Here is a 60,948-nt window from a genome sequence, read left to right on the forward strand (position 1 = left end):
CATGCACCGCGTCTCATTTCCATGACAAGAACTTATTATGACCAGTGGACCAAGTTGTGTACTAACTTGGACCGATGATTGTGTAGATATGATCATGTTCGGGATACCGCTATTTTCGTTGCATCTTTTTTCCAGTTTCGTAATCGTATTCTTGCGTCTGATTCCCTCATGCCATGTGCGCTCGAGCTTGGCGGCACACGTAAAAAAAATTACTTAGCACATATGGACGTGTCCTAGAAAAATAAACCAAATAGGCACAGACAATCCTGGGAGACAATAATGACCAGCTCGAAGGAAGAGGATCAAAAAGAAGTCATCCGCATGGCCATAGACGCCGCTGAGCTCGAAGAAGCATCAGCCAGATGAAAAGTGAGAAGCAAGCTGGAAAAACAGGAAGACTCTTGACTCCTCGGTACTCTATTTGCGGGTGCAAATAAACGTTATTTCCCTCTCTCTGTCCCTCTCTCTTTAGTACATACTGCAGACCACACTGTGGTCCTTTCATGACGGGCAGACATAATTACCTACAAGCTAGATATATATAAATAGAAAGATGCATCTAGATACATTCATATTCTAAGGATAGTAATTAAATGAACAAACTATATTTTCTTTGATGCATTGCCCACAAAACGCTTTGTGAAAAGATCAAAACACAAAGTTTAATCAATCATTGTTACCGGTCGATTGTAGAAAGCGGAAGAGGGTGCAAACAGAGTGACGTAACCTATATGAAACCACAAGATTAGTGAGAATAGGCAACTAATTGTTGCACACAAAGGCAAGGGTGTTTGAGAGTCGAGCTTGCCGTGATCATTCAATAGCAAAGAGAACACATTTATGCAGACACACTCCCCAGCGCAACGAAAAAAAACGTACATATTCAAAAATACAGTCACATGTTGCACATGACACCTCAGCAGAACACGTGTCGGGAGATGGATGCATCGGTAAAACAGCGATTGAAAATCAAGTTTCTCGTGAGCGTTGATTTCTGAGCGCCGCACAACAACGCGCCTCCTCCTCTTTCGTACCAAAGCCCGTACCGGACTTTGACGGCGCTTCTCGTCGTTAGCAAGCCTCTTAATCAAACACAGAGGCGCGGTCTTTCCTGGTGTACACAGTGTCCGAGTACGACAACGCTACAGGAACTTCCACCGTGGCAGCGTGATCACGGCTCGGCCAAGGCTGCACGGGGCAGCCTTACACCGTGCCAGTCATTCGGATGGCTAAAAAGGACAGAGACTTCAGATTAAACTGCAGTATGGCCGTCAAGGCACCCATTTGTGTCCTCCAAGTGATACCACGGGCAGCCGTTAGCAAACATTTTATTTCTGCATTTTCTTACCCATCTCGCTCTCCATGCCCCTCTTTCACAATAATTGGATCGTTCGTAGAAACCATGCAATCGTTGTTACCGTCGTCCTCGACTTGCTACCGTCGTGAAACGCGCGCATTTGGGGGAATTCTATTTCACTGTACGCGCGTCACACACATAACACAACGGTTTTACAAAAAACACACTAGTGAACCTGCTAATGCTTTTATGAGCCCCAAACAATGCTGCATAGCTAGCTGCCTGTATCCTCCGTGTGCTTCGCACAAGGTTGTTTCCTACGGTGAGTGCGATCTGCAGAATTTCTTTCCTCCGTCACTGTTGCGTCTTACTTCGCTTTTACAACATTTACACTTGGCTACTGCTACCTACAGACGCTGTGGAAGCGCTCTGTTTGGTCGTAACTAAAAAACCAATTACAACACATTTTTCAGAATAAAATAAGGCGTAAATTCATTCTAAGGCGCATTTAGCTTCATTTTTACATCGAAGCTGTATATCGCTAGGCGATTCGTCTGTCCGTTCGCTGCCTGTACGCCGAAAACTCCTCCCGCGCAACCCCATGCATATGTATGAAAAGAGGCGCGAGATTGGCTACGCCAGTAGTGATGTCGTTGCTCTCCGTCGCAGTGGATTACGCTCGCAGATGTCTCTCTCCGGATCCGAAACGCGTAGGGCACGCGTAATACGCACTCCTGAGGAGCAGGCAGATTTCGATCAGTAACGCCACGAGCAGATCCGCGAAGGAGCTCTTTTTTCGATAAGATCTTTCATCACCCAGAATTAGACAAACCGCTGTCACTGCACTGCACATCCCGATGATTACACCATGCTAATAAGGTCGGCATAGCTTCTTTCAGAAGGCATTCCTTTTCGCTTTGCTTGCTCCTACGCACACCTTACGAGCGGAATCACCTTCCCGAAAATCTCACTAAAATTCTAAATCATCAAATTTAAAAACCCCATAGCTAATATTTTGTAGAGCCCGTTTTCGTACCTGCTATGGTTATGTTAATGTGCAATCTTGTTTTATTTAGTTTCATTGTTTATTTGGTAATAGCGAACTTGCTTGTTACATCCAATTTTCGTACCTACGTTTAGAATAGCCATGTTAATCATGCATTGATTTATGTTTCGCATGCTGCTTTCATTCAGCAATCTTATTCTTTGTATTTATTGTTTCACACTCCCCTCTACTGCTTCGGCCCTGAGGGCATATCAAGCAAACATGGCTGTCCGATTCGTCCGTCGGTGTGTCACCTGTACGCCGAAAACTCCAGCGCATAAGCAAAAAGGGGCGCGCGACTGGCTCCGCCATAGTGGCGTCGTTGCTCTCCGTCGTAGCCCATTGCGCTCGCAGCAGTTTCCCTCCGGCTCCGAAATGGGTAGGCCACGCGTCATACCCACTCCTGAGGAACAGGCAGCTTTCGATTAGGAACGCCGCCAGCAGAACCGGGAACGAGCTCGTCTACGTCGTGATGATGCAGCAGTCCGGGCAGAAGAACAGGCTCGTGCAGCCGAGTGGAATCGGCAACTGCGCATTGAGAATCCGGTAGCCTACCAAGCCATCGCTAAATGAACCGTTGGGATTAATGCAGTTAATCACCGGGGCCACAGCCACAGTTAATCAGTTAACATCGGGGCCACACGTTTCAGTTTCGCTGGTTAACCATCTGTACGGAGTGCTCGGACGGCGACGTTTAAAGCTTTCTTTCGATGCGACGTAAGCGCCTAGGATATGTGGCGCTTTCTGCTAAGAGCTGAAGCGGCGACCATGTGGCATTCACCCATCTCCCTTGAAATAATTCCTCTGTGAAGGTTCAATGGTCTATGTGCGGAACATTGGTATGCCCGTGTTATACCGGTATTAATCGACGCTGAGCCAGCTTATATCCTTGACTCTTAAAACTAACCTAAAGATATTACACATTGCGATGATAACGAAAACCAGTGCTTAGGATTCACGCGTCGAAAGCACCATCTAATTATCAGGTACACCGTAGTATGGAACTCTGGTAGAATTTTGACCACGTACACGAAGTACACGAGCGAAGTACACGAGCGGTCTTGCATTTCGCCTGCATCAAAAGGCCGCTGCCGCGTGAAACAGAAAAACCCGCGACCTCCGCAAAGCAACACCCAAGCCATTAGGCCACCGCAGATTGTTTGTTTGTTTATCTGTTTATTGACAAAACAACGCTCAAGAGCGGTTTGTCTTGGTGCCAAGGGAAAAGGCGGCATTAAAAAGCCACCTGACTAGGCCTTTGACACCAGACAGCACGCGCAGCACACAACATGAGCGCGACATGCTTCAAAACACACCGCAAAATATCAAACACATACAAATAAAAATGCATGTACAGAGTATCCAACACGATAAAGCAAGATAAGGAAGAATGACAGAATTAGTCGTCAACACATTCATCATCAATAAGACACAGAACTATTAAGGCCAATGGACTACAATTGGATTTGAAGAGAACAAAACAAGTGTACAACAAAATTACAACTGTTGGAGGAAATACATTTTGGTTAGTTTTCTGAAAGCAAGCAAGGAGGGAGCACTCTGCATTGTATCTAAAAACGATGGATAACAATTCAGTAGGTTCGGAATTTGCCATTTTAATTATTGCACAGCGTATCTAGTTCTCGTTTTAATCTTTACAAAGTTTTTATTTCTGAAATAATATGGTGTCTCCGTATTTGTATATGTATGAAATAACAGCTCATGATTTGCTTTTAATTCGAAAAATATCAATTCCAACAAACGCTGTTTATATAACATTTCTATGTGAAGTATCCGGTTCTCGGCAAAGTATGGGGATGTGTGATCACGACTGGACAGGTTTTGAATGAATCGTATACTTTTCTTCTGCATTATGTATAGTCGTTCCAAATTGCGAGGGAAAATTTGCTTCAAATAAATCAAGACCAATAATTGCCAAGTTTACGTCATTTAAGGATATGCAGGAAATTCTCACTAGCGCACATAAGCTGAAAAATACTGGGATCTCTATCAGAGAAGATTTTTCGCTAGCTACTCGACAGGCACGTAAGAAATTGCTTCAATTTGCCAGAGAACGTAATTGTCCCTACAAAATGAATGTTGACAAACTTCGTATCGATTATACCACGTATATTTACGATAGTTGTTCTGATTCCGTAGTACCTGCTCGATAGCTAGTTGCCGATGAGCGCGGTGCTAAAGTCCAGCGGCTATCAACTACACGCGCACCTTCACTTTCAGTATTATATACCAACATCCGCAGTCTGTTGCCAAAACGTGTCATGCTTGAATCATATCTTGAAGATAGCATGTCTGATGTTGTATTGTTAACCGAGACCTGCCTTAATGCAGATGTAGGTGACTCCGAGTTATTTCATACTTCTAATCAGTATGCCATTTATCGCCATGATCGTTCACATAAGAAGGGGGGCGGCGTGTTGGTGGCCATCAATAAAACTTCCTTCTTTTCTCGTTGACACTGACACTGCTCTTGAGGTAGTTTGGGTGGCTTGTCCTACATTATACGGGAAGTTACTGATGGGCGTTTGTTATCGCCCACCTGCCACTGACCGCTTGTTCGTGTCTAATCTTCATAAAAGTATTACCAGGGCCCTTGAACAGTTTCCCACTAATAAAATATACCTCTTTGGGGATTTTAATTTCCCTGATAATTATTGGTCTCGCTTGTCTTCATCGAGCACTGATTCAGGTGATTTTATTGAGCTGTGTTTAGAGTTCAATCTTACGCAAATTGTTTCTGAGCCTACCCGCGGTACTAACATATTAGATCTTATTCTCGCAACAGAGCCACATAGCATAAGCCCTGTCATGCAACTTGATGGCTTCAGTTACCATAACCTACTGCAGTTCTCAATTTATATTCCATTGAAATTCGCTGGGGCTGAACGTAAGAATATAAGGGATTATAGCAAAGCAAATTACGAACAAATAAACAATGAACTTGAGGTTTTTCTTCAGAAAATGTTTCTTCCATCATTTACAAATTATTCTGTTGAAGTGAATTGAAATTCATTTAGAAATATTATGTCACTCCTAGTAGACGAATATGTTCCACTACTCACTATATCTAATGACAAACGTAACCCATGGTTTAATAAATCACTTAGATCACTCCGAAATAAAAAGAAAAGGTTATACGCTTCTGCTAAACGGCTATCATGTCCCTCGACATGGTCTAAATATAAGGATTGTTTAAAATCTTACTGCCTAGCAATATGTGAAGCCAAAAAGAAGTATTTTTCCAAAGATCTGTCCTCACTTCTACACACTAACCCTAGAAAGTTTCGGCAAGCTATCTCTACTGATCGTGGCAGTAATACAGTAACATTACATGACGCTGACAATGTTCCTGTCCCTGCATCTGAGTGTGCTTCAACTTTCAATTCGTTCTTTAGCTCTGTGTTCACCAATGAAGACTGCTCTTCCATTCCCTGTGTCTCCGACCTTCATTATCGCTACATGTCCCCTATATCTCTATATATATACCCAACTCTAATACCCAACTATTGGAATTTACATCAGATTTACATTATGGCATGAATAACAGCAAAATGATTGATTGCATCTTTCTCGACTATGCAAAAGCATTTGACAGAGTGGCTCACTGTCGTCTAATAGCTAAATTAACTGCTCTTAAGATTGACTCATTAACATTATCTTGGCTTCGCAATTTCTTATCTAATCGGCCCCAGTTTGTATTTGTGAATAACTTTAGCTCCTCCACGTCTGTTGTAACAACAGGTGTACCCCAGGGTAGTGTGCTAGGCCCTCTTCTTTTCCTACTCTTTATAAATGATTTACCGAGCAACATTTCCTCCTGCATACGACTTTTTGCGGATGATTGCGTCATTTGCAGAATGATTAACTGTCATAATGATCACCTAACTTTGCAAAATGACCTTCACCTAGTTAATCAGTGGTGCGACCGTTGGCAAATGACACTTAACACATCTAAGTGTTGCGTTCTTTCTTTCACTCGTACGAAATCATATCCTAAGTTTCCTAACAAAATCTGCTCGTCCGAAGTTCCTCGTGACTCTACTTACAAATATCTTTGCGTTCATTTTTCTACTAACCTAGCCTGGAGCTTTCACATCGAGAAAATATGCGCTAAAGCTAACAGAACTTTAGGGCTTTTACGTCGTCATCTGCACCTCTCGCCATCTACCATCCGTCAACAGGCCTGCCAAACATTTGTACGCCCTCAACTTGAATACGCTTCTTCGATCTGGTCTCCTCATCAACAATACCTAATAAATTGGAATCCATCCAAAATCGTGCTGCCCGCTTTATAACCTCTAACTACAGTCGTAAATCTAGCATTACCCAAATTAAACGCGATGTTCTCCTGCCGGACTTGGATTCCCGCCGCTCGGTTGCACTCCTATGCCTCTTTCATAAATACTACTATAACTCATGGTCTAGCCGCTTGTCGCTTGAAACTCCTTCTCGCACATCTACTCGACTTCCTAATCATCTCAGTTTCAGGCGCATTTTTGGCCGCACACAGTCATTCAATAACTCTGCATTACCGCGCGCCATCGCACTATGGAACAGCCTTCCAAATAATATTGTCTCAATAAAACATCCTGCGAAATTTCGTGAACATTTGGAACTTCTCATGTTCGCTTGACTTTGTTGTACGACTTTGTATTGTATTACCCTTTGTATTGTTTTTGGACTTCGTTTTCCATTGTATTTCCTTGAATTTGTATGTATTTTTTCCAATGTTTAACAGTGTTCCTTTTTTTCCAATGTACAAACTTATCTGTTTCTCTTACTATGCAGTTCCTTTCTTTGCGTTAATTATTTGTCATTTTTCTGTAACCCCCCCTACTCAATGCTCCTCCGAGCCTGTAGGGTAAACTGAATAAATAAATAAATTATACTTTGATGTAACCCCCCAAACTAGTAGACAATATTGTATACGGGAATGTACAGTACTAAAATAAAGTTGCCGTTTTAATCTTATTGGCAACAACGTCTGAAATCTATTTAGCATTCCAATTGATTTAGCAATGATACCTTTTATAAAATTCACGTGCCTTGTCCATCAAAGATTTTCATGAAATATTACTCCTAAAAACTTGTATTCTGAGGCTTGCTCTAATGGACATGATTTAAACGTTATCGAACCATCAAGGTGAACTGGTTCATTAACGGATGAGAAGACAATGTATTTGGTTTTCCTAACATTCAATAAGAGTTTATTTGCATCTAACCAGCAGGACAAATTTTGAAGCCATAAGTTAACAGTACGAGTGAGACGAAAGGTTATTAGATGAAAAAAAAACATTTGTATCGTCTGCGTAAAGGACAATGTCTGCGGTCAGGGGGATGTTGACAATATCATTTATATACAGCAAGAATATTGTTGGTCCTAATATAGATCCTTGCGGAACTCCATAACATATGAATTTCGTATCCGACTGTACATTCTTAATTACAACAAACTGAGTACGGTTAGTCAGGTAACTACCCAGTAACTTAAGTGGCAGTCCTCTTATTCCATAACGAGGTAACTTTGCAAACAGTATTGGATGTTTAATAGAATCGAAGGCGTTGTTAAAATCTAGGAAAATGCCTATTGTATACAGTTCATTTTCTATATTAGTTACAATTTTTTCTCTGTTTAATAATGCTGACTCAGTCGATTTGCCTTGTTGAAATCCGTACCGATATTCGGATATTAGGTTGTGCTTACATAAATGCTGAGAAATTCTAGAATTTGTAACTTTCTCTGCTATTTTGGAAAATAGCGGAAGTACAGATATTGGTCTGTAGTTAGAAATACAGTGATAATGAACAACTTATTTGCTTAGCACATTGGTAGCAACATTTACGATACTTTTTTGCAAAGGTAATTAATGAATAAATGAGAACTTCCAGCTGATCAAGTGGAAGTTAAGCTACACCACTTGTTGAAGCTGAAATCCGTTTTTAATGACCCATTGTCTTTGGGAAGCGACTTTTCTCAAGGAAAAGAAAAAGAACAAACAGACACGTTCGCAATAACTTGCGTTTATGCCAAAGCAATTGCATAGGCGGTTACATATATATGACACATGGTAAGCACAAATCTCAAAGGATCCAAGTCGATCACGAATGCCACGCTTACTTCCCGAGTTACACATTGGGAATGTCAGTCAAACATGAGATGTCAAACTTCAGTTATAATGTTAGAAGCACGTTCATATTGTCACAAGAGTGGAGCACATGGGCGGTAAGGCAATTGACAAGCAGAAAATGCTGACCACTGCAGTATTCAACAGATGTTTTTCTGATCAGTGGTACGGTTTCTGTTTGCGTTTACACGAGGTAGCGTATGAGCCACACTAAGAGCCCAGTATGGAAAAATTAGCACGGCTGACTTCTGGAAGGAAACCGATCGCAGCCTACCTAGAGCAATTCTTAAAATATGCCATAAGAATGTTGTACGTAGCATTCTTCAGCTCTACTTAAAAGGCTAGCAGAACAGCGTTTGTCGGAGGCTTAGACATCGGCAAAGAGTTCGCATCACACCACAAAGGCCCGAAAGGAAGACACATACTGAAGCCTCATCAAGTCATTGTATTCTATGCAAGGTTTCTTGCTATATTAGCTCTAAACAACGCCAGGAGACGATGACATGCATCTTTGCCGCGCTGCACCCACGAGTAGAGCAACATGCACATCAAGAGATTATCTACTGGCATTAATATGGTCAAAAGTTCCTGTCCGCCACATACCCAGGACTGGAATCATTGCGTGCGGCACGCTCGCAAACAGGAGTGCTGCACGCTAGGTAACATTTACCGCCACCTCACGACTCTTATTACAATAAAACCCGAAGAAATTAAATAGGCGTCGTCAACATGTGTAAAATCAGGTATAGGCATCGGGCAAGTAAAAACATAGGTAAAATCAGGTAAGTATCGGGTATAAAATCACATTTCTCTTAAAATGACTATTAAAAACACGTAAGCATGCGGATGTCAATTAAAAGGATTGCGCCACGAGGTGGCTGCTACAACACGCGAGGATTTTTTTTTTTAGCCCAACACTGAAAATTACTGGGGTCAGAACAGTCAGGAGAGAAGCATCCTTTCTTGAAGAGGAAAGAAGTCCGGGAGCTCGAGGGGGGCCGACCCGCAGGGCGCACGTGATTTGGTCGCTATTGGAGAAAGGAACAGAAGAGCATGTATTGTAGCAGTGCTTGTACATGCAACTTATTGTAGAACCCAGTTATTCGATCAGGGTGACAGCACATTCATTCCGTCCGCAAAACTGCTAGGTTAGCGTTCCCACAAAGAGCTGGCGATCCAACACACAGTACACGACTGCGAACTACAGCCGATTTATTAAACGGAGACTAAAGACAAATACTAAGTCAAGCTAAAGTGATAGATCAGTGCTCGAGAATATGTAAGGTGCGAATATTATCGCGACGAGAGCCTTAATAATCAAGACGTTGAGGTAAATGAAATAAGACTCCCACGGGACATTCGAGTTCTTGCCCGATGACGAAAGCACTCATTTAAATTTTGTGACTAGCACTCAACCACTCACTGCAGAAATATTCCTTGTATGGTGTATGACTAAATTGCGAGCTGCCTAGTTGTATTTCATTTTTAGAGCAAGAACTCATCGAAATGCCCCTTGAAAACGACGCGGGTGGGCGAAAGGTTTCGTATTTGCTCGATTCCGCAACGTCGACACTTTCGTGTTTCAGTAGTTTCGTTATGGCGTAGTGCTGCACTGGTTTTTCTGGCTCGCGAAACTCGCACAAAGTGAGTGGCAGAGAATTCAATTTCCATGTGATGTAGCGGGATGCCCGAACGGTCTACGCCACATGACCGACATGCAGCTGGCGCGGGGAATCCACCGCACTGTCTTGGCTCGGTACCGCCGTCTGTCGGGCGCCGATTTACTCACCGAAGGCAGCAAAGGGTGGTGATGGCTCGTGCAACGTCATGACTCCCCTGTTGGGTTCCCGGAGATTTGAATTTATAAAAAGGTATTCGCACCCTTCAGATGTAATTTCTTCGTAAACTTTTCTTGGCACGAAAAAAGCGTTGCGATGTTTCTGGGACTGTATTTGAACAATCCACGCCGGCTTAATATTTGCCTTCAGTGTCCCTTTAAGCTTTGGCTTGGAGATAAAAGCGCAGAAATTCCCTGGTTGCACGATCGTTTGATTGAATTGAAGTTTGCGGTATTTGAGAGAGAGTTAAATTCCACCAACTGCCTTTCACAGCCTTGTGTTCAGCAGGCTGTTTCTTAGATGTCATGCTATAGCCATTACAAAGAAATCGCAAGCGATTTCTCCCTAATGAAGTTTATTTGGAGCGTAGAATTGATAAGCATACATGTATACGTATGGGCATAGAAAGGCAACAAGGACGCGACGTGGACAGGTCCCCAACCACTAGAGGGATTCGGCCGTTATTTCGATAAGAATTTTAACAAGGAGTATCCCATTTTTTATATGTGCATAATGTTTTAATATTTAAGAAGCGCAATCTCACAGAAATATTTATGGTTGGGGAGATTTCAACTATTTTAGACATCGCCGAGACATGCCCTTTACACACGAACTCCCGCCGTCCGGCTCTATTCAGTTTTATTAAGTTTATTGTGTATATTTATTAAGTATATCAAGCTGCAGTTTTGAGCAAACAAGTCAGTTGGGCCTATTACCTGCCGACAGAGAAGGACCTGTTCTATTGATTTTCATGTTGGAAGACTCAAAAGGCGATTGTTGGCAACTGCCTTTATCCTGCCATCAAGACCTCCTGGCGACATTTGATTTCGTTTAGATTTCGAATTCTTGCTTCGCTCATTTTCCATGAGTAGGACTTACTGAAACGCTCCTACAGAAGTTTGTAAAACGTAAAACTAGCTGGACTAGCACGGAGACCCAACAAGAAAAATATGAGGTCTGAAGCTGGGCCCTCTCTGTACAAGATTACGCACAACATCAAGAAAGTCGTTCGGAGACGCGGTGTCCCTGTTGTGTTCTCCGTCCCTACCAAGCTCAAGAGTACATTTTCCAATTTGCTATGATGACGTAAAAAGGAGGAAGCCACAAGAGACATTCTACGACATTCACGCAATGTTGCACAGCAGTGGTGTATGAGGTTCTATTCACCAGTGGCAAGTGCTATGTTGGGCAGACTGGGAACGGCGCGAGTCAAAATGAGGGAGCATGCGGAAAATTTGGATGACTGACTGCGCACAATTGGTGATGCACGTTAACACTCGTGGATGCGAGCTGCAATTCGGTAGTGTACGAATTCTGGGCAGGAGCAGGAACTCTGCCGCAAAAAAAAAACACTTGAGCATTTGATATTAAGAAACATGGTGATAAGTGTTGGCAGCGGTACGTCTCTTTCTTTGTATGCCACTGAGTTTCCTCTGTCGGAGTCAAATCTGTGATTCGACACCGCGTCAAGTGCATCTTGTACGATAATATACGCAAGCGTGCACTTGTAACAGTGTCAAGTTTTTTTTTGCGAAAATAAACTGCTGCTGATAATGACGCTCGTTCGTGTACTTTTCGAAGTTCTTCGTGCCAACCATACATCTAGGTATCCAGCAACAGGGGATACAGAGTATTGATTTAGAACCTAGCACGCTTTCCACAAATGTTGCCGAAAATTGATCTCGTAGATTATGCAGAATGTTTACAAATTTACAACTCTGCACCAAACCAGATCTCAGTTTTGTACACTGTACCTGTCAAAGAAACTAAAGCGTATGAAGTTAATACAATTTCACGACTTACTCAGTACTGTAGCAGTGCTTACGAGTGTTTAGCAAAATCCGAACTCCCAAGCTAGTAGTTCCGTTCGGAACAGTCTATAATACATTATCTTGCCCGCTTTTGTGTCTCTGCAGGTGTTCTTCAGAGAATTGAGAGCAATATTTACAACCAAAGTGAATAGTCGAAAACAGTGCTTACTTCCCATAATCAGTAGGCTTGACCTTTTCGTTTTAAATGAAAAAAATCAAATTCGTTGACTGAATGTGTGGTCTTTAGTGGTGGAAGTGCCAGGTATGGCCAAAGAGCACCATGGCAGTGTTAATGAGGTCGAAGTGGTGTGATAAGTTCTATGAAGTTGATGTGACGTAGCTGTAAAGGGGCCTAAACGTGGTAGCTAAATTGCGCAAAATCTGCGTGTAATAACATTACTGCAATGACTAATGTGTGCTATGAGCATTAAATTGCGTTGCGAAAGAATGCGATATACGAAACACGTAAGATGCTAACATTGGCTTGAGCACTACTACCCCACCAGTGCCCTTGAAAAATAAGGGCCTGGAGGCTCTGTGGCTTGCGCACACCTGCGATTTGTATTTATGCACAATAAGGATTGAACAGTATTGTATGCGCTATAAAAATTAACTATCAAAGCGGCATCATCTGGAAAGAGGAAGCGCTACGAAACTACTGGGTTTATAACATGCAAGACAACATCAAGAGAGCGAGGACTGACTGCTTTTGAAAAGCAGTTCTTGTCCAAGGAACATAGCCGGATGAAGAGGGACACAACAGCGGTGAGCAAAAGGAAAATGCTTCTTCCTCTTTCGGCTTCCCCCCACTCCAGGAAGACGAGGAGGACGGTCAGCCTGTCACATCTAGCACGCTTTGGGGGCTCGTTACCAGTCAAGAGAAAGTTACGAGTGCCATCTGTTCGTGTTTTCGTAGTTGGGGGCCAGTAACCTAACTTCGGCTTAATCACATGAAGCTTACTGCGCGTTTCAGCATCTCACGGGCGTTGCCAGTGGCGTCGCAGTTTGTTTCGTAGGAAAGGGTTCAGATCTGTGGCAAGGGGAGCAGCAGAACAGTTAATACCTTGCGATTTCGTCGGCAAGCACATTACCTTCGACTCCTCAATGTCCAGGAACCCAGCATACTACATGACGAGATAAATAATGTTGAACAAGAGTGAGTAGAGTTCAATAAAAACAGGATTTGTAAAGACAATAACGCTTTTACAAGGCTTTACGAGTGAGAATAGTATTGCTCTCTAAAATTAATTTCTTGATGTGTTTTACCACATACAGTACCGCATATTTCCATGGTGGTCAGGTTTGGAAAAAGAGTGGCCAACAACAGCGTAAGAGACACCAGCCCGTGACGTTAACGCGTGCGTGTAGAATTCTGAGCAAGAGTACTTAGATTGCAGTTCATGAAAATGCATTGCAATTTCGGGCTCCGGAGCGTGCTTTGTGAACTGTACAAAGGATGAATCGCGTTCTATCACTTGCCACTCCTGGGGCGGTAACAGCTTCCCGAGAGGCATTCGGCAATGTTCGAAAAGTGTGACTCATTTCTTCGCCAAGTTCTTTCACACGCAGAGAGAAAGGTAGTCTCAGAAGGTTCATTAGGAAAAAGTGTTGCACACGGGAAATCGTTAACGGTTATTGAACACTGACATTCTGATTACAGTGCACATTGAGAAAGTAGGTGAAGCTCATATATGCTCTCCGCAAGTGCAGTGACGACTCCTTTGATTTTACGTGTAAGATTTCGGCAGGGCTTGTTCCCAATGCGCTAGTGGTCATGCGGGTACCTAGAAGGTTTACGGGATCTAGCATATTCAGAGCGCTTGGGGCGGCACTGATATACGACTTCACCATAGTCCAATTGTGATCGAATTAGGCTTTTGTGAAGATTCATTAAACATTTCCTGTCGCTGCCCGAGAATGTGTGACGTAAAATGTTCAGTGAATTCATTTTTTATGCATTTCACTTTGAGATATCTTATGTGTGGAATGAAAGAAAGTATAGAGTCAAGTATGATGCCTAAAAAGTTGTGCTCGTTGTTCACAGGTATTTGTTGCCAATACATTACGACAGCGCGATCTGCAGCAAGCCCTTTCTTCTTGGCGAAAACGCAACTTTGTTTGGGCTCACTTTGAACCCTTTTTCCATCTGCCCCCTTAGGAAGTTTGTTCAAGCACTGTTTTACTTGTCTGACAAAGTAAGGTTGCAGGATTTGAAACCTATTTGTATGTTGGCTATGTAGACGGAATATAAAATGGCTGGTTGTAATATTGCACCAAGCGTCTTCATCTTAACGACAAAGAGCGCAAAACTGAGTACGGATCCCTGGGGGCACACCAGTATACACGCGGCAGTGCATTACCTATTTTCGACCGGAATGTACGGTTGTGTAGGTAGCTTTTTATAAATAACATGTTGCCACCGATTCTATAACGTCAAGTTGTATCGTACGCCTTTTCCACATTGAGAAACGCGGATAAGGATTGTTTATGCACGAAGGCGTCGCGAATGTTTGCTTGGATGCGCACGAGATGATTTGCTGTAGGCCGTCCTTCTCTAAAACTGCACCGATATGGATGAAGTATTCTGTTTGATTCAAGGAAGTGCAAAAAAGGGCGCCCGCTAAACGTTTTTCATTTTTTTTTCAAAAAGTTTGCAAATAAGCTTGCGAGGGAGATTTCGCGGCCACTTGTAACTAATGGGGGGTATTTGCCTTTCAGAATCTGAACGACAAGGGCTTCTTTTCATGCAGTAGGAAGGTACCCGGCAACTCCTATAGCGTTGAAAAGTGCGAGTAGCTTTATTTGAGTATCACTGGAGAGGTGTTTAATTATGTCGTACATAATCCTGTCAGGTCCAGGCTGTTAACTCGCCAATGTTAAAAGCCAGGTTATAGGATTCGTTCTCTCTGCATGCGCGGTCGATAGCCATGCGTTCTGCTACTTGCTTGTGCTTCAAGAATGCCTCGGAATACTGGTTAGAACTGGAAACGCGCTCAGTGTTTGCCACGAGCGTCAGCTTGGTCTTCCACGCTGTTCGCTTCATCGTTCACTAGGGGCCACGGATAAATTTCTTGACCCTTTAGCATTCTTAGCCCGTCCAATACTTTAGCCTCTTGAATTGAATGATGGGGTTTTACGTGCCAAAACCACTTTCTCATTATGACGCACGCCGTTGTGAAGGACTCCGGAAATTTCGCTCATCTTGAGTTCTTCAACGTGCACCTAAATCTAAGCACACGGGTGTTTTCGCATTTCGCCCCACATCAAAATGCGGCCGCCGTGGCCGGGATTCGTTCCCGCGACCTCGTGCTCAGCAGCCCAACACCATAGCCACTGTTTACCCTCTTGTCTTCGACTTACCCATTCGACTTCATGCTTGACAGAAATTTCTACCAGCCTGTCGTCGCGTCTTTCTCCCTTATTTAACATGTTGAAATTCTGTTAGAATGTCGGCCGTAGGATGTTCACGTAGTTTGCCCCATGCTTTATTTTGTCTCCTTCATGCCTGTCTGCAATCCTCCTTCCACCAAGGGACCCGTCTTGTGAATGAAGTGCCACTTGTTTGAGGAATGAACTTTTCAGCGCCATCAATGATAAAAGCGGTAAAGTATGAAACTGCATGATCTATACTAAAATCTAGAAAATATGAATGTTTTAAGGAATCCACTACTTGTCAGTCATCTTTGGCTAGCTTCCAGCGTGGGGCATCCGGAGGGAAGTCAGGTTGGTTTACTAAGTTCAGCGCTAGTTGTAACTAATAATTTCCGAGCAGATTTTTCATTACACATCAGTCTAAATCAGAAAAGATAGAAGCGAAGGGGATCGCAGGTCTATTGAGGAATATGAATTATATTGTGGATTACAATAAGCATGTTGGTACTTTTGCTGAGGCACGCTCCGGAGGTTAAAAGCGAAGTTACAATGAGTCGATCTATCCCGTCGCACCGTAAGTCTCCACACATCGTGTTATGAGCGTTAAAACTTCCAAGAGTATGCAAGGCTTGGGGAGCTGATCAATGAGGTTGTACTTTTTCGAGATGATGGCCCGGTGGTATATAAATGGAATATGCAGTGACTAAAAGGACTTCTTGGGCAAGTTGGTGCTTAGATTTCTTAGGTTTCCTAGGTTGATGCTTAGATTTCCTAGAGAGCCGCCCCCAAGGCCGGAACTGGTCGACAGGTGCGAATGCTGCAACGTGTGGTGTCTTTTTTCAAAGACAATGAACTCTGTCTAATGCAGTCCGATAAGGAAGGTGCTTTTGTAGCTCTTCCTAGGCAAACCTTTAACGAGAAAGCATTAGAGGCAATCAAAAAGAATTTTAAGCCTGTAAAAGTCAGCTTATCAAAAGTGAAGAAAACTATGACTTCGTTCTGTGAAGAAATTGGCTGCGAAAGATTAGTTAAGCAGATCAGAAAGAGTAAGAAAGATTCTCTTCGAGCTTTCTTCAGTGCCAAGACCCATAAGGTTGATGTCCCGTTTCGAACGATTATTAGTGAACGGGACACGTGGCAATATCAAGTCAGCAGTTTTTTGTTAAAATCCTTGCGGCTTCTTCAACTCGATGACCCTTTCTTGACTAGAAACTCGGATGAAGTTTTTGAATATTTCCGTGACAGCCAAGAAATAGGCTATCTGTTCTCTGTTGATGTAAATGACCTTTTTTACTCGGTTCCGCATACTGAACTTCTAAAAGCCGTTAAACAGTGCATTGACGAAAGTGGCGAAGCTAATTTTGTATCTAAAATGGAGATGTCGGCTTCGAATTTTGTTTCCCTCTTGGAAGCTTATCTCAACCGCACCTTTGTAACCTTTGAACATGGCATATTTTTTCAGAAAGAGGGCATCTGCATTGGTTCACGTGTAGCACCCATTTTATGTGACATCTTTTTATCCTACTTTGACCACGCACTACAATGTGTTTTTACTTCACCTCATCCTAATGTTCTTAATGTTTTTAGATACGTTGACGATTTTTTAGTTGTTATCGACAATAGATGCCCCTTGCCATGCCATGAGATGGTTGAGCAGCTTTTAGATCTTTTTAGAGCAAACGCAAAAGGACTTACTTTTACTAACGAGCTTCCGAAGGACAGTTCGTTGCAGTTTTTAGACCTTAACCTAACACTTAAGAGTGATCACGTTTGCTGTGCGTACCTCCCTCGAGGTAAAAAAGAATTGCTACAATATGACTCAGCGCGCTCTAAGACTGAAGCGTGGAATCGCCTTACTTTGCCTCGAATCGGCTCTGCGCAAGTCATGCGTACATGTAATGCAGGCGAGTTTTTTTCCATCAACTTGAAAGACTTCAAAAAGCAGGCTACCCTCAGTCTGTCTTAAATGCCGTGGTCGAGTCCCTCCTACAGAAGCTGAAAACTACCGCTGCGAATGGGAAAACGCACTCGAAGGAAAGGGAGCGAGTAAAGCCGGAAGTAGTACCTTATGTGCACCGTGTGAGTCATAACCTCAAGAAGGTTGCTACCAGATATGGCATTCCGGTTGTCTTTTCAGCTCCCAACAAGTTAGCTCAATTGTGCCCCCGGATCACACGCGAGGGGCCGCGGGGCTGCCAGAAGCAGCACGCCAAACATTTCAGGGACTGCGTTGAAGGGGTGGTCTACGAAATACCCCTAGATTGCGGCAAGTCATACGTCGGGCAAACGGGACGTTGTATTAATGACAGACTGAGGGAGCACGCTAATAGCATCGGCAAGAATGAGAACGCGCATCTTCCTGCGCACTGTAAAGCCTGTCGTTGTAGGCCATGCTTTGAAAGAGTATTGATTCTTGGCAGAAGTAGGGACCAAACTGCAAGGGAGTTGTTGGAAGCCTTTTATATTAAAAAGAAAGGGTCTGATTGTGTCAGCGATACATCTATCGTATTATATTCAGCAGAAATGTGCTTCATCCAAAGCATGTTATCATGACCACGTTGTTCTGCCACACCTTGGCTCCCTGCGCATGAGCGGAAGTTGTATTTTCTTCTTTACGTTTGTTCAGCCTGTCATTAAACAGTTGGTAGTTTGGCGCTTCACTGTCTCCCTTTCTTCTGTCCCTTTTCCAGAAATGTATTTTGCGCCACAAAGTATACCTACGAAATGCAGTGACTAATTTATTGAAAAGAATGTCCCGAACTAACAGTGCCTCAAGGAGCGTCTGAAGCGTCGACTTGTCGGCGACTATGCCTACACCATCGGAGGCGTTCCTCGTCTCGCTCTTTTCAGAAGATGCTGTAATTACGAAGAAAATTGGTGTGCGTAAGTTTCAGATGTATCTCTTGAACATACACCAACATTGGATTGCGTTTGGGTAGTAGTTCATAGCCTTGATGGCATTATAGAAGTCCTCCGACATTCCACGGTAGTATTTGTGTTCCCATTCTGATTAAGGTATCTTGTGCTGTTTGTTTTGGAGACGCAGATTAGCTCACGGACCCTTTCCAGGTACCGTGACGCGAGGGTTTTCTTTTCTGGAGCGATCACGATAATCTAGCCGCTCCTTGTGAAGGCCTCGACAAGCTGGACGAGACCTTTGAGACCACCAGCCCGGAGGTCGATGGCCTCTTCTGCTGAGATGGCGGAGCAGCACCAGCTGCAGCCGCCGAGGTGAGGGGGGGGGGGCACAGGCGCTCATGGCGTCACCGCCGGCTCGCTGCGTGTGGGCCGGACATTCTGGTCACTCAAGCTGTCCAAGAGGTCAGCCGCAGTCAGGTAAAGGAAATCAACGCCCGAGACAACGCCGCGGGTGGTGTCCATAGTACGGTGCGGGGTAACTGTTACTTCGGTGTCCCCCCAAATGATACTAGTTTCGGCAGTTTCTCATATTGCTTCTGATCACGGAGCTATAAGAGGAGACCACCGCTTGCCATCCTTAACGCCTTATAACCTGGACCAAAAACTTCACACAACGACTGAAACAAGGAACGGTGAACTGGATCGTACTGGTTTGCATGACTTTTCAGAGCGAATAATGTTCAATCGAGGGAAGTTCAGGATTTGGCGTGCGAAAAACGGTAAGACATCTGTGCGCCCTCATTGAGGGCGATCAGGGAGTTTAAGGAAAGCATTTGCCATAAGTGTGAATGGTGTTTTCAGCAGCGATGCCAACCGCCCACCATGGAGTCCAAAAGCGGGATGCGACAGAAGTTCCTGCGAGGGAAGCCCTGCCAACGCCAGCCGCAAATGGCTGCTATAACCAAATACAGCATAACCAAGAAAGGCTAGCCACACAAGGTTAACCCTTGCCACTGGGACACTCGGAAGTGAAGAAAGGACAGGAAAGATTCTAAGAGAAAGACGAAGATTGAAGAGGACAGGAAACGGCCACTGACGATTTCTGCCAGGCGGATCAATCTGGAGGTACCGTCCATGTGGAACAGAGGCCGAAGAGGAAGTGAACAACGGATTACAGCAACTTTCAAGTGTGTGGCGAATCGGTCACAATTGGAGTACTTGAAAATACCGGACCTGATGACGTATCTGCTCGGCGATATCGGGGCGAAATTGAAAAGGAAAGTATTGCGCTCATTTCCGGCGGTATTATTCTATCAAATTAAAGGTGGTTATTTACTTTAGGAAAATTACTTGAGAATTGCTGATCCGTTTCGCTTAAGTAGTAGCACACACAAGGCGTTTTTTAGATGCACAAAATTATGGAAATTCCCTGTGGCCTCTAACACTATCCTAATCATTGATGAAAATTACTCGATGAGGTGGTATTACGTCGAGAAATTGAAATGCTACAAAAAGATGACCATAATTACGCATAATAACGTCTGAATTAGTCACGTTGCCGCACATTTCAATGTACGTATTGCAGCTAGCGGTGTGCAAGACTTAGAACGAATTCTGAGGATGGCACCGATTTCCAGATATGCGCTGTAAAACTTACTTTAGACAGAATACTGTTTTGTGCGTTGAAGTTCAAAAATAAGTCTAACGTCAATGCATTTGATCAGACAGTCTGAAAATTAGTGTTTCCAAATTTGCTTATCCTCAGAATTTGTCCCGAGTCGGCAAGCTGTGAAGACTCACTAGCCGCAACTCGCAGATTTAAATATGTGAAGTAAAGGAATAACTCAAAATGGTAATTAGCGTAATAGTGTTAATAATTCTGTGAGACATTCTTTCGTAAAGTAATAGCCGCCACAGAGCGTTTTTGTATCAGTGGTTCGAATTGTGCTATCTCCCACAGGCAACTTATAAAGATTCTGCGCAGCTAAAGAATAACCTTAATGTTTTCTAGTTCAAGTTGAACGCATGTTTTCAGCATGAGTCATTGCAAAAAAATTTCTGGCTTTAAAAAATGCATCTTTGTATGTGTTTCTCATTCTTGCAACTTAGGAGGGATCATCGTAACCGAAAAGTAGTGATAGCCACCTTCTCCCTTTGGGTCCATCTTCACCAGAGCATCCGCACCCCGTCCTGTCCTGAAAAAAAAACGACACGGACGTGAAAGAAGACGACACACCAAGCGCAAACTTTCAACTAAGTTTATTGTGCCACTGCGTCATTTTATACATGGCAGGCAACGTAGATCGCGCATGCGCTTACAAGGAAATGAAGTGCGAAATCATGTAACATGGTTACGTGTCGTGTGATGCCGCGTCCAAGTAACGTAATTCTTTTTCTGTGAGAGCCAGAGACGGGAAGCTGACACACGCATCACCCAATTTTGCGATCATCTGCGCTTCAGATATCTCACGGATGAGCTGCGTACTGCCACGGGAAACAATCGTACATTGATCCTGAAGAGGTTTGCACCCATGATCGCGACAGTGGATCGCCAAGAAACCGCCAGAGCCGTTAACATTGTTGCTGTGCTCACGGAGCCGATCATTGAGGCAACGCCCAGTTTGTCCTATATATTTCTTCCCACATGAAAGCGGAAGGTTGTACACCACCCGGTGTACACACTCGACAAACTTTTTTCGGTGATGCTTTCTGCACTTATCGGAAGGGACGGCATTTGGATCCGTCAGCCTGCAAAGCCTGCCGAGCTTGTCGGGAGTAGAAAAAAATTACCGACGATTACGTTACTTCCTAATGCGAAATTTGAGCGCAGCAAATAAGCTGTTTCACCTTTTCGATAGATTGAGGCAAAGAAATCGAGCAACACATGTATGCGCTATCACAGAATTTTTTTTTATTTTTCACACGTATTCCTTTAACAAAGACTCCATTAACAGTTCTTGACAGTCATGAAGGAAGCTTTGTGGTCGGAGAAATAGACTGATATATGTTCGACTTGGTACACCAATGCTTGATTCTCAAAGACGAGATCTATACAAGTGCCTCGCGAGGTTGTCACAGCCGTGGGACGCGTTACGAGCGAGAGGAACGGGATGTTCTCCCGCATAAGTGTTAGGAAATTGCTGTTTGTCTTTATGTCAACATTAAGGTCCCCCACTACTAACATCGGTGTGGATCGATGGACGGTTAATGCAAGTTGCAGGAAGTGCACGACGTCTTTCGTGAGTGCGGTAGCGGACTCACGAAAGCGGTATCAGTCGGTCGCTGCTAGCGCTGGGGGGATGAAAGGGGGGCGGAGCTGGTTATGAGGCCGACGACAACGCGAAACCCAGGAACGGACGCCAAAGAGCCATTTGTGTAGCCAGCCCTCCTCCACAGTCTCTCCTCCTCCCTTCCATCATCCTCCCTCGCCCGGAGAGCCGACAGCGCGCATGCGCGGCGGCGGAGCAGCGGCGCATGCGCGGCGGCGGAGCGCGGCGGCGGAGGCGAGCTGGTTACGAGGCCAACGCCGTCGACGACGACGCCGACGACGACGCGAAACCCAGGAACGGACGCCAAAGAGCTGCGCTCTAAAAAGCACACGTCATATGTAAATATAACTACACGATGATAAATGTTATTCACAGTAACAGCACATCACGCCTGCACGCAGAGGGTTCGTCGCGATATCAAACCCGTCCAGTACCGCCAGTGCTTGCGCAAACCGATCCGGGACGAAAGCCTGCTACGTGTTATAGAGAACGCAGAAGGGCTCGCCTATCGTGATCTGCTAACCTATGGCGCTTTCATTCAACCAGAGTAGCGCCAGCAAAGGCGGACAAGGGTGGATCTTTTCTGCTGGTCCTCATTTATGGCTGCCTGACGCGAACGACATTATTGGGTGCACTGCACGTAATTGGTGACATGAAGTAATAAGTGGCTTCACTGGTCAAGACATTCCTACATTAAGACTCTTTTGGAACAACGGCACGCAGGTTTACTAGCTGCACCTTGAAGACGCTTATTGTACTAAAGTATTAGCGTGTTTTCGCATTTCGTCCCCCATCGAAATGCGGCCGCGGGAGCCGGGATTCGAACCCGTGACCTCGTCCGTAGCAGCCGAACACCATAGCCATTAAGCAACAACAGCGGGTAAGGGATTGATTGCATTAGAAGCGATGGGAAATATGAACGCACACAGTTGATTTTGACGGACATACTGATTGCAATGGTTCTCCAATGTTAATTCTGTGGGATGAAGGGAAAATGAGTCATGGACAGGTAACATGGCAATGCGGAAACAGGCAGTCATGTATACACTACGCCTTAGCCTCAGAAATGGCCTAAAAACTAGACCAAGGGTGCTATGCAGGATGCGTCGAGTTTCTCGTTCACCCGAGTTTTACCCGAGTTTGCTCGACGGCAGTCAGTGAACGGAGATAGTGTGAAACGCGCAAAGGCTGCAGGCAAAAAAATATGTAGACAAAAAAAATTACCGACGATTACGTTACTTCCTAATGCGAAATTTGAGCGCAGCAAATAAGCTGTTTCACCTTTTCGATAGATTGAGGCAAAGAAATCGAGCAACACATGTATGCGCTATCACAGAATTTTTTTTTTATTTTTCACACGTATTCCTTTAACAAAGACTCCATTAACAGTTCTTGACAGTCATGAAGGAAGCTTTGTGGTCGGAGAAATAGACTGATATATGTTCGACTTGGTACACCAATGCTTGATTCTCAAAGACGAGATCTATACAAGTGCCTCGCGAGGTTGTCACAGCCGTGGGACGCGTTACGAGCGAGAGGAACGGGATGTTCTCCCGCATAAGTGTTAGGAAATTGCTGTTTGTCTTTATGTCAACATTAAAGTCCCCCACTACTAACATCGGTGTGGATCGATGGACGGTTAATGCGAGTTGCAGGAAGTGCACGACGTCTTTCGTGAGTGCGGTAGCGGACTCACGAAAGCGGTATCAGTCGGTCGCTGCTAGCCCTGGGGGGATGAAAGGGGGGCGGAGCTGGTTATGAGGCCGACGACAACGCGAAACCCAGGAACGGACGCCAAAGAGCCATTTGTGTAGCCAGCCCTCCTCCACAGTCTCTCCTCCTCCCTTCCATCATCCTCCCTCGCCCGGAGAGCCGACAGCGCGCATGCGCGGCGGCGGAGCGCGGCGGCGGAGGCGAGCTGGTTACGAGGCCGACGCCGTCGACGACGACGCCGACGACGACGCGAAACCCAGGAACGGACGCCAAAGAGCTGCGCTCTAAAAGCCGCGTATGACAACATGAGCGCACCCTGCGCGGCACGCTGCTTCTACGTTTCAAGCGCAGACGGCTGCACAACGAAACGCGCCAGCGCCGCGTATTGTTATCAACGGATTATCGCAACTTAGCAATACTATGACTGTCCCGCTGTCTGTCTGCACACTTGCCGTGAGCCGCTTGCCACGCCTTTCCCGGGCGCGTCAAGGGCGTGCTTCTTTCGATAACTATCTTTCTATCCTAAATCGAATGCGAACAGGGTACATGCGGCGCATTCTTGCACCTGCGCTTTCGCTCAAACGAATACGTTAAAATACAACATTTAAAATAACAAACATTTTTATTTCTTTAAGTGTTTGTTTTTCGTTTTGAATGCTAGGAATTTCTGATGACAAACGGTGATCGAGCAAATTATTAAATTTTGCACTTCTTGCCGCGAGTGGCGACAGTGAGGCGAAAGCTTAGAAGCGGATGCATTGAAGCGGGTCGCACGCACGAGGCAATTCATACGGTGAGAAGTCGCCTAGGGGCGCTACAGTGCTATTCTCAATAATGTCAGTGATCACCAGTCTTTCTCTATTAGGGGAATAGAAAGGCAGCGCCGTGATGCGGCTGTTCATCGCAGGCGCCTTAAGGCCCCCGCTTTACCAACTAAAAACGACGCACTAGTCAAATACGAGAGCAGCGGCTGTCGCTGTAAAATGGCGGTCCGTAGTGACGCAGTTTAGTGAAAATGTACCAGTTTATCTTTGTGCGCGAAGCCTCGGCGATGCATTGCGAAGAAGTGCGTGCTTCCCATCGACACAATTCATCGCTTGTCACCGCTTGCCCAAGGAAAGTGCCACTGAGCGCATGTACGCAGTATTTGAGTGTTTTGTGCGCACCAAGGTGCTTGCGGATTACTTTTGCTGGAGCCAGCAGCGATCGCAGAAGGATATCGTAACGACACCGCAGCAATCGCATTTTGGCAGGTGAGGGCTCTTGTGTGCGGTTATGAAATGAGACTTCGAACTGAGGAAGGTGTTGGAACTGTTGAGGGCGCACTGTTTGTGATGAAGAAATACCATTGCACTGGGTCTAGAAGAGCGAGCGATTCTCGGACGCTGATCGTGTTTACGACGTTGTGGCTCCGATACATCACCGATGACAGAGCAGTCATCTGAAACGACTGCTGCGATACGCATCGTCGTCACCCTCGGCACATCGACGCCTTGTAAGCAGCTACAGTGACGTGCCGATAATTATTTACTGTGCGCTACGCGCCACAATGCAGGCCATGAAACCGTGTTGTGTGGCCATCTCAGCCCGAGATGTATGCATAAGCCAGCGACAGTCAACGCTTTGTTTTTGATAGTGGTGCTCAGTACATCACCGATGACAGTGCGTTGTGCGCGTTTTATGTTGGCGGTCAAGATTGTTGATGCCTCTCAGCTCGACACCGCGTCGCTGTTGCCGGAAGATAAGTTGGGCGTGGCCCAACTGTAGTGGGTGCGCGCACAAGAGTGACATGCCTCGCGCGGGGCGTGACCTCTGGCTTTGATTGACAGGCGAACTCGTGCTAAACTCGTACATCGCGAAACCCCTTCCGAGTTCAACTCGGGAACATGGCGGCGGCAGCAGCAGCCTGTGTTATTGCAGCCAGCGGCAGCAAGCGTCAGTATGACCGTCTGGACCCGTTCACGTACATGACCGCCGTGGAGTTTCAGCGTCATTTTGGCCTGTCGAAGACATCAGTGCGCTGGCTGTGTGACGAGCTAGGCGAAGACTCTCGTCTGCGGAGACAGCGTGGCGGGCTTCATTCGCTCACCGTCGAAGAGCAAGTCCTCTGCGCCCTCCATTTCTACGGGACTGGGAGTTTTCAGGGAAGCGTCGGCGCCGAGCGCTATATTGGACGTCATAAAACTACTGTGAGCCTCTGTGTCATAGATGTCTGATGCGCTTATTGACGCGGCAGTGCGGAAGCGGTGGCTGGCTTTCCCGAAGACTGCGGCTGAGCGGGCATTTATAAAAGAACGCTTCTTACTTCGCGGAAACATTACGAACGTAGTCGGGTGTGTCGACGGAACGTTCGTAGGAATTATGGTGCCTTCAATGTCAGCGTTACTGTGATTAGCATTGAAGCAATGTCTAGACGAACCATAGTGCCAAATTTGTCACTTCTGTGTAGCCGACTTAAATTTTGTGTTACCGACATCACACATGCGGCAGCCTATGATACTGACTTTTTCGCTGGTTGCTGACGTTTTACCGCTTGTTCTACTTGTCAATCAGGGTGCCTTCCAAATGGCTCACTTTTTGGGGAATTATACATTAACAGGTTAATGAAGTATAACTAGATAAATGGATATCACAAATTGTGTGAAATACCCTGTGAATGCTAATCTCATAAAGAACTTGGGATTTTTTATGAGATTACTTAGTACAAGTTACTCAGTATGCATAATGCTGAACTTTGGTCATGCGTCATCTATCGACCACACTATGAAACAGCAAGGCATTGCACAATTGCAGTGCGAGATGCGGATGTCGCGTCAAGCCGGTTGTGCCTATGCATGTATGGCAAAATGAAAATGCATTAAGAATCTTAGTGTGCTGGCTTGCATGAAGAAAATACTTCTCAGTGTTTGCTGTGTTCACTGTTGGTGTATGTGCCAGTGGTTCAGTGTAATTTCTTTTGGGGGGGGGGCAGCGTTATTCTCTATGAACAAATCATATATTTTCCTCTCATAATGGGGCTCTAATTCGTCAGCAGTAGAACAATGGAGATCCAATGCTCTGCAGAACTCGGTGTGCGTGAAGATGTGAACCACCAAGGCAAAATTACATATCGGGAGAAATGTGGTGCAGATGCCAATGAAAAGTTGGTCTTTAACCTGTCATGATACAAATAAAGATTGCAGAGCGAATAGACCTTTTTTACAGCTTTAGACCAATGATTACACAAACTGTGACATGCTCAAACGTGTAAAAGCTTGCCGCAATGCCAAAGTAGGATGAGCGATATGCAGCATATTTTGGCATTGAACATGTCTTGTAAATGCTATTTTTATTGCAAGCCTCGCTGTCACGCCTTTCCCTCCGGCACTCCCTTTACTGAAACGCAGCACTGTCTTTCTATTGGTGTCATGATTATGATGGTAACGGCAGCAGTAAGGCTGGTTAATGCTTGCCCCTTTGATTCCTGCGAGTTTAGTGGTACAGAATATGGCACGTGCATACACCTGTGCAGCAAAATTTTATGCTTGTGGTGATTTGTTGGAGAGCTAATTCGTGTTGGGACATTTCAAAGACGTGTGCCATTTTGGCTTAATAACTAGATCATTGTTGAGGTTGAAGACTCATTGTATTGGTATAAAAGCTTCAAGCTGAATTGCACAACAATTCGACGGGACACAAAGAAGAGAAATACACACAGCAGAACACTCTGCTGTGTGTCTTACTCTTCTTTGTGTGCCGTCGAATTGTGGCGCGATCCAACTTCAAATAGAGCATTGGGCCACTTTGGTGCAGGACCGAGAAAGTGTGAGCTATTTGACACCATGCCGGTGCCTTGCCGCACAATTATGGAAGTCTGAGGGTTTGCAAACAAAGCTTTGCAATCAAATCCACCTGCTCATGTAATACAAGCACTGATTGAAAGAACCGTCATACAAAAATAATGGTGAAATGAATGGGCTTTGAAAATTTGTATGTTGACACTAATGACATAATAGGTGCCACAGCGAACTCGACAATTGTACTGGACAGAGCACTTTGTTTCCTATGTGAAGCACAAGCTTCCATTACATGCTGTGCAGATAACCAAGCTTAGTTTGTTTGAACGTGGTACACAACATTCACTGTAATGTGTTTTTGATTCTAAAGTGCCAAACACCACCCCTTTTTCAAGGATGTCATGGGAATATTTGATGAGAACTGTTTACAGCCCCTCATAATGGAAGTGTGGCCAGCCAGCTTTGCTGGAGTGCCTTTATAGATTTCTGTTCCTGATCACTGTGTGCTATCAAGTTGCTAAAGGCTATGCAACCAGTGGAAGGCTTTACGTGATTCTATAGTCGGATACGGCTTTAGGAGGCCGCAGAACCTGCACTTTAATGGCAGGTGAACACAAGCCTGCACCAATGGGCACACACTCTACACTGACATTGTGCCACTGGACGCACTAATACCCGCTCACTGGAGAGGGACTATTTCTTTAGACATGGAGGCAATCCGCTGCTACGCTTTGGTCATCTGGGCGGGGCCTCTCCTGTCTTGTGAAGTTGTATCCGACGAGAGGATGCCACTTTTCATAAAACACAAAAGGACAAAGTGTACAATTATTTGGACTATGAAATGGATACATCACAAGTGAGCTACGCATGGGCTTAAACTGTGTGAAAATTAGTACATGCAAATATACGACATTGTTAAAGAATATGTGGTATCGAACATGCATGTAATGGCACGTTTAAATCGGGGAGTGTTGCATTCATGTGCACAGTCTATAGGTGATAGCATTATTAAGGTCATGCCGTTTCCCGTCTTTTCATTGTGAAATACACACCTCGTTCATATTGTGGCTAATCAACACCCACTGCATTCTTGCACATAGAACAAACAGCACAATGACGTATATGCTGCATTAGTGTCTTTCATTTACACGGTCCAATAGTGGCACAGGTTGTCTTGCGTGTTTGCCCATTTTGAAGAGACATCAAGTGCATGTTACAAGTGTCCCAATATGCACAGCACAATCTTTACTGCAATAATTTTATTCATGCTCTTGAATAATAAACAAAATAATAAACTGAAAGCTCCTTTGTAAGGTGTGTTCTGGGGGTTCGACTGGAAAGCAGTGAGGGCACTGATCCTACTGTTGCAGAGCTACTGTTGCCACACTCAAGAGCATGTGCCTGGCGCTCGCCTACTGCCACCAGGCGGTTGAATGCCTCCAGCAGCAGAATGTTTTGCTGCAAGAAAAGTGGATTGTTGGAATGAATCAATCGCATATAAACCATTATTTACAAATAAAAATGCTCATTGCACTATTGGTACTAACTTCCCTTAACTGTGGAAGCCTTTAGTGTATGCATAATAAAACAATTTGTCGGGATAACATTGCTTTATTTTTCATAACAGGTTTTTTTCAGAGCCAATTCTAATGTTTATTAGTGTGCCAACAGCTGAGGTGTCCTCGCACCTTCACGAGTCTCTACTGTCAGCACCACAAACCTATTTTTGTTCACTGCAAAATCAATGGCGCTCCCTACAATCCCGTCTTATGCGAGCTGATTGCATCCTATGCCTACAAACATCATATTTTTGTCCCATTACGCAATTTTCTACCATCCTCAGCTGCAGTTCTCTCTCCTTGACATCCATTCTCTCACGCGTATGTAATCACCTGCTATAAATTGGCAACAAGTGATTGAAGACGTGCATTGCCTGCCCACCGATTCCATTTTTTTTTCTTAATCTCAACTAGCATATCAGTTGCCACGGTTTACTACGCCACTGTCTTCCTGCCTTAATGCTATCTCCAACAATTTTTGTTGCTTCGCTTTCTGCACAGTCCTCGACTTTTCAAGTTTCTTTGTTAACCTCCAGGTTTATGTCCCATATTGGATAACCGGTAGAATCCAACGATTCTAAACATTTTGAAGGATATCGGTAACGTGGCGATCACGATTCGGAAATGCCTCCCATGTGCTGTTCAACCCATTAAATTTTGTGTAAGTTTCCTGCTTTATATCAGTACCTGCTATTGATATTTCACTTGGACAAAGATACTCTTTCATAGATTCTGCGGACAGAATGTCGCTGATGAATTTCTGTTATACCACTAAGTTAGTGAAGGTTACCTGTATCTTTTCCATATATTCGCGGGCCCACGTACATGCAACAGCACGAGCACTCATTGGCTCTCAATGCCTTTTTTAAACTGCTGGACATTCAGTTCGTTACTACGAAAGTGACTTAATCCGTGCACTATTATTATGCTAAATATGAAACAGTAGAAATATACTTATCTGCAGTTTGTCGATGCCTCCTTCACTGTGTTGGTTGCGAGATCCATGGTCGGCACCACCTCTTTGTCGCATCGTAGCTATATCGACTGTCTTCCTTTTGCTCACACTGTGCAATATTCGTGACGCTCGCAGTCACGCAGAGTGGAGGAACTCAGCGCACTCACATAAGCAGCACCGGATAAGTTGTTTGTTCAGGATTGTGCCGTGAACAGTAGGTGCGCGTTGCGATCTGTAAAATCGCCTAAGCTATTGGCAGTCTTTCGGGGTGCACGGAAAGATTGCTCACGGAGCAACAGAACTATCCAAGAAATAGTGGTCATCGTCGAGCCTGATCACTACGTCGCGCACTGCAAGCTCGTAGTACGAGTTTGTTTACACTGGGCATCGCCGATTCTTTGCCGCCATGCTCGCCCGATGAATGTATGTGATGACGCCACCACAGCGTTCCCTCGTGGTATAATGCGAAGCGTACTAAATTACAAATTAGTCGAATATACATTCAGTGTACATCTTGTAAGCTTTAAAATGCTGTTAAACCACGTTAAACTAACTAATAATATTGTACTAAATGCATTTGTTTTATAACTCGCTTGTGCGTGTAATGCACTCGGTGGAACGACAAACAAGTGAAAGAAGGCGCGACCATGCACCGACGGTACGATCACGTGAGCCCCAGTTTGTCGACCGCCCAGAAGGCAACGCCCAAGGAATGATAGCCAGCCAGAGTGAATCTAGATCAACCAATGAAACTGGAGGCTTGTCGAAAGATAAACTGTGTCTCGGTACCATTCGTGCTTTCATCTTTGGGTGTCGCCAGAGCTCGTGAAGATCCCGAGTTTCGCCAAACTCGACGCATCCTGCATAGCACCCCAAATGATAATAGTCTAACATGGAAAAAATCGCCCATGTAGCGATCATAGACGTTTAACTTCAAACCTTGCGAGAGGTACTAACGCAAAGCACTAACTAATAGCAAAATAATTCCTAAAAATAAATGAAAAGCAAATAACAAGCACAGAAAGTTCGGGCTGATCCATTCATATAGTGGCGCATTAGCCATCGAAGCTGTCGATCACAGACCGAGCAACCATGGCAGAACTCCGCGGCCCGAAACATCTTGAATTAGGAGTTTGCACCGGTGAAACTCGAAGGAGGTTGCAACTCGGGCCTCTCGTACTCTGCTTGTTCTTCGGCTAGTTCCCATTTATTTTGGCGTTGCAACTGTTGCAGTCGTCTACCTCTGCAATGAATAATCCAGTTATTACACAGAACGGCGGCTACCGAGGCGCCCACCTCCATGTTTTCTTCGCACAACTGCCGCAGCGTTCCCTTGAGGGCAGATGACAGGACACAGGCAGCAGCAATGGCGGCCAGCCCGGGTGCAATCCCCTACTGCGCAGGCGCGGCGTGCCGTGAAATCACGTGTCCGTTGTTACGAACTTGCACCGCTGCACCACTATTACGACTTTGTGGTCCCGTAGCGCTCGTCACCCGTTTCGTGACAGAGCGTTGGTAGCGAAGACTCCGAGCCAGGCGTCGATGAGAATAACGAAAGGGATTTTATACATTATATACAGGTCATTGTACAGGACAAGATCGGATCGGCACTGGGGCCGAGAGCTCACACAAACGCGACTGTTCCCGCACGACGGCGTCCGGCGAAAACGCGTGACACATCTCACCCCAGTCGGGAGCGACACTCTCTCCCGGTGGGTCGGCGGATCCTGTTTTTCAGGCGGCGTGTCGCTGCTTTTATAATCCCCGAGGAACCATTGTCACTCAAACGGCCCAATACAAAGTCAGCACACGACGGTCGTCCGAGGGGTCCAACCAGCGACCGCGCTGGCCACCCGGTTCAAAGTTCGCGCGCGCGGAGACCTCCAGGCAAAGGGAGGTGCGGCGCCGGGCTGTCTGGCACACGCCGACACGTCCAAACATGCGGCTAGCCGAAACTTCTCCCGCAGGACCCCGCTGCCTGACGGCTCAGCATCTTGACTTGTGAAGGGAGAATTAGGGCGCTCGCAGGATAGATTCTGCATCTTGCAGATTCGGAATCCGGGCTTGTGGTAATGGCACAACACCGTTCTTCTGCGCCGTACTAGAGTTCGTTGTCTTTTTTGGCTCCTTTACTGGCGTTACCCAGCCCAGATAGTCACCCCCTCCCTGCGAAACCGCACATACGGCTCATCCCTACAGGCTCGTCAGGTAAGCAGCTTCGCTGTATGAACAGAAGAAAATGGAGGCATTTCCTACAGCAGTCAGAATATAAGTTGTAGACGTTACGCAGAAGGAAACCACGTAAGTGATGGAACACGGAAATAAAGCTAGTTTGAAAGGAGCCTAAGCAGGCGTCTATGCATCAAGGAGAAGCGAAAAGTTGGGATTACACGCAGAAGCGTTGCTGCTTAGCTGGAACAAATCCTTGTGCCACAAGACATTGTGCAGCAGAAAGTTAAATACACAAGCGAACGTTCGCTGAATTGCATTTACATCAGGGACAAAGGCGCCCCAAAAAAGATTCTTGAACAACGTAACAGCGCTCGTAGCTCGAACTAAAACTCGCAAACGGCTATAAGAGTTGAAGACGGTAACAACTACGAAGAGGACGATGCGCTGGGGTACATTACAGACGTTGTGAGGGATGACTTTGGCACGAAGGAAAGGGTAGTTCAGACACACAGATCCAGCAACAACAGTGAAGCCTGCGTAAGTACCAAATAATACGGCAGCGGGACCCAGTTAAATTCCAATAAGGCTAATAAAAAAACTGGGTCCTAAGAGCAAGGTACTGATGACTAATGCCATAGAGCAAGTGATTTGAACCAAGAAATTTCCGGTAGATGGCGCGAAAACGAAATGAACATCTACAAAGGTAAAGTTTATAAGGATAAGACGAGCTTGTACAGGCCAGTTACAGTAACGTCCGTGATAATGTCACGGGGTTAACAGTAGTCAGAAGTATATTTGCAGGATATTTACAATTGTAGCAGCCTAAAAGATGGTAGACAGCGCGCAAAGTCCAGAGCGTCGTCTTCTTTCGACCAAGATGAAAAGTGTTCTTAAGGTGTCACATGATCCCTGGCGGCTGAAGCATCGGCTCACTGCTGGTTAGGAGGCAGGCGAGTGGTACGACTTTCTACGACAATGTTCCCATCATCCTTCAACAAATCTGTTGCCTGATCCTTTCCCACTGTTTTCCCCCTTTGCATAGCTCCCAAGGCGTTCTTTACTCCTTCCGATGTTACTTGTGGGATTTCAAATTCCTCTAGACTATTCTCTCTCACATTGTCGTCGTGGGTGCTACTGGTACTGTACAAATATCTATAGAACTCGTCAGCCACGTGAACTATCTCATCCATATTAGTAACAATATTGCCGGATTTGTCTCTTAACGCATACATCTGATTCTTGCTTATTCCACAATCTACGTAAAATCGCAAACTGTAGTCCTTTTTTCCTAGTACAACAGGGGTGCCCATGGGCTTCAAGAAGGTTCAATGATGTTACGAGAAAGTATCTTGTCAACTTCATGGCGGATGTGTCGCTCGGTATGCGAGACGTAGTAGGGTCGCCGATGGATCTGACTCGCATCACCCGTGTTCGATGTTTGACGACAGATGTTTGTCCTAGAGGACGCTTTTCAAGGTCCAATATGTCGCATTACAAGGCAAGGAGGCAAAGTGGTTCTTGAGCACACTGGGGCGGAAGGTTGGGAGCAATCATTTTCTTTAGGGTATTCAAGTCTCAAGGGACAGGAGGCGAAGCAAGAGTTGCACACGAGGAGCGGTCACAAGTTCAACCCAAAATGTGGTAGTATCGGGCCAGCGTGACTTGCGCCAGGGATATTCCACGCGGGGGTGCTTGTGTACAAAGTCCAAAGTTCACAAGCGGTAGGCACGACATGTTGTCCGAAATGGTAATGACGGTGTGAGGAAAAGCGACGTTATACGAGAGCAGGACATCTGCATTAGAGGATAGGATGTAGTCACCGTTTATTACAGGTGCAATGGGTGAAATACCTATGAAGGTAATGGCATGGTGAGGGAGGCGATATGCTCTGTGAAACAGCCGTGTAGGAGCACTACCGGGAGGGTCAACACCAGCAGGTAGAACGAGTTGCACAACACCAGCAGAAGAGCCTCTCAAAGCGGAATGTGTAGACAAATTCAATACCGAGGATTAGGTCGTGAGGTAAGTGCTCTAGAACAAATAAACCTGGCAACGTTTAACGTTACAACGTTATCTGGTGAGGCAAGTCTAGCAGTGTTATTGGAGGAATTAGAGGGTAGTAAATGGGATATAATAGGGCTCAGTGAGGTTAGGAGGTCAAAAGAAGCATATACAGTGCTAAAAAGCGGGCACGTACTGTGCTACTAGGGCTTAGCTAAGAGACGAGAACTAGGAGTCGGATTCCTGATTAATAAGGAAATAGCTGGTAACATACAGGAATTCTATAGCATTAACGAGAGGGTGGCAGGTCTTGTGAAACTTAATAAGAGGTACAAATTGAAGGTGGTGCAAGTCTATGCCCCCACATGCAGTCATGATAACCAGGAAGTCGAAAGCTTTTATGAAGACGTGGAATCGGCGATGGGTAAAGTCAAAACAAAATACACTATACTGATGGGCGACTTCAATGCCAGGGTAGGCAAGAAGCAGGCTGGAGACAAGTCAGTGGGGGAATATGGCATAGGCTCTAGGAATAGCAGAGGAGAATTATTAGTAGAGTTTGTAGAATAGAATAATATGCGGATAATGAATACCGTTTTCCGCAAGCGGGTTAGTCGAAAGTGGACGTGGAGGAGCCCGAATGGTGAGACTATAAAGGAAATAGACTTCATACCATGCGCGAACCCTGGCATCATACAAGATGTAGACGTGCTCGGCAACGTACGCTGCAGTGACCATAGAATGGTAAGAACTCGAATTAGCCTAGACTTGAGGAGGGAACGGAAGAAACTGGTACACAAGAAGCCAATCAATGAGTTAGCGGTAAGAGGGAAACTAGAGGAATTCCGGATCAAGCTACAGAACAGGTATTCGGCTTTAACTCAGGAAGAGGACCTTAGTGTTGAAGCAATGAACGACAATCTTATGGACATCATGAAGGAGTGTGCAATAGAAGTCGGTGGTAACTCCGTTAGACAGGATGCCAGTAAGCTATCTCAGGAGACGAAAGATCTGATCAAGAAGCGCCAATCTATGAAAGCCTGTCACCCTACAGCTAGAATAGAACTGGCAGAACTTTCTAAGTTAATCAACAAGCGTAAGACAGCGGACATCAGGAACTCTAATATGGATAGAATTGAACAGGCGCTCAGGAACGGAGGAAGCCTAAAAACAGTGAAGAAACTAGGAATAGGCAAGAATCAGATGTGTGCGTTGAGAGACAAAGCCGGCAATATCGCTACTAATATGGATGAGATAGTTCAAGTGGCCGAGGAATTCTACAGAAATATATATAGCACCAGTGGCACCCACGACGATCGTGGAAGAGAGAATAGCCTAGAGGAATTTGAAATCCCGCAGGTAAGGCCAGAAGATTTAAAGAAAGCCTTAGGAGCTATGCAAAGGGGGAAGGCAGCTGGGGAGGATCAGGTAACAGCAGATTTGTTGAAGGATGGTGGTCAGATTGTTCTAGAGAAACTGGCCACCCTGTTTACGCAATGCCTCATAACCTCGAGCGTACCGGAATCTTGGAGGAACGCTAACATAATCCTAATCCAAAAGAAAGGGGACGCCGAAGAGTTGAAAAATTATAGACCAATCAGCTTACTGTCCGTTGCCTACAAAGTATTTACTAAGGTTCTCGCAAATAGAATCAGGAACACCTTAGACTTCTGTCAACCAAAGGACCAGGCAGGATTCCGTAAAGGCTACTCAACAATAGACCATATTCACACTATCAATCAGGTGATAGAAAAATGTGCAGAATATAACCAACCCTTATATATAGCTTTCATTGATTACGAGAAAGCGTTTGATCCAGTCGAAACCTCAGCAGTCATGGAGGCATTACGGAATCGGGGTGTAGAGGAGCCATATGTAAAAATACTGCAAGATATCTATAGCGGCTCGACAGCCACCGTAGTCCTCCACAAAGAAAGCAACAAAATCCCAATAAAAAAAGGCGTCAGACAGGGAGAGACGATCTCTCCAATGCTATTCACCGCATGTTTACAGGAGATATTCAGAGACCTGGAGTGGGAAGAATTGTGGATAAAAGTTCATGGAGAATACCTTAGCAACTTGCGATTCGCTGATGATATTGCCTTGCTTAGTAACTCAGGAGACCAATTGCAATGCATGCTCACTGACCTGGAGAGGCAAAGCAGAAGGGTGGGTCTGAAAATTAATCTGCAGAAGACTAAAGTAATGTTTAACAGTCTCGGAAGAGAACAGCAGTTTACGATAGGTAGCGAGGCACTGGAAGTGGTAAGGGAATACATCTACTTATGGCAGGTAGTGACCACGGACCCGGATCATGAGATTGAAATAATCAGAAGAATAAGAATGGGCTGGGGTGCGTTTGGCAGGCATTCTCAAATCATGAACAGCAGGTTGCCACTATCCCTTAAAAGGAATGTGTATAACAGCTGTGTATTACCAGTACTCACATATGGGGCAGAAAGCTGGAGGCTTACGAAAAGGGTTCTGCTGAAATTGAGGACGACGCAACGAGCTATGGAAAGAAGAATGATCGGTGTAACGTTAAGGGATAAGAAAAGAGCAGATTGGGTGAGGCAACAAACGCGGGTAAATGACAGCTTAGTTGAAATCAAGAAAAAGAAATGGGCATGGGCCGGACATGTAATGAGGAGGGGAGATAACCGATGGTCATTAAGGGTTAGGGACTGGATTCCAAGGGAAGGGAAGCGTAGCAGGGGGCGGCAGAAAGTTAGGTGGCCGGATGACATTAAGACGTTTGCAGGGACAACATGGCCACAATTAGTACATGACCGGGGTAGTTGGAGTAGTATGGGAGAGGCCTTTGCCCTGCAGTGGGCGTAACTAGGCTTATGATGATGATGATGATGATGATGATGTCCGGCGACACTCACGAGAGCCAGGCACATGCCAATAACGGCTGGTGTGCCACTGTCGACGACTCGGATTACAGGCGACGGGGCAGCAGAGGACTTTCGCGAGACGATTCCGAAGCTGAGCATTCATCAGGGATACTCGCGCGCCTGTGTCAGAGCTGTAACAGTTATACCATCCACGTTCACTGATAAGGTTCCGATGTGTGTACGCAAGGTCAGAAGAGGATTTTTTGCGTCTGGTCGGTTTGGCCACATCACGTCTAGGTGCTGCACCTGTTAGTTTTCCGGAAGGAGCTAGGGGACGGTGGTTGACGAGATGGGGACGATTTCGAGAAGTGGCGACGATGCGAAGGAGAGCGGATAGAGGGGGTAGGCAGAGAAGCGTCGCCAGAATTTACTGGCTGTGAGAAAAGGTTTATTGGCGGCTCCTAATGTAACGGCACAGCAACCGGGAACGGCGAAACAGCCAGAAGCACTGTCCAAACGGACGCCAGCAATCAACAGCGCGAGCCGAGACGAGCCGCGCGTTGGCGATGCGGCTGTGCCGCGAAGCGCGTCTTTGTCTTCACAATCTCCCCCCGGACAATAAGAGCCATCCTGGCGCCTTAAGAATCGGGAGGCAGAGGGTCGTGGTAGGGCTTGAGACGCGAGACGTGGACAATGTCACGTCCACGCCGGCGCAAGTCTTCAGGTGGTGACAGGGGCTCAATGAGAAAATTCACCGGGGATGTTTGCTCCAAGACTCGGTAAGGCCCTTAGAATTTTGGGACGAGTTTCGAGGAAAGCCCCGGCGTTTGGAAAGGGACCGACAACCACACAAGAACGCCTGGAGCGTAGGTCGTGCTTGGATGCGTGTCGAGGCGGTTTTCTTTCTGGCGCTGCTGTTGCTCTGCCGTAAAGGAGCGCGCTAGCTGGCGGCATTCTTCGGCTTGTCGGGCTACGTCGGAAACAGGTAGACACTCGGAGGCGTCAGGACGGTATGGAAGGAGCGTGTCGATGGTATGCGTAGGCTCGCGGCCATACAGGAGGAAGAAAGGTGAAAATCCCGTAGTGGCCTGGATCGCGGTGTTGTACGCGAACGTGATGAATGGAAGGATGCGGTCCCAGTTACCATGATCTGATGCCACGTACATAGAGAGCATATCACCAAGTGTGCGGTTAAATCGCTCTGTGAGCCTGTTAGTCTGTGGATGGTATGCCGTGCTTGTCCGATGAATATGGCATTCCGAAAGCAAACTTTCGACGACTTCGGAGAGGAAGGCGCGACCTCGATCGCTGAGGAGTTCCCGAGGTGCGCCGTGTCGAAGCACGAAGCGATGTAGGACGAAAGAGGTTACATCCCGCGCTGTAGCACTTGGTAAAGCAGCAGTTTCGGCGTAGCGTGTCAAATGATCAATAGCGACGACGATCCACCGATTGCCGTCTGGTGTCATAGGAAGTGGGCCGTATAGGTCGATGCCGACGCGATTGAAGGGTGTGGCAGGGCACGGGAGCGGCTGCAAGGCACCAGATGGGCGTAAAGGCGGCGATTTGCGGCGTTGACAGTCAAGACAGCACCGAACAAACTTGTGTACAAAATTGTACATGCCGCGCCAGTAGTAGCGGTGGCGAATTCGTTCGTACGTCTTGAAGACTCCGGCATGGCCACACTGCGGATCGTTGTGGAAAGCGGCACATATTTGAGACCTTAAGCTGCGGGGAACCACCAGAAGCCACCGACGACCTTCAGGAGTGTAATTGCGTCGGTGCAGCAGCTGGTCACGAAAGGCAAAATGAACTGCTTGGCGTCGGAGGGTTCGGGATACAGGGATGGTCGACGATCCAGAAAGAGTCGAAAAGAGAAGCGACCCACGGGTCACGACGTTGTGCGGTTGCGAAGGAGTCCATGTCGAGAGATGACACGGAATGTGCGGAAGTTGTTGCGCGGGCCGAGTCTGGAGGTAAAGGTGAGCGAGACAAGGCATCTGCGTCGGAGTGTGTGCGTCCACTGCGGTAGACGACGCGAATATCGTACTCCTGGATGCGTAGTGCCCAACGGGCTAGGCGGCCAGTGGGATCTTTCAAGTTGGCGAGCCAACAAAGCGCATGGTGATCTGTGACCAAGTCGAATGGGCGCCCGTACAGATATGGTCGGAACTTGCCAAGTGCCCATACTAAAGCCAAGCACTCTTTTTCGGTCACGCTGTAATTGGTCTCAGGCTTCGTCAGTGTGCGACTCGCATAGGCGACTACATATTCGGGGTAGCCCACCTTTCGTTGGGCGAGTACGGCGCCGAGACCGACCCCGCTGGCATCTGTATGTACTTCAGTTGCAGCTGACGGGTCGAAATGGCGAAGAATAGGTGGGGAGATGAGAAGACGACGCAGCGTAGCAAAGGCGGAGTCACATGCAGGGGACCAGCAGGAGAGGGCGGCGTCACCGCGTAGAAGCTGAGTCAATGGCGCCATGATTGATGCGAAATTTCGAACAAAGCGCCGGAAATATGAGCATAGGCCCACGAAGCTTCGAAGTTCTTTGATGGTCTGAGGCTTCGGAAACTCAGCGACTGCTCGAAGTTTTGCAGGATCGGGTAGAACGCCGTGCTTGGACACAACGTGGCCTAAAATGGTGAGCTCTCGCGCGGCGAAGCGGCACTTCTTGAGGTTGAGTTGAAGGCCAGCGTTCGTTAGACAGGTCAAAACTTGTCTAAGGCGGAGCAGGTGAGTAGGAAAATCAGGCGAGAAAACTACGACATCGTCCAGGTAACACAGACATATAGACCACTTGAGGCCACGCAGCGTGTTGTCCATGAGTCGTTCAAAGGTGGCAGGGGCGTTACAAAGCCCGAAAGGCATCACCTTAAATTCATATAAACCGTCAGGCGTAATGAACGCGGTTTTCTGGCGATCGGCCGCAGCCACGGGGACCTGCCAGTACCCCGAACGCAAGTCAAGCGACGAGAAAAATTCTGCGCCCTGAAGACTGTCGAGGGCGTCATCGATGCGCGGCAAAGGATAGACGTCTTTGCGCGTTACCTTATTTAACCGACGGTAGTCGACGCAAAAGCGAATAGACCCGTCCTTCTTGCGAACGAAAACGACAGGAGATGCCCAGGGACTGTGCGAAGGTTGAATAACATCACGGCGCAGCATATCTTCGACTTGGGTGGTAATGACACGACGCTCTTCGGCAGAGACGCGATATGGTCGTTGACGTAACGGCTGATGTGAACCGGTGTCAATGTAGTGCTGCACTTCCGACGTGCGGCCCAGGTGAGGTTGTGAAACGTCGAATGAACTTCTAAATTTGTGCAGGAGATCAAGAAGGTCGGCAGGTGTGAGGGTATCGGCGATGGCATGCGAGAACGCAACCCTGGACGTTTCCTCAAGCGCGGACATCGAAGATGCTTGGCCGGGGTCGACGTCAAAAGAGTCTCCAGGGACGTCAACCAAAGACGAAGAGTCGAGGAGTTCCACGAAGCCAAGGCATTCACCAACGAGCAACGTAATAGGCGCACAGAGGGGATTGTAAAAGTAGGTATTGCTGCAGCCGCCAGCCATGTCAAGCGTCGCGAAGGGTAGTGGGAGAGATTTACGGCTCATGAAGACGTCGGACGGCGTGAAGAGGACCGTTGCATCAGCGATGGCATCGCAAAAGACGGGGACGAGGGCGAAGGAGCCAGGTGGAACATCTGTGTCCTCGCGCACGGTAAGTTTAGAAGGGCGGTCGCAATCTTCGTCCAAGGGTGCGTCACAAGGGGAAAATTCGACTTCGGCGCGTGCGCAGTCGATCACGGCTTTATGACTGGATAAGAAGTCCCATCCGAGGATGACGTCATGTGAGCAGGTGGGAAGAACAATATACTCGACGATGTAAACAATGCCGTGAATAAGCACACGTACAGTACAGGCTGCGTGCGGAGTGACGGGCTGCGCGCTTGCCGTACGAAGCGACAGTCTAGAAAGCGGCGTGGTCACCTTGCGCAGCGAACGGCACAGTTTGGCGGCTATCACAGAAACGGCTGCGCCGGTATCCACAAGAGCGAATGCAGGAACACCTTCTACACAAATTTCGACCACGTTAGCAGGAGAGGCGCGAGGACTTTGACAGTTCGAATGGGGCGCAGTTCTTGCCTCTTGAACTGCGACGTTCAGTTTTCCTTGTCAGGTGGTGCGGGTCGTCGACGCATTGGGGAGAGCGAGCGTCGGCGAGGGGATGGCGAGCGACGCGAAGGAAATTCTGGGATGTCAGCACGAGCATACGGTTGGGGGGGAAGGAGCGGCGTATTGGCGAAATGGCTGGCTGCCGTACTGGAAGGGCCGCGAGGCGTCACCGAACGCTTGAGGACGACGGCGGCAATATCGGGCGACGTGTCCGGGAGTGCAGCAAGAATAACAGATGGGTCGATTGTCAGGTGTCCGCCAAGGATTAGCTCGCGGTGCGGTCCAAGATGTAGCATGGGCTTCCGGTGGCAGCGGTTGGGACTGGGTCGTGAAAGACGCCGGTGGAGGCCTGCGTACTGCCTGGGCGTACGTAAGAGGCGCGGCCACAGGCAGGACTGGCTGCGCATAGGCGAGAGGCGTGGCGACAGGCTGCACTGCCCGCGTAGAGTTGAGATTCACGGCTGCAGGCGGCTGATGTGGTGCGGAAGGGACAACTTGGGCGACCTCTTCGGAAATGAGGGTGCGGAGCGTATTTGGAAGACGGGAAGTGGTCTCCTGAGTGAAGGGAACTAAAGAAAGTTGGCCGGCAACTTCCTCACGCACAAAGTCCTTGACCCGCTGAAAGAATGAGGATGGGTCGTACATGTTGTCAAGGCTCGCCAACAGGTCGTCGCTTCCCAAAGGACGCCGAGTCGAAGCGCGTTGCTTCCTTAACTCATCGTAACTTTGGCACAGGCTGACAACTTCAGACACAGTGCGCGGATTCCTGGCTAGGAGCATCTGGAATGCGCCGTCATCGATGCCTTTCAGTATATGGCGAATTCGCTCAGCTTCGGGCATTGCGGCGTTGACTCGTTTACAAAGGTCCACGACGTCTTCTATGTAGCTTGTGAACGTTTCCGCCGTCTGCTGTGCTCGGGCGCGCAAGCGCTGTTCGGCACGGAGCTTGCGAACAGCGGGTCGGCCGAACACTTCCGTAAAGGTTGTCTTGAAGACTGACCATGTGGGCACGTCACTTTCGTGGTTGTGAAACCACAGTTGGGCAACACCAGCCAGATAAAAGATGACGTGAGTTAACTTTGCGGGATCATCCCACTTGTGTGCGCTCACCCGTTCATACGACGCAAACCAGTCTTCTACGTCTTCGTCGTCTGCACCGCTGAAGACCTTGGGGTCCCGTTGTCGTGGAACGCCGGTGCAGGTGACGGACTGTGGCGTCGGTGCCGTTTGGGAGGAGCTGTTGGTCATGGCGGGTGGTAGCGTTCGAGATCTCAGCTCCAGGGTTTCAAGCAACGGGGTTTGAGTCCCAGCACCTCCACCAATTGAGAAAAGGTTTATTGGCGGCTCCTAATGTAACGGCACAGCAACCGGGAACGGCGAAGCAGCCAGAAGCACTGTCCAAACAGACGCCAGCAATCAACAGCGCGAGCCGAGACGAGCCGCGCGTTGGCGATGCGGCTGTGCCGCGAAGCGCGTCTTCACAGCTGCGTTTTCGGAGGGAAGCGAGGAGCAGCATGAGGGCAGAGAGATGGGAGGTGGGGCCATGGTGTCGAATTCCACAAATAACGGCAGTGACATGAAATATGGCCGATACGGCCACGAGTGAAGCATATAGGTGTTTCGTCTGGAGTGCGCCATTCGCCCGGGTTGCCATACCGCGTAGGAGCACTCAGGCTGCGGTTGCGTATGACAGTGTTGGGCTGAGTGTAGTCAGGCCGAGTAATTGAGCAGACGTTAGTCAAGCCAACGTTGGCGAATTCCTGGCGCACGACGTACTGGATCAATGAGACGGTGGCCTGGCAATTCTCGGGGCATGGGTTCGTGTAGTGACAGGAGATGCGGCTTCTATTTCACGTCGGATGATAGGTACGATTGCAGAGCAATCGGGCGTGGGCGCACTGCGGATGTCTTCGCAGGCCGTGTCGGAAGGCGGGTAAATGGTTGGGCAATGCGGCGGCTCTTGGCTTCTTCAAACCGCCGGCATTCAGTAATAATGGCTTGCAGAGCGGAAGAATGCATGAACATAAGTGGAAAGCATTATCTGATATGCCCTTAATGACATGTGCGACTGTGGAAGGTGCGGACATCTTCGGATCCACTTTGCGGCACAGAGCGAGCACGTCTTGGATGTACGTGAGGTAGGATTCAGTGCACGTCTCGACAGGCGAAGCAAGGTCTTTTTTTTGGCGGCACGCTGCCGTCTAACAGGCTTGTCAAACAAATCCCTGAGCTTCTGATTACAAATGGCCCAGCTAGTACGTTCCTCTTCGTGGGTCTGAAATATCAAAGTAGCGAGCCTGATGGTCTGGTCCCAGTGGTTGCTGGCGGTCAACCGCTCATATAATTGAAGCCAGTCTTCAACAACAATGTCATCGGTTCCAGAAGAGGTTCCTGGGTCGCGGGGTTGTGCTAGAATGACGGTGGGCGTGGGTGCCGACGTGCCCAAAGCGTCCGCGACTTGATCTGGCATTGCAGGTGCAACCAAGGAGCGCCCGCTACGTAAATCCTTGATAATGATGCCGCAACCTCCACCAAAAATGTTATGGAGTGAAAAGAGGTCAGAAGTATATTTACACGATAATTAGAATTGTAGCAGCTGACAAGATTGTAGACAGCGGGCGAAGTCCACAGCGTCGTCGTCTTCGTTAGCCTGTCACAATATAAAGAATGGTAATGCAAGCCGTAAAATTGGAGCTGTCGAATTCAGTGGAGAAAATTATGTACTGGATGAACTACATGATTGGCTCAGGCCAGGCAGACGCTGAGAGGGTAATATGTTCGTACGAACTCGGTGCATAGAGACGAAAGATGTTCAGAATAGAACTTTCCCGACGGCATTTCTAAATACTGAAGCAGCTGATGACCACATAGACCGAGAATTGTTATCGGATATTAAGCACGTAGGTATAGAGGACGATTTCGTGGAGCTGCTAGGAGAGATATTTAAACAACCTAGTGCAAGTTGTAGTGGTAGGTCGAAAAGGTAATGAAGTAGAGAAAATTCACGAAGAACTGAAGCAAGGATGTGCTCTGTCTCCATTGTTCACGCTATATGTTAAGTGCATAGGAAGACTGGAAAACAGCGAATTAGGCTTTCATTTATCACAGGCGCGTGATGGACAAATTGTGCAACAGAAGGTCCTCGCACTCATCAACGTGGACGACATAATGCTACTAGCGGACAAGGCAATAAATTTGCAGACAGAGCCCAATACGTGGGGCAACGCAAGTACAAATCTAAGCTTCAAATTGAACACAGAGAAATCGGTAATTCTGATCTTTAGGGAAGAGAGGAGTAATTACGTGGTCTCAATTCAACAGCAATTCATACTCATTGTCAAGCAATAGTAATACCTAGGCGTACACATAAACGGCTTACTGAAGCACCAACCAAGATAATCTGAAAATGAAGGGGAGCTGAATGGAAGGTAGTACATGGGATCTGCAAAGAAGTAATAGGGGAAGCGCTGACGTTCATAAATACCATTTCTTGCCTAAAATCGGATGAATTGTCCGAGTTGGAATTCACCAACTGTCGGTGGGCCGGTTGTATTTTGGTGCCTACGGAAAAACCACAAATTAAGCAACGCAAACGGACATAGGTTGGGCCTCGTATCCTAGTCAGAAGCAGAGAGCAAAATTAGTCACTCCCAAGTCTGGCCATTTCGAGCTGACAAGCGCAGCGCATACATGCGCGATAACGATCGTCTCGGCAAAGTATTACATAGCTACGCGCCCCGGAAAGATATGAAGTTTCAAAGCGAATGCAGTTTTCTCGGCTACTCGCGGCCGCTGCGCTCCAAGCCGGAGGATGACGTGCACGTGGTAGTGTGCCTGCGTACGCGTGTCTGTACTGTGACGTTGCTCGTGGTGACACGACTTCGAGAATTATTCAAGGCAAGATCTGCTATTTGTGCAATATGTTGCTTGAATAGACGATGTAAAGCTTACAGAAATAAAACTCGCAAATAGAATGCGTGTTTTTGTTTGACTACCCAACGCAGCAAAGGAGATGTACTTCGTCTCCTTGTTCGCATCTCGTGCAGTCGGTGCGCGCAGACACCGAAAATCATTTTCTACCACGTTCTAGCGGGCGATTGTGCTTTGTGATCCGCTTGTGTGATCCTCAGTATTCGTGTAGCACTGACGTATTCTGCTAGTGAAGTGTCCTCGTGGACAGCGCGCATTATCGTGCGCTGCACGAAGCGAGACAATAGACAGCTTTAGGTTAGGGGATGCAAGCAGCTTGCGTAGACGTAGACCCAGACGTAGGGATCTGAGCATGCGCAGCACCGTGGGCCCTAGTTCTTGCGTACGCAAGCCGCTTGCGTCGCCTAATCTAAAACTGCTGAACAGCTCGCGCGCGAACGCCGTGAGCGGAAGTGCGCCGCGCAGCAACGAAGCCAGAAGAAAGAAAGAAAAGAAAGAACAGAAAGGGAAGAACGAAAACAAGAAAAGAAAACAAGAAGAGAAGAAAGAAAAAGAAACTAACAAACAAAGAAGGGCGGGGCCCGTTAAGTATGCGTCATGCGATCCTCTAGGTCTGGTGTGAAAGGAATAACTCACTTGTGGAGGCTAAATGGGGCAAGTGGAGAGGGTGTCTGGCTTGCCAGTGTAGCCAGCACAACGTAGACAACAGGAGGCCTGAGCGCTCGGCGAGTGACGTCACTGAGAAGAGGTCGGCGGTGTGCTAGGGGATACGGTTTGAATGAAGCGAACCAGCCCTTATGGGCAATGTTAACCAGAGGCCACTTATTCTTTAGGCGTAGTTGAGCAGACGGCCCGCAGAAATCAGAGCGTCTTCCAAGATTTACGCAAAACCACTTACGCACCCAGTTATTAAAACAACCCGTGCAGAAAAATGAAATGGTGCAGCCTTAGGTTTGAAAACGAATTTCGGGTAAATGATGACAGGGAGCATGGTTTATGTCGAAGAGTCAGTGCTGCCCTCTTCTTCAAAGTAGCTTCTTTTCCTTCATTCATCGTCGGCGTCAGAGTTTTGCCTTTCATGTGACCACGAAAGTTCCACAAAATTTTATCAGTGCACCATAACACATCTCATAACAACTTCACTGGTGTGCCCTTTCTCACAATCGTGACGCATGTATTTATTCCAGTCTAGATTAGGCTCTAAACAAATAATTTCGCTTTCGAGGCCTTATTACGTAAAGTGCAGCCGTGCACATATTTACAACACCTGACACAAGTTTATCAATGGGGATACAATACATTCCTGCAACTACTTACAAAGAAACAGGTGGCTTATTCTGCGAACTCCAGCTTTTCTCTTTGCCTTAGCATTGGCACCCAATATTCTGTCATTGATCTTGCGGAAACGAACGCATGATTTTTCTGCCCCGATTTCTAATTGCTCCAGCACTTGGGCACGCAGCAGGTATTAGGCATATCCGGGCATGAACGTAATCCACATTCCATGGCAATGAAGGCTTGCCGGACGCATAACCGAATCGAAGCACAAACACAGAGACTACGAGCGCGGTTCACGTCCAGAAAATGGGCGCTCGGAAGCATGTCGCAGCATGCGAGGTCTTTAGTAACCCCGAAGCTATCCAAGTAACGGCAGGAGCATCTAATCGAATTGTTATCGCCGTCGTCGCTCACTCGCTCTTCCGCCTCTCATTTTCAACACAGGTGCGCCGCTCGTAGCACGCTGCAGGGAACTTGTATGTGGGCCTCTTGCGTGACGTAGCTCAAGAGGAAAGGTTATAGCCAGAAGGCCTTAGGTTCTCGAGGGGGTGTTGGTGTAGCTGGCTCCTGAAATTATCGGTTCGCGACACTGAAATATTCCTATCGTGCTACTATGGGCCGATTTGGAAAATTTTAGCAGCAGAACGCTCTCTTGAGGATAGGTAAAAACTTCCAGCGTAAAACCAAAGTTTGCTGTGTGGCCTGGTGAGAGGCGCTTTAAGAAAGCCTCGGCAACATGGGTCAAAATGAGCGGCGAAAACGCAGAAGTATCTGTACCTAAAAGCGTGGACACAAAATGAAGGAAAAAGTAATGTTATCAACCAAGTACTGGCAATTGAAGGCCTAAATAAACAAGCAGCAGTAATCATAAAGTGGGAGAAACAGAGACAGCGAATTGGATGCAAAGAATGGAAATGAAAACTACCGTGGAAATTTCGAACAACAAAAAATTACAAGGGAGAACATGTGGGGTAAAGTGAAGGGAAGTGCATTGCCATTTGAAGCTGGAGCTGAATGCCTAAGGACGCTGACATACCGAAGGGTATATTAGCAATAAGATGAGGCATATGCACAGCGCAGCAAGCATCCGGCGACCGCTCAGCACATTTGAATGTTATGCGAAAGTATTCGCCCAGCGAGACCAGTACGCAACGTACGCAGTAATGGTGGCCATGGGCGGTGCATTGGCGGGCTGGAGGGGGGGTGGGGGGGCGCGCACTCTCCGCTATAGCCGCGACTCGGCGGTTGGTCCGCGTAATCCTGTAGCTTAAAGTTTCGCACGGAAGCGCTTGCCGCCGCATATTCGCCATGGCCGACGCGTGTCGTTATTCGTGACAAACACAGCCTGCGGTTCTTGCCGACAACGTTTCTGGATCTGGATTTCTGGATTCCAGAACGGGCATTTCTCGCGAGTCGCCCGCTCCAGATCGACAAAGTGTTAGTCTACATTCGACATATGCGATGTAGAAACGCACGAAATGTCTGGAAAATGATGCAGCACCGGAAATGATCGCTCTTTAATCTCAACTATGACTGGACTGTCGTGCGAAGTGTCCCAAAGCGCTAGCTTGTACGAGGGAAAGCTCTAATGGTGTTCTACTCCGACCCTGTTGAGGTACGCGTTCATGGCTTAATGGTTTGGGCATCAGGCTGCCGTGCTCACAGATCCAGTAAATATACATACCCAAGTTCGTTGGCGGATTGATTCCCATCAGCATAGCACAATTGGTAGTGCAATGCAAGTGTAATGCGGAGGCTGTGGGTTCAGCTCGAACAAGCGACAAGTTTTCTTTTCGTCCACGTTCATTTCCCCTTTTGTTTGCTGCAGTTCAATATCAACCACAGCGAATTTTATCGATGCTTTCATGTCGTTATCTGTTGGCTTTATATGGTTATGATTATCCGGGGTCATTTACGCAACTTGAACCAAGAATTTTAAAAAGTGAAAAACCCCAAGTAAATGCTAAGATCAATTCTGCAAATGTTTGAAACATTCGTTACGTTGTAGAGGGCATTCGCAAACGACCGGTGCAATTTTTTTTTTGCGGCAACGTACATGCCGCGTGGCCATTTTTTTCCGACGTTTAAAGAAAGCCCGAAATACAAGATTACGAGCAACCACATGACGGCAAACTGTCGTTGGTTTCATTCAGTTGCGGCTAACCACTTGTCTTTAAAATCCTTGGTTCAAGTTACGTGAACCACCGTTTATATAGAGAGGCAAAAAAGCAGGCTGGCTCCATTGGTGTAGGGTCACAAATGACAACTACGTACGTGCAAACACTTCGTCACTATCCAAGCGTTTTGGCTGGTATTTCAGCCTTTAGTTAAAATAGGCGAAGGCTGGTCCACCAAACGAAACGTCTGGACTCGAGGTAACGAATGCGACGTACGTGCATATACATCTTATAGCGCACCACTGAAGGCGCAAACACGGGCACGCGTCGGCACGGGCCAATGCGTGTAATGCGTCATAAGCGTAGGTGGAAAAAAGGGTGATGCGTGGCGACGCACAAAGATTTTACCGACTACTGATGCTAGAAGATCGGCGACGCGTGGCGAAACATGGACGGCGTCCGCCAATCAGAGGTTTCGAAGTCTCCGGCTGCTATACGTATCATGGCCGCCAATGCGAAGACGCCGATACCAACGATCGTGCGAGTTCTTTGGACGCATGCCGCGCGCGACAGTGTTCGTAAAAGGTGGTGTTGTGATACGAGACAGACAACGAATGCTTATTCATCCGTTCGGGGATAAGCAAGAGTTTTGCAAAAACATGAATGCCGACTATACAAGAATAGAGAATACAAAAACGAACAAAGATTTTCCTCCCACACGGGAATAACTTTCGTATCTGTAACAACTGAAACGTAGAGGCAATAAGTAAAAAATAGAAATGTGATGCAAGCAATGCGAGTATCGCCAGTTGGAAGGCTGCAGTCACTGCGAGTCAGCGTATTCCCAGTTGTTGGAATGTAGTAATACTAGATGAAGACGGGTCATCCCACTGCGTTAAACGGAGATGCGTACCCAGGCAATATCGATGCCAGTGGGTTCAGCGTGTTCAGCGAAAGTGATACAAACGAAATCAGTTTTCACAGTGAAGCTGTATACCTGTACCGTCGAAGGAAATTTTCGGGTCGTATGCAAAAAAAAAATACCCCATACGTGGGCCAATTCCGAAGATAGTGCAATGCCCACCTACCCGCGGCGCAGATGCAGTTCACCATTAAGGGGCCCACATACACAGCTTTGCTGGTCATCCTTCATAGAGTGGAAGGGTACCATGGTGTTTTCGTTTACCCGTGTTTGTTCTTTTTGTCCTTTTATCTGGTGCAACAAAACTTCGTCACGTGGTTTTTACATTGGTGAACACCTTAATTCTGTGGATATCCGCAATTTAGTGGAAATGCGTTTTCATTGTATTCCAATCGTTAACGATTAGGTATAGCGTTCACGCATATAAAGCTCGATGCATGCTGAACGGTATCGAAGTGGCCTTTACCGTCTTGATGCGAGTTTTCGAGCAACCAGGCAGAGATTCGATCTAAATAATATGTCGGATAAAAATGTCAGTGGCATTGTAAAGGCAATGCTAAAGAAATTGACGCAAGCATTACGTCGCACCCATTGAAGGTGCTTGATCCATGCTTTAGGACTCGTTCACCAATTCGCAAGGTTGGTCAGGAGCGCACTGGACACATCCTGCACCTACGAGGAGCGAAGTGCAACTCACAGTGGGGTCAAGAGCAGACCACAGTCAGTTCCACCACACAGACGCGTGCCGTGTTCTAAGCCCTCACATCGCCCATTTACCTATACCACACCACCGTTTCCGCACACTACCCCTCGCACAGTTTCTTCCACACCTAATGCTAACGATTAAAAACCCTCGAAGTGCACCTTGAATATCAGGATATGGCATGAAAATATGAGATCCAGGGTCAACATGCTAACCACACACTTTTACACTTTCGTTGCTGGCTGATATGAAAGAAGTTTACCATAATTATTAGGACAAAGCTACTTTGTCCACTTACAGGCACATATTGCTTGCAGCACTTAACCTGGGTATCTAACCGGGATATAATTGTTGCCACCCTTCACAGCATTCCTGCAGGTAATAAAAACCAACTTCAAAAGTGACTCTCCCTCAGCAGTGTAGCACGAGAATATAAATTTGTGAAGTAGCAAAAATCCGCAATGACAACGAGGCGATCCCTTCCACTTTCCCACTCACTTCCTAGGTGCCTTAGAAAAAGCACGTTCCCTTTTGTGCGCCTCTTTTGTGCAGAACTTGTCAAAGGTAGCCGGCACCTTGGTGCTGTCATTCCATTCGGGGCATTGGGAAGACGAAGCAGCAGGCCTGCAGCCAGCGTGTCCATCTGGACGCGCTCCCCCTGAACAGAAGTGGCCTTGGAACCGCACATAAACAGATACAGATTTTTAAAACTTCAGGGACATAAGCTACGCAAGCCTATTTGCCAAGGCTTTTCTTGCAACTTATCTGTTCTTAAAACATTTCAAGCTCTGTTAGCGTGCTAACATTGTGCAGCCTTTTTAATAGCGGAAAATAATAAACTCACTTTCGAGCGTAACGCAACCTTTTCTTTCACAGTTAGACGGCAGGTTGTGCACACAGATAACTGCGTTTTGTTTGAGAAATTCTGAACCTTCTCTAGACTGACTCGTTCACTTTTACTTTAGCTGAAAGCTTTTTTTTTACCCTCCACGGCTGTATCTGCAGTTGCAAAAAAAAAGGTATCCTTCATGTACTTGTGAAACAAAATTTTAATGACATTGTAACAGCTTATCAGGAGCAATACAATTCAGACATTCGAAACAGCGCTCATGCTTCCAGAAGAGTGTAGGGGCTTACACTGACAGGCTTGCAGCTTGAAGGCCTCATGAGACGCTGCCGAGGCGAAGCTTGCAGACGGCGCTTCACGCGGCAAGCAGGTGACATGGCTGCGTCTGCGTCGAACATACAGTCGTAAGTTCATTGACCGGGTTTTCAACATCGCAAAGCAAAACATTCGAGACGGAACCATGCAACATGGGGGGGGGGAGGGGGGGGTAATTCTATAAGTGTCCACCTAGGGGAATGTCCGTTTAGGCTAGGTAGAAATTGGCTGAGGGTGCCCGTTTTTTTTTCCTAGCAGGTTACGCAACCCAGCCAAACAGCACTTCAGCAGCAGCTGAAATGGACATGTGCTCCAGGTGGATATTCAGAGAATAACCTTTGTACTAGGATTACTAGGATTAACGCTGACCACGTGGAATTCGTCAACGCGCACCAGTCATTTTTGCGCGAGTGCTTTTTCATACCGCTCCTGTTAGCGCGAGTTAGGTCTCGAGAAATTGAACTCGCAACTTCGTGCTCTGCGATCTACGTTAACCAGATCAGCAGCAGTGAGTGTGCCGACGTGCTTACATATTTGATCTGTGAGGTAAAAAGAAATTTGAAGGCGGTAGGGACGACAAGCTTGGTTGACAGTTGTCGAATGTAATGCCTAGTGACATTCGTCAACAGCCTAAAACTTATGTGGCATAGAAAAAAAGAGCACAGGAACACACATTTGGGGGAGTTTGTACAGATACATGACGGAAATAAACAGCGCAACTTTTTAGCAAACTGTTGGACACTACAGGGCAGCGCTTGTACCTGTCGTCCTGTCCTACGGTCAGCGTAAACGTTGCACTGTTTATTTCCATAAAGACAGAGTATGGTTCACAAGAATATGGAGACTTCGATGAGCAACAGTGGGTTGGTATTTATCTGGGTATATTAGGTACCTGCAGCCCCACTTGGGGCATTGCTGTATGGTAGAACAATCCCGAAATACAGTGATGCGATCATATTAGATGCGGTAGGCAATTGCTGTAAATTTTATACAGCATAACGAAAATCCCAAAATATAGAGGAAGGACAATTGCTTTTGATCTTACAGAGGTGGAAGCAATCCCGTCACTCAACCGGAAACTGAGGCGGTGGGGTAAAAGTACAGTGCAAGAGGCTCTTCCACCCGTCTATTGCTTTTCAAAAGATGCATTTATAGAAGTAGTCATTCGGCAAATGTATTCACGCCGTGTTGAATAGGGACAGCAGTGCCAGTTGATAGAGTGAAGATTACTTATGTCATACATGATGCTATCGTCTCCGGGGGCAGAGCTTCGACAATCGTTTACGGAAGCCCTGAATTCGGCAACACTATATGAACGGTTGTAGGATTCGTTTTCATTACACTTCCTGGTCAGGGGACTGTTGTATTAATTGTTTTTGCTTTGGGATTGACCCCGAGTAATTTTCGGAGATAGACACGCTCGAAATGTTGCCTAAGGGCGTTAGCCTGGTCTTCAACTTTGCCTTGGTCAGCGACTTAAGGAAATGTAAGGCTGACGGCATATTAATTTTCTCTGCCGGTTTCATACTTGTCCTGGAGGGCAGCTATAAATGCTGCAGGCGTATTTTTCTGAGGCTTCTCTTCTAGCAATGCGCCATGTTTGTTTTCCTTAGGACTGTTTTAAGTTAGAGGTGCAGTCGTTGGAGACTGGAGTAGCATACCCCAAGCCTTATTCTTTTTTTTTTCTGTGCGTTCTTGCAATCCTGATTACTCGACGACATGAGCCTTTTGTTTGGAGCCTCATTCGTTTGCTTGATGCACTCTAATGCACTCTTTTTGGAGCAACCTTTGGTGCTCGCACGATAAACAGAAGGCACGGACGACAGGGTCCACTCAACCTGTTGCTCTGTTTAGAACGAGTCGATCGGTTGTGCTAGCTGCAAGGATGTGATTGTTTTTTCTGCAATGAAATGTGACATCGTTCGCGAGCGCATGAGTGCCAGAACACAGCTTGTCTTTCTGAAAATTCGCCGGATGCGTGCCGAGCCAGCAAAATGTGGACCAACGATGTTCGTGCCATCGAGAGAGTCCCTTTGTGTGTGGCTTTCGTGGAAAGTGGTGGACGTAGCAAAGAAATAATGCACACATCCGCCGCCAAGGCTTGCGAGGGGTGGCCCTGGCTAACACTCACAAAAATACCCAAGAAGGTGGATGGGAAGACGGCGCCGCGGTTGCTGAATTGGCAGAGCATCGCACGCGTAATGCTGAGACGTAGTGTCGTTCCCCACCTGCGGCAAGTTGTGTTTTGGGCGATGTTCAATTCCATTTCTTTGTAATTTCATTCAATTAGTAAGTGCAAGTAATTTCTCTTATGTGTTCCTTGGTGTCTATGTTTGTTTGGTTCTTATGATACGATTAATAAAAATCGGGCCCCTCGGTTAATCCCCTATCTTTCCGTTCATTATGTATATATGTATAAACCTTATGACCTCGAGCATACCGGAATCCACCAAAGACGGTCAGGCACATGTCAGTCGGATCTTATTTAACGTGTTACCATACGTGCTGGCTAATTAGAAGTTCGTTAGGAAGGCATGAGACAGTCACAAGAAAACTGCTCTGGAGTGCACATGAAGACATCTCAGGCTCGCAAGAAACGTGTGCAACAGAAAGACATCAGAAAATTACAAAGTAGCATCAGAAAGCCAAATGATTGATGGTACACATGAGTCTCACGAGTTTCAACTCGTCTCATGTTCTTAGGGTATTCTTCCTTTCGCTTCATTTGTTCTGTTGTGTGCTCCGTGTATGATATGTGATGTGGCAAGCCCTCTGCTACGCCAACTGACAACAAATCACGCGATATTGTAGATTTTTTTTCCACCGATAAGGTTAACCCCGCAAGATGCAGCTGACGCTACCGTGCCTCCACAAGTGAACATTGCAAGGCGCATGCGCTATGGCAGCATCGCTACCATGCGTGCTTACACCTTGATGGCGAGCGTGTCCCGAATTTTACCATTCCACCAAGTAGAACATGGGCGCCGGGGTCACCTAACGCAGAGAAATCACGCAGGGCGCGTTCTCGCTTGCCTAAACGTTCCTTTCATTTCAGGATTTGCTCCCCTACAGCTGTCACTGTCGCGTAAGGTGCCTCCCCGCCGGACACGTGCACTGCTAGACAGGATTTCACAGTAGCGGCACCACGTAAAGTAACGCTGGTAACGTCCAGTTGGCGCACCGTCACCAATGGCGCTAGCTGCGACGTAATATGGCCGAGATACGCTGAGCCGTGCTCGTTATAAAGCGATGCCTCACGCCAAACGGGCCCATAATAGCGGGGCGCGTCGGGCACCACCAGCAGATATACCAGTGTGTACTATAAGTTTGGATGAACACGAGCGGGTCTTGACTCCAGGCCAAGCACCAAGTCGCTGGGCGGCGCAATGATGCAATTCGGCTAGTGCTAGCAGTGGTCTTGGTTTTCCTCACCATAGTACATATACGTATGTACTCGCACACCACTTTGTCGATGTAGAGAAGCACGAAGGCAAACCATGCACAAGTCCGTGCGCTTCCCATTTGCATCCGCGTTTTAGGTTAAGCTAGGGAAGTGAGAAGCACCTTTTAAGACAAAGCACACCACCAAGTGTCAAAGGACCACTTTTGCTACTTTCTCCTGCGTCAGAACAAACGCGAAACGGTTCACGTGGAAACAGTGGCGATTCAGCCTCTGTTGCGAGAAACCAAAAGCGCAGCAAATGGCGCGGTAAAACGGGTCTACAAGCTGCGCCTGAGTAGCTGTCCCTTCTTTGCCACATAATGTTGTTCGCGAGTATAGGCAGGGCTTCCATGTTCAGAACGGTGCACATGCGCCGCCTAACCAGGACACGTTCCGCCGCGCATCGATTAAGAGTCATGCGCTTTCCTGTTTGCCTTCAAAAACCACACGACTGCAAGTAGGCCACGCTTCCGCGTCAGTGCCGTGGTGCACCAAAGGACGAGCCACAAGCGACCACCTGGTCTTCAATAGGCGGCACAGCAACCCTTTTCTCTGGAGCGCATGACTGCAAGCAAAACACGAGCAAGGCAGCAGCTGTGCTATTGCCAAGGTGCTTGCGTAACAATGCATTGCCCGAGAGCACTTTGTGGTTCCGACTAGTTGCAAACAGGTCCCAAACCGGCCAGAAACTCCTTTCTTTGCACCGCAGTGGATCGATTAAGCGCGCTAGACAAATGTGACAAACTATGCTACCAACAAAGTCATAACTTTACGAATAGTTCCCAGAGTCGGAATGGCCACAATACCGACAGTCTTCTGACGAATTGGGGTGGTCTGACGTACAAGGATAGGGTAACGGCAGATTCGTTGAAGCATGGCAGGAACATTGTTCTAGAAAAACTGGCGACCCTGTACACGCAATGCCTCATGACCTCGAGCGTTACGGAATTTTGAAAGAACGCCAACATAGTCTTAATCCACAAGAAAGCGGAATTATAGACCGATCACCTTACTGTCCGTTGCCTACAAAGTATTTACTAAGGTAATCACAAATAGAATCAGGAGCGCCTTAGACTTCTGTCAACCAAAGGACCAGGCAGGATTTGGTAAAGGCTACCCAACAATAGACCGTCAATCAAGTGAGAAATGTGCGGAATATAACCAACGCTTACATATAGCTTTCAGTGATTACGAGAACGTGATTCAGTCGAAACCTCAGCAGTCATGGCGCCATTACGGACTCGGGGTGTAGACGAGCCGTGTGTTAAAATACTGAAAAATATGCATTGTAGCTCCACAGCCACCGCAGTCCTCCATAAAGAAAGCAAAAAAATCCCAATAAAGGGTGTCAGACAGGAAGGTATGATCTCTGCAATGCTATTGACAGCGTGTTTACAGGAGGTATTCAGAGACCTGGATTGGGAAGAATCGGGTATAAGAGTATAAGAATACCCTAGTAAATTGCGATTCGCTGATATTGCCTTGCTTAGTAACTCAAGGGACCAATTGCAATGTATGCTCACTGACCTGGACAGGCGAATCAGAAGGGTGGGTCTAAAATTTAATCAGAGAACTAAAGAAATGTTTAATAGGCTCAGAAGAGAACAGCAGTTCACGATAGACAGCGATGCACTGGACGTGGTAAGGGAAATAATCTACTTAGTACAGGTAGTGACCGCGGATCGGGATCATGAGACAAATAATCAGAATAAGAATGGGCTGGGGTGCGTTTGGCAGGCATTCTCAGATCATGAACAGCAGGTTGCCATTATTCCTCAAGAGAAAAGTGTATAACAGCTGTGTCTTACCAGTAATCACGTACGGGGCGAAAACCTGGAGGCTTACGAAAAGGGTGCTACCTAAACTGAGGACGACGCAACGAGCTATGGAAAGAATGATAGGTGTAACGTTAAGGGATAAGAAAAGAGCAGATTGGATGAGGGAGCAAACGCGAGTTAATGACACTTTAGTTGAAATCAAGAAGAAATGGGCATGGGCAGGATATGTAATGAGGAGGGAAGATAACCAATGGTCATTAAGGGTTACGGACTGGGTTCCAAGGGAAGGGGATCACAGCAGGGGCGCCAGAAAGTTAGGTGGGCGGATGAGATTAAGAAGTTTGCAGGGACAACACGGGCACAATTAGCACATGACCGGGGTAGTGGGAGAAGTATGGGATAGGCCTCTGCCCTGCAGTGGGCGTAACCAGGCTGACATGAACAATTCGTTCCTGCACAATCCTTTGTCTCTTCAACATCACGATCATACACATTTTTTTTCTGCTTCAAACGCATAAGTGGAGAGCTTTGAATGAATTGCATATGAGGAAGAGGCCTCTGTTTATAATGAAGTTGCTATCTTCCGCTTGAACTGCAAGTCGTTCAAGTGAAAGGAAAAGCGTGTTGAACGCCCAAACGGAGCATACGGGATGTAGAGGTAAGCTGACAACCGCACCCACATGTTCTTTTATAGGGCACCTAAATTTAAATACATACAGGCATTGATATTTCAACCCAACCAGAGTCCGGCCCCCGGTAGACAGGGACTTGCGACCACGCACTCAGTAACGGCCTAGTCACACAACGCCGACACTACACCATTTTTTTCTCTACCAACCCACTGCGACAGCTGTCGCAAATTTCAGTGGCTCTATCATACTGTGCGACGCCAATAGCCTGCACATCATTCGCAAGCGGCGCTTCGGCGGGGGCTGAATTCTGCGCAGATGTCAGACTATTTTCTTCAGGAAACGGCCACCCTATCACCGTGCCTGCCGCATAATTTTTGCTCATTTGTGCACTGGTGCTCGCTTTGTTTTTTTATCTTTAGTCATCCTCAAAAACATTTGAAAAAATCGTAAATAGCCTGCAAGTAACCTCCGACAGAGCGTAACCTCCTGCGTTTTTTTTTTCGATTTGCAGGTATATAGGGCCACCATTGGTCGTTCGCTTCAAGTACAGTATAAACCATGTAGTGCTCACATGAAATCGCAGCAAAATACTGCGAGACAGGTTTGCGCAAATGAGTAGCGTCGCATTAGACATGGAAGAGGGAATATAAGCGGCCGGTCTTTGGAAACAGCTGTTCGGCAAACTGATAGGGAGTTCTTGCTTTTCGTGCCATAACCTCGCTTGAGTGCGCACCAAACGAAGTGAAAAGTAGTTGATATTATATCGCTATGGCCATAACTGAACTACACGGAATTGGGCAGCCCGAAATTGGACTGGTCTCGGCCTAGAATCACTGGGCGTTTAGGTCAGGCCGTTCTCTATTGCGTCCACGTGCAGCCGTGGCCCGGATTCGATCCCGTGACACCACAGCCACTAACAACCACGGCGGCTACGACATAAGCAGCGCGCTACCTCGAGACGTAAAACACCTCTAGCACGGCAACAACACACGTACTACAACACAAACTCCAACACTTCTTAAAGGGAGCACTGTAAGACGGCGTCAGGAATAAGAATATAAAATGCCTTCACTGACCGTATCTGTCGCAAGCACTGTCGTTCGCGAGAGCAGACTGGGCTGTTGGTACACCGACGCGCACAGATCGGCAGATCAAGCGAGTGTGTGACTGGCGTGACCGCCGTAAGGGGCTTTAAACCGTTTAGACCGCTGGCACAGTCAACGCTGCGTAACGGCAATCGCTGGAAGCATTGCACATGCGCAGTACACGTATGGTGAGACTGTCTTTTCGGCGCGCGACACGTCACTGTAGAGGCTAATTCGTCGTCTGCTAGCCACGCTCTTGGCTTGTGAGCTGATGGTTTCGGCATTTTAATTTCCCCCCTTCTTGAAATATCTGTGCTTTGAAAAAACAAGGTAGAAAAAAAAAGAAAGAAAACGGACATACCTATGGAGGGCGTGTCTATGTATTGCCTTCAGGGTTGTTCCAAATGCACTGTCGGATATAAAAAAATATGCGGGCGCTTCTGTATCCGATAGCAGATGTAAGCACGGAATAGCTAACGGCAAAACAGATTGGTTGGAGCAATTACGATGATTACCCACAACCACTTCACGACAACCACAACTATCGGCGACGCGCCGGACGCTGCCGGCATGGTCACACAGCGTGGCGCCATCTCTCTAAGGAGGCGGCGCAAAACGCGCGCCGCGGAAGCCAAGGTCTACACGAGACGTTAATTTGAGGGATCGCCAGTCATTTGCACGCAGGCGCGAGTAAGAGTGGGCGCGAGTGCTCCTTGAATATATCACCGTGCCTAGGCTCTACCGGGGAGGTTTCTTATTGCGTGTTCTAGGCGTGTGTCCCTAGACGTGCCGGCATGCCATGATTGCGGAGTGGAGTCGAGTTTGTTTATCGTCGGACGCTGGCTGCCGGCGCGGTAAAGAACGTGAAGCAGCGGGCTAAGTCGTGGCGGATCGTAGCTTTCTCGCGCGTTACGGTGATGTACCTTATAAATAACAGCACAGATGTTTCTGATGGAGCAGTAACGACCATAGTGGAGCCCGGGCCGCATATATTGAAAATCTAGAAGGCAGAGCGCCTTAGCAACCGCGGTTGAACGCATGCGGCTGAAAGGCCGCCGTTGACAATGACTGACGCAGTACCAGCTCCTTGAATATATGACTCTGCCTAGGCACTACGGGGAAGGTTTTTTTAGCGCGTGTTGCATGCGTTTGTCCCCTAGTTCGCTCCGCCGCTGGCTGCCAGCGCGGTGAGGCAATGGGCACGGACACCCCATTTGGTGATCCCTGTGACTTAAGGGGCAAGTTTCTGACTGTGTTGTGCAAGTCACGTGTCGCTTTTTTCGTCGCGACGATAGATTTGATTTTTTACAAGCACTGCACCAGGTGGGCACATGTTACCGGCAAACGGAGTCCACAGGAGAGCACCTGAGGTTATAGTAAAGCAGGCGGCGCAGGATTTTCGAGGCACTCAAGGGCTAGCGGGGGTATCAAAGCTGGAAGCAGGGCGGCACGTGGGTTGGGGCCGCGGAGGCCGAAGCTTGCCCCAACCCACGGACTAGTGACGGTTCTAGCGTTAGTGTCCCCTTTGCCTCTTTCGTTTCCTGGAGGCGCCGCCACGAAAAATTGACACGTTGTTGCAATTAGCGAAAAACACGATTGAATAAATATAATTACATCCAGCCGCCAACTTGTGACGCTAGGTTCAGCACTACCGCACCCCGCGACTACTGCAACACCAGTCAGAACTTTGCCTCTTGTTAGGATCGGCCTGCAGCTATTTCAGCCCGCTGCACGTGTTCCGATCCAACCGGGACGGTGGCGCACTTCAGAGAACTGCGGATAACCGGCAGCCACGTGGCGAGGGGTCAGCTCAGGGGTGTTCTCGAGGGGAGGTAATTGGTGGAACCTCCCCATGCACTTTTCGAGACACCAGAGAATGTGCTACCCGGTCGCGCCACCCGGGACGGCTCCTAGTTCGACGAAGCAGGCTTTGTGCGCAACACGACAACGCCGCCCTGTTCTGCTATGAGTGGGGGAGTTGCCGCGGGAACGCTGACGAGGGCTCCTTCCGACGCGCCGACCAAGACGCAAGACAATGTGCTACTCGGCCGCGCTACCCACGTCGGCTCAGAGTGCTACGAAGCCCCTCTGACGTCGGCTCCGCACCATTGCACCTATGTGTGCGTATGTGTGAGCCCTCCTCCTCCTCCAAGTCGAGAGCCCGCCTCCTCCAAAAGGGCGGGTCACCTACATAGACGTCGAACTATGACGTCGAGCGGAGTGTTTATAAGCAGCCATTGTCTGCTGCTAGAGTGTGCTCGTTGTCATGCTCGAAATGTACTCGTAAGCTGTGTGCTCGTAAGCTGCTTGCTGTATGTTTGTCTTGCGAGCTCCATGTCGGAGTCACGCTAGACTATGTAAATGTATCTCATGTTCAACTGTGAATAACATGTAAATAAATCCTGCTCTCTTAAGTCCTGACGAAGAGTCAAGCTCCTTCCTACAGCTACGACTGCCAAATCTTACATCTGAATGGCAGCGGTGAGATCGGCCTACAGCTCGTAGATCGTCCGACAACTCTAACAAATGGTGGCAGCGGCGAGATCGTCCGACGAATCTTACATCTGGTTGGCAGTGGTGAAATGGGCCTACGGCTCGTAGATCGGCCTTCGACTCGGAGACAGCAACGGCAGCTGACGGACGTTGGCACATGGTGACCTACCGGTATCCTGATCAAGTTGGAGGCGACTTGGGATTGACCACCTCTTGCAACTGACTGGATACGGCGGAGAAGTACTGGTGATATGGTGCTGCTTCAGTAGGTAAGCGTTTGGTTTTGGCTGTAAGATTTACCAGGCTTCAATTCCTCTGTGTTTTTGAATTTGATTCGCTGGGGATCTTTTACTTGCATTTTGATTTGCGTGGGTATCACAGCAGGTATTGTGTGACAGCAGAGCCAAAGCTTAAAGTAGCGACCATGGTCCTAGTATGTTTGACGAGAGCTTACCTGTTGTGGTTGTGTGAAGAGATCGAGGTAGACGTAGAGGATGACTTGAAGGAATCAGAGATTCGTAAAACCATTCTAGAAAGTAACAATGATTCGAAATTCATAGAACAAATGAGTAAACGC

General features: G+C 47.2%; 1 protein-coding gene across 1 annotated transcript; it reads right to left on the reverse strand.

The window, feature by feature from the left end:
• Nucleotides 1–9,215: 9,215 nt before the first annotated feature.
• On the reverse strand, nt 9,216–60,530 carry LOC135905866 (uncharacterized). The gene is made up of 6 exons (XM_065436980.2): nt 60,441–60,530; nt 57,870–58,033; nt 50,917–51,011; nt 50,278–50,452; nt 20,514–20,563; nt 9,216–9,516 (listed from the first exon to the last, which is right to left on the reverse strand). The coding sequence occupies exons 1-6, from the start codon at nt 60,528–60,530 to the stop codon at nt 9,431–9,433; spliced, it is 660 nt and encodes a 219-aa protein (XP_065293052.1). The 3' UTR covers nt 9,216–9,430.
• Nucleotides 60,531–60,948: the final 418 nt, after the last annotated feature.

This window comes from Dermacentor albipictus, unplaced genomic scaffold, assembly GCF_038994185.2.
Source record: "Dermacentor albipictus isolate Rhodes 1998 colony unplaced genomic scaffold, USDA_Dalb.pri_finalv2 scaffold_14, whole genome shotgun sequence".
Taxonomy (NCBI): Eukaryota; Metazoa; Arthropoda; class Arachnida; order Ixodida; family Ixodidae; genus Dermacentor; species Dermacentor albipictus.

Excerpts from the sequence above, each read along its gene's own strand:
- LOC135905866 (XM_065436980.2), bottom strand. The coding sequence starts at position 60,530 with ATGTGCCAACGTCCGTCAGCTGCCGTTGCTGTCTCCGAGTCGAAGGCC. Across the intron at positions 51,012-57,869 it reads CAGTGCTTGCGACAGATACG|ACGCAGCCATGTCACCTGCT; the intron begins GTCAGTGAAGGC and ends TGTTCGACGCAG. Across the intron at positions 9,517-20,513 it reads GATGGACCCAAAGGGAGAAG|CGACCAAATCACGTGCGCCC; the intron begins GTGGCTATCACT and ends TTTCTCCAATAG.